Genomic DNA, 70,933 nt, shown 5'->3' with positions numbered 1-70,933 from the left:
TTTTGAATATATAGATTTATCAAAACTGAACATCATCTGTTCATAAAACACATTATGAATTCAAAGAACTATTACCACACACATTGTGTTCTCTGGCCTCAGTGAAATTTAGGTAGAAATTTAGAAGAAGTGATTGAAAATTTGGCTACATTCCCTTAAATAGCACTAGGGCTAGAGAAGTAATTCCTGTGCAGATTAGGATGTCCTTTTGAAAATATATCATTGAAATCTTCCAAAGTAACAACCATGTTGATGCTGTTGACATAGGACTTCAAGGAACATGTTATAAATGGGGAAATGCACTCACTGGAAGGCAGACAAGAGAGTAATTGATGCCCTAGGTTTCTATCTCAAGAACCAAAGAATTCCCACCTGAACCTGGAAAAAAATAGGAAGGGGAGTTATAACAAATATGCTTAAAGAGAAAATAAAAGTGGATGGAAAGGACAGAGAAATCCAGTGGTCAGTTCTTTGGAAGATATAATAAAATTGCCAACCTTGGGCAAGAGAGATCTAGAATTGGAGAGCAGTCACAATGCATACCTGCAATGAAGAAGGGGTTTCATTGTAGATCTGGCAGCCTTAGAAAGATAGCAACATATGGAAGTCAACCTGCTGCCAGGAATGGTGAAGATAAAGAACTAGGAAACTACAGCTTCTCAGGTGGAAGGAAGCAAGGGCCCACACATGCTCTGAATGAAGCATTCTCAGTGGGATAGACATCCCCTGCTTTCTGTAGGCCTCCATGCTATCATTGTCCACTGGTACACTAGGCTGTCTTTGGAGATCATTTCCTTCCACCTGGAAGCTGCAGGAAGGTGTTCACAATTGTATCCATCATTCTGTCTATACTGCCATCTCTTCCTGTGTCAACCCCAGTTCTGCCCTTACAATCTGTCTCCCAAGTCTCTGGTTGGGTCCCTTTATGGGATCATCAGAATTCAGGTGTCTTGATACCCCAGGCGGGGGGAAATCATTTCAGTGTGAGCACCCTCCCCAACTTTGGCAGCCTCTGGATCTTCCAGCCTGCTCATCCATTGCCTTGTTTACTTCCTGGAAGTTTCTCCAGGAGGGAGGCAAGGCATGGATCAGATCCCTAGAGAACAGTCTGACAGATGCATGAAAGCCATGCAACTGCCAAGTGGCAGAGCTGAGTGAGGGTGCATAATAGTTCATGCTCAGCTGCCACCCCTTCCCCAGCCACTTCTAAGACCACAGCTGCCATCCATTTTCACCCCCCAGAGCTACTATCCTGGACAATCTCTCCCTCTTGTCTTGGGAGTCTCACCACTAAGCATAGGCATGCCCAGGCCTCAGAGAAGGAGGGAGAAGTGGCAAGTTGCCAACAGACACAGAGATGGGGGAGGGGACAATCCTGCAGTCCTAATGCTGTCCCCTCACTCTGTACCCTCCTGAGGCTATCTGAAGGCATGAGCTGCAGCCAAAGCCACAGACACCTACTTCTTACCTCAACTTCCCAATACTCACCATATTTGCTCTTAAGAATTCCTGTGGCTCTGCCAGTCCTGGGATATGTGGGGGTAAACCAGGTTATATCAGAAGAGCAGGGATGGAGATATGCAGGCAATGGTATGTTGCATGAATGTCTGTGGTTCCAGGTCTAATGTCACCAGGGATTAAAAAATGTGACCTCCTGATCTGCTTTCTGCTTAGGGATAATGGGAGAGACAAGGTGGGGGAGTGGAGAAAAGGCATTGGACAGCAGAGCCAGTCAAAGGGAGGCTATTAGCAGCATGTGACAGCAGCATGGATCCTCTGGTGGGCAGGGCCATGTGGGATTTGGAGCTGGGAGGTTATCACTGGCTGTAGCTGCCAACACCCCTTCCACTTAAGTGACCCTGGTCCTGAGTTCTGACACTGAGGTCAGTCATGTTGTGGAAGGTACCTCTGATGGTGGAGCTCATTCTTCTGGGGACCCACATCTACAGTTGTGAATTTGTAGACATTGACAAAAACACACAAGGTTTTGCCATTTCTGTGGAGTTTGTGGTGCACAAGTTTAATGAAGACCAGGATGATGAATTTGCCTACAAGTTTCTGCGAGTCCGGAGAAGCCAGTACAAGGTGAGTGACCAAGTGTCCCTGTGCAGTGCCCATATTTGCCCTGAAATATGGCAGGGCTAGGGTATCCTCTATCTGCAGGAAAGATCAACTGAGTTTTTAATTTGGTAAATGTTAAAACATCAACAAAACTCATAAAACAAGGTATTGCTAAAGGAGCAACAGTTTTGTCTTGTTTTAATGTGTGTGCCCCCTGAAAAGCAGGGCAGAAATAATGAAGGGAGCCTCACAGAAAGGAAGCATCAACATTTAAACCTGAGCTCAGTGCGAGAGAGAGGGAAACAGGAATTCTACTGCCAGAAGAGCAGAGAATGTCAGGTGGTGAGAAGCACAGGAAGAGCTGCCAGCAGAGACAAAACCCCACTCCAAGGACAGCAGCAGTGAGACTTGGCTGAGATTACATTTATGCCAGTGGAGACATACAGGGACCTGTTCTCATGGGCTGCTTTGCTAGGTGAAGACAGAGAAAAAGGCACACCCAAAATCCACCAGTGAAAATTGGGCACTGGGACAGATGGGTCCCATATAGTGATGCAAGGTAATGGGAAGAGAGGAAGGTTGAGGGGGTAGTCAGGGAAGACCCCTCTCTGATAGGCATGCCTTGAAGGATCTTGTCATGTGGAGGTTTGGGGAACAGAAATACAGGCAGCCAAGGAATACAGGCAGCCAAGGAGAGATTCCTGAACCGGGATGAGCCAGGTGTACTCAGGGAAGGAGGTGCTGAGGTTCAGGTGTGCAGGGGGAGGTGGGGGCTGAGGAGATAGGATGCTAAACTCAGAGTGCCAGGAATCCACTGCCTAGTGTTCCTCAGATGCTTGCTCTTTGGATGCTTGCTGTGTGTCAGTGGCCCACACTGCCCCCCAGGAAAGCCTGAGACCAGCCCATAGAAGATGGTTCCCTAGTCACCAGGAGGTGGACATTGGGGCAGATGTTGGTGTGCTGATATGGGTATGAGACATGAGTGAAGGTAAGGAGGGACCTTAGGAGTTTGTCCTGAGTACAAGGGTGGGGATAATGGAGTGATAATAAAAGAGGAGGGAAATCAAGCAATCTGGGAAGATGATATCACACTCAGTAGCCCTCAAGCATTCCTGTGGAATGGTCATGAAGGTGGTTGATTATAATACTTCACATATATGGACAAGGTTGACCCTACTAAAGGGAAGCTTTCCCATTGAGGTCTGTTCTCATCCCTCCCTGATTCTTTTGACGCAGTCACTGTGTCCGTCCCAGAGCACAGTTTCCATCTGAAGATATCTGAGCCAATTGGGACATTAGTAGGGACTGATAAGGAGGGTCCCAGGTCTGCAGTCCCTTCTGCAGACGCAGATCTGTGAACCCTTCCTCCTACCCATTGATACACTTTCCCCAGGTCTTTCCCATTGTCACACTGATTCCTCCTTGGGCTGATCCTGATCCTTGGCTTCTGGGCCACAGGAATTAATTGGCCCTGACAGTTTACCACCTCCACTGCTGCTGCCCAGCTGCAAAACCTGGGATCCAGCTCAGTGTGTGGGCTGCACACGGAGGGCCTGGCATAGGTAAGGGAGTGGAAGTATTAGTGTACATTGGGCACGAGTGTGTGAATGTGTCAGTGTGTCAGGCACAGGTGCGTGAGTGTGTGCTGTGTGTCCAACATGAGTGCATAACATTGTGGGTGTCATCATTCCCCTGTGTGGATTCCTGAACCTCTGAGTCAGGTTTTTAGACAATTTCCAGGTCAGCCAGTAGAACCTATGCCCCAATCTAGGAGGATTTCCTGGGTGATTTTGTTTTCTCTCCATGTTTTGGTGCATCCTGAGTTTTCACAGACCTTTATTTATGGAAATGAAATAACTTTTAGTAACTTTTTATAGGACCAAAATAAACATTCAGGATGGCATGGTACACTTAATAGTCACCTTAATGAGTGTTTGCAATATAGTGTAGTGAGTGCCCAGTGAAAGATATAACTTCCTGGTTGTCAGTAGCATCCATGGCTCTGCTTGTGGATAGCGGGCTGTCCTACCAGATGGACTCCTGCTCTGTGTAAAGTTAGCCATACTGCAGGGAGCTCTGGGCCTGACACACTCTACCACTATACTATACCTCAGCTTAATGGGCATTTTTTTATACAGAAGTGGAGAATTAAGAGGAAAATTGACCCAGCACCAGTGTCTCATGCCTGTAATTCTAATTACTCATGAGGCAGAGATAGCAAGATGGATGTTCAAGGCCAGCTCTGTGCAAATAGTTTACGAGACCCTATCTCAAAAAAACCCAACACAAAGAAATGGCTGGCAGAATGGCTCAGGTGGTAGAGCACCTGCTTAGCAAGCATGAGGTCTTGAGTTCAAACACCAGTGCTGCCAAAGAAAAAGGGGAAAAATTGAAATAAATTAAAAAGTAAGAGACTGGGCATGGTGGTGTCTATAATCCCAGCACTTGGGAGGCAGAGACAGAAGGATCATGAGTTTGAGGCTACCCTGGGCCACATAGCCAGAACCTGTCCCCAAGAGAGAAACGGAGGTAGAGAAGGTCAGTGAGAAAGAGAGAGAAGAGAAGAGAAGAGAAGAGAGAGAGAGAGAGAGAGACAGATTGTGTATGATATCTACACTCTTATTGATATGCATATGTATTTTGCATGCTTTGCTCATGCTTCTATTTGGTTCTCTTTGTTTTACTCATCCCACCAGAGTATCTCATAATAGTTCATACAATTTCTTCTTGACAGATACTGTCTTCTGTGTATTTAATAGATGTGGAGATGGGCCGTACAATTTGTAAGAAACATGATGAAGACATCGACAATTGCCCTTTGCAACAAGGCCCAGGAGAGAAGAAGGTTTGAGAATAAAATCACTCTCAAAGCACCATAAGTCTTTTGGCAATAAAAACTAATGTTAAAGAAGGCCTGGGAGGAGGCTTAGGAATGAGGTCAAGGTAATCCTGGGGCAGAAAGAGGCTGCTTCACCCCCTTCCCACCAGGTCTTAGGGCTTATCACTGGAGACACAAGGGAGTCATCTTAGCCAGACAGAGCCTGCTTCCCAGCCCTGGGCCCAGCCCTCTGCTCACAGTCCAGCTGACTGACTATGGGCAACCTGCAGACATCTATGTGGCCTTCTCCTCTGAATGTAGCCCTCCTTCTGGTCCCAGCTCAGTACCTCCTTAAGACCCTGGGGCTTCAGAAAGATGATGTTGTCCTTTTGGTCCTCACTCTTCCTTTCCTCATGTCCTTGGGGATTGGGAGTTATTTAATTATCTGCTCAGCCAGCTTGCTCTACTTTCTGTGTCTTAAGGATGATTCCTGGTGAGACTGAGTTCTAACATTGTTATCCTATGAGTGACACATGATCCATGGGATCTGGGAGCTTCAGAATGGTCTCTAACAGGGGAATGCTGTTGGTAGGTGATTCCCACCCTTTAACCAACAGTCTTGGGGGCCAACCTCCTTTTGCGTGAGTTTATACTATTGCTCAGTTATCGGGTATCCAGGGGAACATCTCTAGGCCAGTCTTCTGGCTCCCTTAGAACCCTTGGGGCAGGGGAAGATCATTAAGAATCATGTGTGTTGGGGAGGCTGTATGTGGACAGGATGCCTCAGGGGGCAGGTGATGGTCCCCAGGTGCCTTCTCAGGAGAACCAGGGCTCAGGTGGGGGATCCAGCACTGTCCTAGTGGAGCTTTGGGCTTTATAAACCCTGCACCCTGGTGACTCTTTTTGCTTTCCTGCCCTTTCCTGTTATGTTTTCATTTTTAATGCATCTTGAGATTCCACTATAAGCTAAATGATCTCAGTGTATTACATTTTTCTAATTTTTGTGTTACAATTACTATTTTTTTTCCAGGTGCGTTGTACTTATATTGTGGAAACTGAAGAATGGTTTACCCAGTTCACCGTCCTGAACAGCACCTGTCAGCATACATAAGTGGGGACAGAGCCCCTGGCGGCCCACAGCAGAATCCCCCCTCTTTCTCTGGAGTGTGACAGTCTGTAGTCTGAGGTCTGTGTAGCACTAGCACAATTAAATGCATCTCACAGCAGCTTCTGGGTCACCGAGTAGTTTTGGGTTCTCCTGTTTTGTTTATTTGTAATGGCTGTCCCCATCAGTGAGAATTTATTTTCATTATTATCACCTTGTCTACATGTGCAGAGTATAAGTAACTTTTATGAAGCAGCTCTTCCTTTATTTGATGGTCATATTCATTTATTCTTCTATTATTTTATTCATTCATTCTCACATTTCTCCATACCTCTCACACTTGAACTCAGAAAGAGTGCAGACAATTTTCCCAGGCAACAGTCACTTGCATCCTTTCTGTTCCTTTCTTAGCAACCAGTTCCCCCACCCACCCCCTGCTGCGGGCAGTCCTTTAGAGGAGCCAGTAAATGAAGACATAACTGGCACTGACAGAAGGCTCTGCTCTTATAGACACTTCAGGCTGCCTGATTGGCAAGAACATCTTCACCAGGGCTAGGATGACAGCTTAAAAGACAATGACTCTGGTCTCCATGTCCCCATCTGCTCTCTGATGCTTGTGTTCTTCATCTGGGGCCCATCCTGGCTTTTGTGGCGTGGCTGTCAGCACCACTCAATGTCCCTAAGAGAGGTACTCTGATGATAGACTTTCATGCTGAAGAGCAAGTCTCTCTCCACACATCCTAGTGGTAGTGAAGCCTTGGAGGGGAAAGAGGGGAGTGGTAACCTGAGTGTGGCAGAGAGGTAGTGGCAATGCTTTCTGGAAGAATTCCAATCCTACCTCCATCCTGGGTCTCTGGTCAATTTGAGTGACCCTTGACAGAAGCTGTCTCCTTCTCTGGCCAACCTGTCCCCATGAATTTGTCATAGTGTTGATGGGAAAAGATGTTTGGAAGTAGCTCTGAATAGCTCCTTGATCACAGCACAATTACAGTGCCGTGCACCAGCTTTGGTCCTTTGATCTCAGTGTAGGAATTGTACTGTTTCCCCCACTCTGGTAGGACTATGTTTATATTACCAAGTTGTGGCTGTGTGGTGAGCAAAGTTAGTTGTTTGTTTCTGTCCCTTGGCATCTCTCTGACTTGGCAGGGTGGAGTTCTTATTCATGAACCCCATCCTCTTTATACAGGACTCAACCTATGCACACACGTCCATTTTCATATACCACATGCACATCATCCATCAGCCCTCTGCCTATTTTTCATTGTTCATAGATCTCCTGGTCTTGATTTATTAACCCCATTGACCTCATCCTCATTGTTTATATATCTTACGCCCATTTTCATGAGTCTTATGACTGTTCACAGGCCCCATGGCCATGTTCTTGGATCTCTGCCTATTGGTCATGACCTCATGCTTATTTTAATGTATACTTTCCTCTTTGTCCTTGGATAATGAGCTCTGGTCTGTTTGCTCACAGTAAGGAACGCCTTCACCTCCAACTTCTATTTTACTTCTGGAAGGCTTGGATCCTGCTTTGTTTTTGTAATATGCCAGTTGTTTTTTTTGTTTTTTACTGTGAGCTACACAAAATTCTCCTTGATTTCATTTTACATGTCTCTTAGAAACCAGCCAAACCCCTATACCTAGTATAGCAGAAAGTTTGTGACCCAATATTCAAAACACATTAAAAACATTGATTGATCAGCTTTTGTGGCCAAAGTTGTGAAATAGCTCTCTGGGGAACTCCAATATTTTAGAAATTGTGTTAATTGCAGTTAGTATGCTTTGTCCATTCCTGTGTCTGACTTCTAATTCTAGCTCTCACAAAAATGAAAACCATGGTCCCATTGTGGACTTCACTGAGCTGATGCTCAGAGCTGTGTCAGAGTCATTGCTAGAGTTGATAAATTTTGTGCTGCTACCCTTGTCATGTGATGAACCCACATTAGTAGATTTGTGATGATATCGGTATGTTGCAGAGACGTGCAGTTTGTGATCATTGCAGCACTGTTCACAATAGCCAAGATGTGGAATCAACCTAAGTATCCATGAGCAGGTGGATGGATAAAGGAAATATGGTGTATTTATAATGGAGTACTATGTAGCCACACCAAAAAAGAAATCATGGCATTTGTGATAGCATGAATGGGCCTTAAGGACAGTATGCTAAATGAAATAAATCAGACACACGAAGATACACGGGAATACTGCATGATCTTACAAGTAGAATCTAATAAAAAATCAAACTCATAGTAACAAAGAGTAGAATGATATAACCAGGAATTATATCATAAGATCATAACATCATAAGATAAATAAGTACTAGAGACCTGACATACAGCATGATGATATACAGTAGTTAATAATAATGTATTGACTACTGAAAATTTTCTAAGAGACTAGATCCAAAGTATTCTTACCACAAAAAAGAAAAAGCTATGCGAGGTGCTGGATATGCTGATTAGCTGGATTATGGTAATCATTTTACAATGTATAGATATGTCAAAATATCACACATAGACTCCATATATATCCAAATTTTATGTCAGCCATAAATCAATGAAGCTGGAAACAAACAAATTAAAAATAGAAAATAACAACCTTAGCTCTGGCACTCAAGTGGTAGAGTGCTTGCTTAGCAAGTGCAAGGCCCTAAATTCAGCCCCCAGTACCACAAAAACAACCAACCAAACAAACACCCTTGCAACTATCCCTCTAACCATGCAAAAAAAACCCATAGAAACCCCAAAAGGAGAGATAATGGAGCTAGATTTTCTAAGATTAAAGGAATACAGAAGACCTCGAGTATAAAGGCTTTGTTTTAGTAAGCCACTGCTACATAAGAAACAGTCTCCATTATATACTGGTTCTATTTTAAATTTCTTCAGGAATGTTGACACTAATTTCCACAGAAATTCATTTTGGCATATATAATCAGAGAAGATGAAATGGGTTCCTATGTTCATTGTAGCATTGTTCACATAGTGAAGATATGGAAACAACCCAAATGCCTGTCAATGGATAAAGAAAATGTGGTATATACACTCAAAGGAATACCATTAAGCCTTAAGAAAGGAAATCTTGCCATTTGTAACAACATGACGAATGTGGGAGGCTTCATGCTAAATGAAATAAAGCAGACATAGAAAGGAAACTATTTCATCATCTCACTTACATGTGGAATATATATAGGTGCATATACGTATACATATATATATATATATATATAGTTGAACTTGCAGAGATAGAGAATGAAAAGTTTGCCACAGGTGGAAGGAGGGAAGAGGTGAGATCAAAGTGTACAAGAGAGCAGATCTGTGAGATAAACAAGTCTAGAGGTTAATGTATAATGCGAAGACAAGAGTTAATAATAGTGTATTCAGATTTCTATTAAATAAGTAGATTAGAGCTGCTCTTGTCACGGGGAAAATGGGTAACATATATGAAGTGGTGGATATGTTCATTTATCCCATTATAGTAACCATACTATTATGTATATATATATATATCTTATAACATCATACCTTCAATACACATTATAAAATTTATTTAAAAACAGAAACAGCCTTAATCTCCTTAGCATACAGCAATAGGCATTTAGTCCTTCCTGACAAGTGTATGGAATAACTGGAGAAACTTTGAATATTTTCAGGGAAAGCCAGTCCTAAAAGTTTCTAGGCAACAACAACAAGATGAGTGTGTGTGTGTGTATGCATGTGTGTGTATATGTACTTGTGAAGGCCAAAAGAGTATGAGAGAGTTTGAGGCAATTAACCACCATATGTTTCTCCAAAATCTAGACCTAGAAATACTGCTTCAATTTGGTGAATTTTAGTGTATCGGTCAGCTCTCATGACAAAAATGCTGTGTAACAACTCATTTCTCATCAGGTAAGCAAATCATGCAAGCTTTCTTCATCAGGCACACACATCTTAAAGACTGGTTACAGCTTGACTAATCGTAGCTGTGGCTATGTGGCTTGAGATCAGTTTTATACCACTGTATTCCCCTGGTCTGCTCTCTGTGCATTCTGGGACCCAGACTGGGCTTTCCCAGACCCAATGTCCACACAGGAGGTGCTCTTAACATGATGTGTTCTCAAAGTATTTCCTTAGCTTTGGAAAATCACCTGAGAGTATGAGGACAAGTGGGAAAATCCAACACCTCTTCAAGACTTGGCATAATCTTAGCACACTCACTTCTGCCTCCACTGAACAGGCCTGAGCTAGTCACACACTGAAGCCTACCACAGGGATTGGGCACATGCTCTGTTTAGTGTAGTTGGAGACATGGTACAGTCATGGAGAAGGGGGCAGATGAGAAATTTTGAAATAGGGAGGGATTAGAGAAATGTAGCTATGACTCAGTCTACAACACTTGGTAATACAATTTTCTGTGAAAAATACCTTAGTCCTAGGAGCCTCACATAGAGTGCAGTAGATGATTTTTGGCAAAATAAAAACCAAGCAATCAATATCAGTCAGATATTGGTGACTAAACTCTGAAGTAAAGGCAGGGGCAATAACAAAAGTCTAGGCATATGTTGTCTTGGGGAGAGAGGAGCTTAGGAAAGCAAAGCAGTAGATATTGTTAGATATTGGTCATGTTTTCCTTTTTGGTTTGAGTGATGGATTTGTGGGTGTTCATTCTGCCATATAAAAACAGAGATGAGTCATTCATGAACCAATGATGGGAGAGTTATGAACTAGGAAAGGGTGACATTTAGTCCCACTCTAGGCATCTAAGGATCCTGAGAAATGGAAAAGGCAAGCAAACAAAAATCTCAAGTAAACCTAAAGTCAGAGAAAGTTCAGTAGGTGTTTTGAATTTGGTGACTGATTAGGAAAGGGCTGAGGTGCTGTGGATGGGATTACTCCTGAAGTCCAGCTTCAGTGGTAGGACTTTCTGGCATCTGAACTCAGTGACAATGAATGGATGTTGGGTCTAGTGAGGCTACCTCCCAGCCTGCAGGGAGCTCACCTACTGCAGGGCTTGCTTCACTCCTCATTTTTATGAGTCTTGGGAACAAACAGAAGTTGGTTTCAGTTTTAGATATAGAGCTTGACTCTCAGAGAGTTTGAGTCTTTGGCCTAAGGAGATCTGGGCTGGGGATTTAGGTGCCTGATCCCTAAAGGGACCCTGAGGCCCCACAGGGAGAGGCTGAGAGCTGGGGGTTGCTCCAGATCAGGCCTTGTATGGATGGTGCCTGAGGCAGGTTCTCCCACTGTGGCACCCTGAGCACAGGTAGAAGGAGCAGAGGAGCATGCAAGGCATGCATGGGCAGATACTCAAAGGTGACAGTCAACAAGGCCCTACCTGAATAACCCATCCTATGTCCTCACATCTAGTCTTTAGCCTTAAGTACATGAACTGCTCTTCACCCTAATCCCATTGTCATTAATACCACAATGCCCATGCCAAAGATATTTTGTCCTTTTAGGGGGGAAGTACTGGGGTTTGAATTCAGGGCCTCATGCTTGTTAGGCAGGTGCTCTACCACTTGAGCCACTCTACCAACCCTTTTTTGTGTTGGATATTTTTGAGACAGCATCTCTCAAACTATTTGCTCAGGCTGCCTTCAAAACTTTATCCTCCTGATCTTTGCCTCCTGAGTAGCTAGGATTACAGATGTGAGCCACCAGCATCTGGTTATTTTTCTATTTTTTTTTAGTTCCTGAAATAATGCATATGCAATATGGAAATTGTGAAAATGCAAACAGAAAGGAAAATCAGAAGTGAATGGTTTCATCAAAGCAAAACCATTGCACATCATTCATTGAACAAATATTGAAATGTTCTCCATGCCTAGGCTTGCCCTAGGCTCCAATGACAGCAATAGTAAAGCCCATTTGATTTATTGTGGGAAAGACAGACAACAAAGAAATTCACCAATAAATAATTGCAGGCTATGATAAATTATATGAAGGGAGTAAACAGAGCAATGAGAGAAGGTAGGAGAAGCACTTACAAGAGGGGTCTTTGTGGGAAAGGCTTTTGTGTTGAGATTCTCAAGGTGGGCTGAGCCTGTGGGTGCGACTGGGGAGAAATAATCCAGCACAGACCAGGTTGAACCCCCAGGGCGGGCCCACCCTGCTCAGCCCAACACTTGGTTAACCAGCTGTGGGAGAAACTGTCAAAGATGTGGTTGAAGGAGTCAGCACTCACAATTCACCTGTATGCGTTAACAATGTGTGCTTATTTATACAAAATTGAATCATACTTATTGCTTTGCATTCTGTGCCTTTTTTCCCCACAAACATTTTCCAGCATCACTGAGAATTCTTCAAATAAGGTTTGTTTATTTATTTATTTGGAGGTGGAGATTGAACCAAAATGAACAATTGAGTCTTGTGCAAAGTAAACAACTGTTTTTTGACAAGTTCTCACTATGTAGCTCAGGCTGACTTTGAACTTGTAATCCTCCTGCCTCCATCTTCTGAGTGCTGGGATTATAGGTGTGTACCATCATGCCCAGCTAGAATAAATAGTTTTTTAAAATTAGGATATATTAAAATTAAATAATTAAGGTAAGTTTAAATTAGGGTACAAAAGAGTTTCATTGCAATGTTTCCATACATGCATGTAATGTACTTTGATCAAATTCACTCCCGCTATTCATCTTTCCTATTTCCTTTCTCCCCCTTTTTAAAACAACTTTTGGAGAGGCCTGGTGGTTCTTATCTGTAATCCCAGCTACCTGGGAGGTGGAAAACATTGAAGTCAATGTTTTCAAGACCCCATCTCAACCAGTAGCTGGACATGGTAGAGTGTGCTTGTCATCCCAGCTATGCAAAAAGCATAAATAGAAGGATCACAGTCCAGGTTGGACCCAGACAAAAATCTAAGACTCTATCTCCAAAATCACTAAAGCAAAAAGAGTTTTGAGCATGATTCAAGTGGTAAAGCACCTGCCTAGCCAGTGTAAGGGCCTGAGTTCAATCCCTCAGTACCAGAAAAACAAAACAAAACCCTACAAGTTTTAATGGGTTTCATCCTATTTTCATACATGAACTATAAATTATTGTCCCCCTCACCATCTCCCTTTGCCCTCCCCTATCCTGCTGGTTCCCACTCCCAAACAGTCCCCATGTTTTACATTTATGTCATTCTTTTTTTCCCTGGATTCTGCACATGAGAGAGAACATGCAATAGTTGTCTTTTTCTGGCTTATTCTGTTTAGCATGACGATTTCCAGTTCCATCCATTTTCCTGAAAATGATATAATTTATTCTTTATGACTAAATAATACTCTTTTGTGTATATACCACATTTTCTTTATTCATTCATCTGTTGATAGACACTTAGGTTGATGCCATTGTTTGGGTATTGTGATAGTGCTTCTATAAACATGGGTGTACAGGTGCCTCTAATGTATGTTGACATACATTTCTTCAGATAAATGCCTAGAAGTGCTATAAAAAGATCTATATATACCATATGGTAGTTCTCTTTTTAGTTTTTTGAGGAACCTGCATAATGATTTCCACAGTGGTTGCATTAGCTTACATTCCTACCAACAGTGTATGAGGGTTCCTATTTTCCTTGCATCTTCCCCAGTATTTGTTGTTGTTTGTTTTCTTAATAATTGCTATTCTGACTGGGGTGAGATGCTACCTAAGTGTAGCACTGATTTGCATTTCCTTTATGGCTAAGCATATTGAACATTTCCTCATGTTTTTATTGGCTATTTGTACTTCTTTTGAGAACTATCTGTTCAATTAAATTATCTACTTATTAGATTGCTTATTCTCTTGGTGTGTAATTTTTTGAGCTATTCATATTAATCCTTTATCCTATGGATAGCTGGCAAAGATTTTCTTCCAATCTGTAGGTTGTCTCTTGATTCTGGTAACTGTTTCCTTTGCTGTGTAGACATTTTTTAATTTGATACAACCCTTTTGTCAATTGTTGCTCTTATTTCTCAAGCAATTATAAAATAGATAGTTTTAAAGTCATCACAATAGTTTCCTTTTATTTATACTGTTATATCCAGTCAGTCCTCTGTACCTACAGGTGTTGTATCTGTAGATTCAACCAACCACAGATGAAAATATTGTTTATTGAATTTGTGTAGACCTTTTTTCTTGTTATTACTCCCCACACAACACAGAATGACAACTATTTACATATAATTTACATTGCATTAAATATCATAAATAATCTAAAGGTAATTTAATGTATACGGGAGGGGATCTATGTAAATACTACACATTTTATATGAGGGGCTTGAGAGATCATGGATTTTGGTATCCATGAGGATCCTGAGAGCAATCTTTTGTGGATACCAAGTAATGAGTTTATTTATATTCTTATTAACAGTGGATATATTTGAAGGTTGCCAGATTGTAGTTATGTTAAACATCTTTCATTGTAAAAGTTTATCCATTCTATTTTCCCTTCAAGGTGATTTAAAGTGGCACCACTGGCTGAAAACTGTGTGGATGCTTTTAAGGATTTTAATGTTTTACCAATTCACTTTCCAAAAAGAAGGTAACAGCTTACTGTTCCATCAGGAGAATGTGAGAGTATATTTGATCATCTTACAAATTATTAAGATGTAAATAAAATGCCTGAGTTAAAAATTTTAAATCAAGAAGGCCTTTTAATGAAAGTCATAAGAGTCAGAAACTACGAAAATACATAAAAATTTTGAATTCTCTTATGGAAAAATTAATATCAAATATGAATAAATTCAGAAGGTAAAAGATACATTGAACAACAGTCTTGCTGCACATATTGAAAACAAAACATTAATTGCTCTAGGGTTTCTCTAAAGCTCTTGAAATTAATAAAAAAGACAAAGGGTACACTAGAGAAAATGGGTAAAATAAGTGAGACAAAATGGAAGAAGAAATACTGAGAAAAATATGCATATCTTTGACCAACAATACAAGTAATACAAGTCAAACTGATACAACATATTCTTCTATCCAAGTGAGGAGGAATAAGTGGGCTGAAGGTGAAGTGGTTGAGAAGCAAGCTCCTCACAATTCAATGCCCCTCTGTGATCTGAAAACCAGCAGTGTCCACATCACCTTGGAGCTAGTTAAACAGAGGAGACTCTTAGGTTTTGCCCCAGACCTGCCAAATAAGCACCTGAATTTTAACAAGACTTCCACGGGCTTCATGTGCACATTAATTCAAGAAGCACAGAAGCACTATGCTGGTTCTCAAACTTGACTGCATATTGAAACCCCAGCGGAACTTTAAAAATCACTGGTGTCCTGAATTCTGAGAGATTCTGGTTTTACTGATGAAGTGTGGCCTGGAGTCTTAAAACTCCCCAAGTGCTTTTAATAGACGGTTAAAATTAGAAAATTGTTAATACATTATTAACCAGTGGTTATCATTTGGCAATAAACAGTAAATTTGCATTTATATAAGGCTTTTACAATAATTCCCCATATAATCTTTCGTGTATTTTCTTAAAGGTACTAAAGCAGTATTCAGGACAGTACTGATGGCCACAGCTGAAAATAAAAATCAATCAAATCATCTACCAGTAGGGATACTGTTTAAAAATAGTACAGCACACTCATATTTGGCAGTGTTTTACAACCTACCTGGCAAATTTATGTCTATTTGCATTTACTGTGTATTGTCCCTCGTTGTGGTCAAAAGACATCAGTCTTTGCAGCCTGAGATGAATGACCAAATCTTTGACCCTCCAGGAACTTTCTGGACACTGATTTAGGATTTTCACAAAACAGCAGAATCTCTGAGAGCTTGAGAAGGGCATGCCCACCTTCTCCCTCCAAGGCCCAGGCCCTCGCAGGACAGAGGGAGGAGCTATTGTCTCAAACAACTGGAGCCCAAAGGCCAGGCATTCAATAGACTAGGGTCACGGCACCGGTGGGCAGGAGACCTGCAAGGACACCCTCTATGGGCAGTGCATGTGTATGTGCGGGGTGGGGAAGAGGGGCAGAGGGGCTGTTTGACTGCTCACTGTGGCTCTTTGAGAGCTGCTTGGATCCAAAGGCTAGATGTCAGCAGATGAGAGGTATCCTACCTGAGGCAAGGTCACAGGTGTAGGATTGCATCACAGAGTGTGGCCTTTCTGCAGGACCTGGGCTCAGAGGATGAGCACAGACCAGTAATCAGGACCCACAGAGTCTCCTGATCAGGGCATAAAGGTGAATTGAAAGTAGAAGAGACCCAGGAGAACCACGGGCTGGGGAAGCCAGTCCAGAACTCAACTCCACAAGAAGAAAGAACGAACCCAGCAGAAAGAGCAGGTTGGAAAGTCACAGAGGGCTGGGGCCAGGAAACCTTGAGGCATAACAATTTTCACAGTTCTGACTTACGGTGCTGAGCTACAGTAACCACAGTGAATGGTGGGAGACACAGGGACAGGTAAGGACAAGTTAGGGTCTACCTGGGAAGCAAGTTCCTCCCAGAAACATAGACTACATCCATATAGAAGAAAGAGAGGAAAGCTGGTGGCAGAGACTAACTGGGGTGCCATGGGTGGCTTTCCTTCAACAAGGAGACAGGTGGCTCTAAAAGATGACCTTAATGACTCCGTCTTGAATTCAGCTGGGCTGAAACTGAGAAGACAGCCTGTTGTGGTGAGATCCTTGAACTATGGAATCAATCAGAATCAAAATGGAGTCATTTTTGTCAAGTCTTAAACAAAAATAAGTAAATGAATACATAAAGCTGGGAGGTTCTGAAGGAGGGACCTTGGGCATATGGGCCTGATGACAAGACTTATTCATAAAAGACTGCCAGAATCACAACCTTGCACAAAGGCCATCACAGCTTTATACAGAAAACAGCTCTGCAAGGACATTTTCCCTAACAAGTGTCTATTTAACCTTGGACCAATGACACCCTTATTATTGATCCTTATGGCCAAGGCTTTGTTTCAAAATGTTTTACGTGTTCACATTTTGCCTTTTAAAATGCTCCCTCCTTTCATCCTTCTTGAATACATTCACAGTTTACTATGGCACACGTATTCCTATCTCAGGGCACTGATGAACTCAAATAAATACAATCATCTTTAGAGAATCTTTATGTGTGATTTAGGTTGACAGAACCAATAACGGCAGTAGCAGCCACCCCATTTCCAGCTCCAGCCCTGAGAGAACAGGAGTAGACACATCTGTGCCTCCTGACCGAGGCTCTATGACCAGACCCTGGTGGCTCTCCCTACTCCTTTTCACCATTCTGGTGGCCTTAGTGTCCAGCACAGACCCAGTAAAGAATGAAGTGAATGTGTTGCAGTCATTAAAGTCCATCAATGCCTCAAATGCCAACGTGAAGCAGTGTGTATGGTTTGCCATGCAAGAATACAACAAAGAGAACAAGGACAAGTATGTCTTCTTGGTGTCCAAGATACTGCGGGCCCAGTTGCAGGTAAAGGTGATCTCTCCAAATGGGACATTTGCATGTGGTGGGAAGGTGGAAACCAGACTGAAAAAGTGGGCATGTGAGAAACATGTTGATAGGTACAAATCCTCAATATGTGAGTGCTCAAGGCATAATATTTGCAAGTAACAATAGTGCACACATAGCACTCTAAGTAGTTTGCATATAAAAACTCATTTAACTTCAAACCTGCAAAGCAATTGCTCATGAGTTTGCTAAGTTTAGGAGAAAAATCAAGCATCATGAGTATTTTTCAGCAATGCTGCCACAGACTACATTTGAAGCTATCCACATAACAGGGAAGGTGGTGTTGAAGAGAGGCACATGGTACTATCTAATCCATAAATTAATAAAATACCTCTTTAATCCACCATTTATTTAGTGGAAGAGGAGACATACTATTTTGTTTGTGAAAGTCTGTCTGTCTTCACAGGGCCATGGATTGTCCAATCCTAGGAAGCATTGTCTATGTGATTTACAATGGGTATGGTGTTCCCTGGAGTTTGCGACATGGTGGTCACTGCCCTATTCAAATAAAAGGCCCTCAGTGTTGGAATGTAGCTGACTACAAATAGCAGTCTTTGTCGGTTGGTGGTGTGGCTGGTAATTATATCATGAAACTTGGAGGACTGAGTTGTAGAGGTGTTCAACAAGTAGGTCATTGTTGGCAGAACTCAAGTGCTCCATGCCTTGGAAAAACATGTTATTAACATTGTATTTCTAGGACATGATGCTGGTGATGTAGCATCCTTTATTGACTGGGCACACTCCACAATCTATCTCTGAGTGCCAGTTCAGAGTGGTCCTTTGGAATAAAGGAATTGATCCAAGTCTTGTTACTTTCTCACGTTTCTTCATAGTTCACTTTCTTTGGTACTTAAGTAGCTTATGAATTCAATAAGCTTCTCATAAACCTCTTTTGTACTAGCTGCTGTAGATGAGGGTGATAAGATGGATAAAAATGATCATAGCCCTAATGGAGCCAGAAGTCCAGTTGAAAAGAAATCCTCTAAGCCAGGTATTAGAGTTGTGGTGTCTGTTTTAGTGGCATGGTACATTGAGGTGCTGAATATCAGGAGAAGGCTTCCTTAGCCAATATTTCACACCTAGAGAGCATGTAAGTGTCCTACTGCACAGGTTATGCCCTCACCAATAAAATGAGGACTTCTGAATGTGACCCAGGACACGGTCATGGCTGAAAACCACCACTTTAGGGAGTGATATTAAAGGTAAGACCTGAAGGCAGAGCATGAATTAAAAGGTGAAGGAACCTTGTGGGAAATGCTTTGTTTGGGTTCATTTTTCTAGAAATAGACCCTAATGCTAGAATTCATGGACGATTAGTTTATTTGAGAGAACATCTCGGGAAGCCCAAGGAGGTTAGAGGGGAAGATGTTCCATGCAAGGTAAGTTAATGAGAAGTTGACCGCTATGGGTAGATAGGATTTGACTCCTTGGAGGCCATGCAAAGCCCACCTCAGAGTTGGGCCACCTTACAGGCAAGGAAGCTGGGTTGATTATTTACCTACTCCCATCTATTATGGGCTAAAAGCTTCTTCAGGAGCTTCTTCCTGGAGGCAGGAAACCCCACGCAAGAACCACAGGAAGTGGCAGCATGTTTGGGAATAATATAGGACATAGGGTAGCCCTGTCCCCATGGGAGCAGGGAGGTTTTGGAGTTGCAAGGGTAAGAAAGAGCAGTCAGGCATTCTAGAATGCTTCTGTGAGGCTGCTGCCATGACTGGTTGAATAGGTAGACAGAGACTATTCCAGGCTAGGCCTTGCAGGGGATAGTCATGATGTTTATTTTAGGAGCACTAAAAAGTCATAAAAAATTAGGTCAGGGAGTCCTTAGGATTCATGTGATAAATTTTAAGGTGTTTTCTTCCTTTTCCCTATCTTTCTTTTGGTGTTGGGGACTGAACCCACAATGGGGATTGTACTCTACTTCAGCCCCAAGATTGAGTTTTAAAATGACAACTCTGGTTTACTTATTTTTAGAAAGGAATCGTGAAGATGCAATTGGGATGGTCCAGCCTCCTGGTATTAGGTTCTTGTTTTCCCATAGTCAGCATTTAGGGGTGCCTCAACCTTCTGGTTGGATTAGTAGATGGCAGAGATGGCAGAGACAACAGTGGCTGGCAATTAGGGGTTCAGATCATAATATTAGGATGCTTGAGTTTGAAGCAGTCACTGATGGATACACACTCAGTCTCTCTGTGCCTTAGTTTCCTTACCTGAAAATAAAAGTGAATGACAACTTTACCTCAGAGGACTGAGGATTAGCTGAGTTATCATGCACAAAACCCTGAGACCAGTGCCTGGCAGAGAGCCAGCATGGTGAGTGGTAACAAGGACTGTTTCACAGATTTAGTGACCCCTACCTGACATCTTAAATGCACCAGAAGAATTTCAGACATTTTTTGGATTTTTGGAATATTATTGTATATATAATGAGATATTTTAGGATGAGACCCAAGTCTAAACACTGAATTCATTTGTGTTTCTCACCTCATATATGTAGCCTGAAGGTAATTTTATATAGTACTTTTATTGCACTTGTATCTGACTACAACCTATCACATGAGGTTGGGTAGAGTTTTCCACTTGTGATGTCATGTCAGTGCTCAAAAAACTTCAGATTTTAGAGCATTTAAGATGTCAGATTTTTGGATTAGGTCTGCTCAACTTGCATTAACAGGAAGTCCCATTGATTGTCAGGTTCACTTTCCCTAATTGTAAACCTAACTCCCAAACCCAATGGGTAGCTCTGCTGGTTCTTGATGTTATCACAACAGCTTCTATCTTCTAAGACAGATCTATAAAACACAGCTAAAGTTGAATTGAATCTGTTTGAGATTTGAGGGTAGCAACAGGGAAAGGTCTCATAAAGCCTAAAGATGTGTCTGGATGGAAGAGGAAAGCAGAGAGACAGAGTGAGAAGAATTTTTGTGTTTGTGAAAACTTTTAACAATTAAAATAAACCCTTTTTGAGGTGGCATGTTTTCTCTCATATGTGGAAGCTACACCTATAAGTTAAATATGATTTTATATATATATATAAATAGTGACAGAGGGAACAAAATTGTATTGGGAAATATTTCTGAGAGGGCTACAGGAGGTGAGGGAGATAAAGAAAATGTTAGAGAATGAAAAACAGTGGAAGAAGCCATGTATATATGAATATAATACAATGCACTGAACAGTTAGCTGTGGAACATTAGGGAAACAATAGAGAATGAGTAAGTATGGAGGGTAGGGGATTAATTTGACAAAAGCACAGACCTGAAGTGCCAAGGCAAAACACCCTTGGACTATCAACATGCACTTACTCAAAAAAATTAACAAAATAAAGATGGGCAAAAGGGAAAAACAGGTCTTTTCTGGGGTGGGTACCAGTGGGATGGGGATGGGCACAATGAAGGGGGAATGAGAGTGTATATGGTGGATATATTTTGTATCCATATATGAAGATAGAAGAATGCAACCTGTTGAAATTATTTTAAGAAAGGGGAAGAGGGAGATTGATGGAGGGGGTAAATCGAACTAAGATATATTTTAAGCACACATGTAAATGTCACAATGTGTCCCCCTGTAAAACTATTATATATAATAAAACCATAAAAAATAAAACCTTTTTGAATAAAATCACATCATTGATAATTGACAGATCACCTATCATATGGAATTCCTTATTGATGTTGAAATTGTCCGTAGCAATTGCAGGAAGCCTTTAAGCAATGATGTACTCTGTAACATTCAACAAAAGTCAAAACTGGAAAAGGTAAGTGACAAACCAACCACTTGTGACAACCCTGGTGGATCCAAGTCCCACAGGGTTTATGAAATCCTCTGGGTGATTGGAAAAACTTGGGGTGTATGGATTCTCTCTTGTAGGTCTGCATGGCTCTCAGTGTTCAGCCCCAGATTTTCAACCCTGTGGCTTTTAGGGAGAGGGTGCAGGTTCACGGTTGTAGCCTTTACCCTGACCTTCATCCAGAGGCAAGATGTCACCAAGGCCACTCTTATCTCAAGGGCTCCATTGATTCTGAACTTTTGATGCAGGAAAAGTTGCTGACATATAATCTCTGAAAGTCTGTCCTCTTGTACCCAAACTAGTCACCCAGTTGTTGCAGGGCTGTTATCATTCATTCACACCTGTGCAGGTGCAAAGGAAATCCATTTATTTCCTCTTCTACTCACAAACTTACTGGCACCAGGAGCTTTTATCTGCACTTGGTATTACAAGTGCTGGAAATTGGACAATGTATAGACCAGACAGTGTCTCATCATTTGTGCAAACATACTTCAGAGTTAGATCACTTTACAATGGAGGAATCTGGGTTATTTATCCAACTTCCCTCTATTATTGGCTGACAGCTGCTCCAGGAGCTCTTGGCTTATGGCCTCCTGGGCTTATAGTTGATTCTTGCAGGGCTCAACAGGGGCTCAGCAAATGTTACCATGAAGCCCTTCAGTGGGCTGACTTGGTCTAGAGACTTTTAGCCTCAAGCCTATACTTTTCTTTTAACATATGGGGGCTGAACTCAGGGCCTTAGACTCACTTGGCACATGCTCTACTACTTGAGCTACATCCCCAGCTCTTTTTGCTTTTTAGTCTATTTTTCAGGAAGAGTTTCACTTTTGCCAGAGGCCAGCCTTTAACCACGATCCTCTTACTCAAGCCTCCCACATAACTGGAATTATAGGCATGAGTCACCTTTTCTGGCCCAAAGCCTATTCTTCTTGATCTCAGAGTTAAAGCAGAACCCCAGACTGTTCATGTCACAGTTCTGAACCTCAAATTGGTGAAGTTCTCAGGTACTTTGCAGGTTTGCCCAACAAGTGTATCTTGGCTTCTTTCTTTACAAGGGTGGTTCTCCAATATGAACAGGCATCAGACCTAGAGCTCCTACCTGAAGTTTCTGATTCAGTCAGGTCAGAATGGGGTACAAACATTTTCATTCTTAACAAGTTCCCAGGGAATGCTGTTGCTACTGCTGGCCTTGGAACCACATCTTGAGAACCACTACTTTATACATGGAACAAGAAATTGCATGTATAATTAACAGAGTGTATGCCTATTATGTTTGACTAAAAATGCCTCTGTATGCTCAAACAAGTCCTATCATGTCTAGGACAAACATTTGAATGCTGAGCAGATCCTAATGTCTTCTAATCTTTTTTGTGTTTTATATTTTATTGTTATTTGTTTTTTTCTTTCTTTTTTTTTTTTTTTTGGTAGCACTGGGGTTTGAACTCAGGGCCTCGTGCTTGCTAGGCAGGTGCTTTACCACTTGAGGCACTCTGCCAGACCTTTTATTGTTATTTGGAAGACGGTTGTTTAAATTGATATTTTTCTCCTGGGCTCCTGGGGTTTTAGGAAAGTTGTTACCTTTGTGGAAAACATTACAGAAGTTCAAGGAGGCTTGTATTTAAGGAGTGTACTTGCCTCTAAAGTTTTCATTAGCCTTCTCAATTTTTAAGGCACATGTTTTTAAGCCCACATTTATTAGTCATGAAAACCTCTTCTCTTTCCAAGCTTTTGGGATAATGCTGAAGGGTAATAATACTGAATAGTTTTTCTTGTTCTTGCCTTTAATGGTAATATATCCTGTATCTATGTCCTATTATCAAATATTACCAAATGTATCAAACTGGTTTCTGAAGTTCCTCCAATTTTCTTTTGATCAAGAGTTTTTTAAGCTAAGGATTTTAAACTAAGGATTTTTCTTCTATCAAATATTCTTTAATATCTACCAAGAAAGTTGTGTCATTTTTCTTCTTTGACCTATGAATATTATTAATTAAAACAATAGATTTCCTAATATTGAGCCACTCTTACAGGTTTGGAATTTGGTGCACTTGGACTTTTTGTGCTGTGGCAGTTTTATAGCTATTTGACTGTCAGTGGGTAGTCTATGTTCACATTGATGGTTTGGTTTGTGAATGTTGGGACAGGTACATAGGTAACTGATGTACAGAGCTTTCTTGGTGAATCTTCATCCTTGATGTTTTCTGGATGACAGTACAAGAGTACAAGATGGGATATGGTAAATATTCCTGGTTGTCTGGGCTCAGACAGCTTTGTTGAGCCTGGTGTTGATGTACACATCAGTGTTCCCATCTCCTTTGTGGCAACTTTCCAGATCTCTTTGAGTGCTCCAGGAACACACTTCTTAAAAGCCATTGCCTGGATGCACTTGTGTATGTCAATTGTGCACTTACTCTGTGGTTACCACCTCACTGATGGCAGAGTGGCCTTCTTATTGCCATTATTCTTTGCAGAAGCCAGTCTGCTGGGCCTAGCTTGAACATGAAAGGCATGTGGGATTCAATATGTCACTTTTTATTTAGGAATTTTGCTTTCATATACATGAGTTATTCTCAACCTTCTCTGAATGTTACCAGTAACTCAGAACGAATGGTAATTAGACACATGTGCACACATGTATACACATACATATACAAGGTCCATGGATCCAGGTTCAAACACATAGTTTATATTACTTGGTAAAGTCTGGGAAGGGACAGTAATTGTTTAGGGAAAGTAATTGTTTAATATGTATCTGGCTTTAATTCATTAACTTACGTTTAAGATTTTTGCTATTTACTAGGTAAATTGGGGTTTTACTTTATTTTTCAGTTACATTTAGTTTTGGGATTTTGCTGGTCTGATACAGTGAGAACAGGTGTTTTCATTTTTTTCTGTGTTCTAGATTCACTTAAAGACTGAAGGAGTTTGAAATTTCCAAAGGATGATATAATTTGCCTTTAAACCATCTCGATTTGCTATTTTTATTGCATTTGTTTAATATGCAATAAACTGTCTTCTCTCTGACTCCATCTGCTCCATCAACTCCATTGAGTGCCTTGATGGTTCCACCATATCTGAGATGACCTTTGCTATTTTTTCAAGTGTAGCTATCTGTTTGCCCATCCATCCTTCCAGTTACTCATTCATCCACAGATTATACACATACAGAATTTGTAGTTATTTTGGTGGTATTTTTAAAGGGAGAGAAGGGCTCATTGTAACAAAAGATATCTTAGGCTCTAGAATCTTCTAATTTGTTCCTATCCTGACTGACTTATTAGAACAAAAGAGATATTTAATTACTTAAACAGCATATATTAATTTATATCTAATTCAGAAATGTTTTATTTAGATATTAGGAAGTCTGAAAGAAAATTAAGAGTTAAGTTTACTTGTAACCTCCCACCAGAATATTATGAGTGCTAGTATTTGCTGTCTACTTGTGGTCAGTATGGACCAGAGTTCCCTCTGGGGAACTACTGACCACTGGATATCTGCAGCCTTTGGCTCTGCTGATTGCTGGGGCAGTTCTTGGTGGGTGGTGGTATTCCTTCTAGCATACTCCTAAGGTGACACCTAGCAACAGGACATTTTGTAAAAAAAACATTTTCTTTTGGCATACTGCTAATTGTCATCATTGCTGTCTTTTTCAGAAATTAAATTGCAACTTTTTGGTAGGAGCACTTCCCTGGAATGGCAAATTCACCGTGTTGAAGAAACAGTGTGACAATGTCTAATGGGTGCTTTAGAGAATCCCTTCCATCACTGTGTCTACCCTTTTCTGTGATAAAAGAGCAAAGGCTGGCACAGGGCTGTCACCAATGTGCTTTCCTCAGACATGCCTCTCTGCTTGCTGTTTTGTCTTTTAGTTTCATAGCAGATGGGGACAAAAGATGGAGTCTTCTCTAGCCTCAAGAATGGTCACTCACCTTTGGTCAACTTCATGATCACTTAGTACAAAGAACAGAGGGAGGGCTGCTTCCATTCCCCAAGGCAAATAGAAGGAGGAATCTCTTTGGATTAGATAATAATCCCTTATAAAGGTCTGAATACAGTGGGTGGTAACTCAACAAATTTCTTCTAGATACCTCCTTAGACCTGAGGATTCTTCCTTTCTGAGAGCCCTGAGAGCCCTGAGAGCCCTGAGTAGATCTGTCAGCTGTTTTGGGGATCCCTGTAGCAGGATAAGCAGCCCTCCTCTTTGGGATCTCTTTGGGGGATTTATATTTCTTCTTTGAATATGAACAATGGCCACAAAAAGAGAAGGGGAGGGCAATGAAATCAGAAGGGTCATCTGCATGTTCATGTCCAAATCTTTCAGAGGGAGATAGAGAGAGAGAGAGAGAGAGAGAGAGAGAGAGAATGGAAAGTGGAAAGAGTGGAAAGGGAATGATGTGGAGAAGGAAGTATGCAAACAGGAGAGAAAATTTCTTTGTAGTAAGTAATCATTAAACATAGATGTGTATACGGGGAATTTGTTTAATGGATACAGAGTTTCAGTTTCATAAGAAGAAAAAGTTTTGGAGATGGGTTGCATAACAACGTGAATGTACTACTGTACTGTACACTTAAAAATGGTTAAGATGGTAAATTTAATGTTATATGTATTTTATCACAATTAAAAAGCTTTCAAAATGACCTGTCTTATTTATTTCATTTTTACTTTTGTGGTGCTGGGGATTGAGCCCAGGGTTCCATGTGATGTGTGCATTTTAAAACATAGTGTTGAGTACGATTCAGGAGGCCAAGTGTATTTCAAGTGTACACAGCATGAGCAATGTTTCACTTCCCTGGCCTGGTAGGTGGTGAAGATTTGAATATTTCTGCCCAGGCAGAATGAGGCCAGGGACCTCAAAGGCATAAGACCTTCTCCACCTAACAACCCATTACCAGGGTGAGTGGTTTGTGGCAGGACCATTTTCCCTGGGGACCTGGCAGAGTTAGAAGCAAGTGGGCCTGCATGAGTGTCTAGGAAGGGGATTTCCTCTTCTATGTGGTTGGTACATTTGGACACATCAGATGTATTATCAGTGTCTACAAAGGAGACAGGGACAGATGGTCATCAAGACACGGGGACAGATGGCAGCCCCTGAGAAGGGAGTATGAGAAGTGACCCCCAAGCCCAGGGCACCCTCTCTCAATGACTGTCTCTGGATGTCAGTGTGGTGGATCTGGACAGGGTTGCTGCAGTGGGGTGAAACTTTGGGACCAATACAGGGCTCAGAGAAGGAGGCTGTTCTATCCTCAGTCTCCCACCACATTCTGTATGCTTTGCTCTCCATAACTGTGAAGTAAAAGAAAGGTGCTAACTTGACATTCAGAAAATTACAAAGCAGCATATGATGATTGTGTCATTTTGTTCTCTCCTTAAATACATTTCACTTCCCCATGTACTAAACTCTCAGTTGACCTTTCTACCTTTGTATCTTCAGATGAACATAAAATTTTATATTTATAATGGATATTTTATATTTATATTACACTCTTCTGAATGACAGAATCATAAAAATGCACATATTTATTTATTTGTATTGCATATATATCATATATTATCTGAAGTATACCCAGTACTTATTTCCACCTAGGTATTGGGCTCCATAGGTCTTATGGCTTTCATTACTTATCAGATCTAGGTCCTAGGATGGACTCTCTCAATGACTCCTGAGTCCTTTGGTCTATGGCTAAGTTTGGTCAATGTTGAGTGAGTGGCAACAGGAAATGGTCTGTAGTTGAAGCAAAGTTTGGGGTGTTTCTTACTGACAGTAGGACTCCAATGACGGTAGCTGCATTCTTCTACTGGGAGCCATTGCTCCCCCAGGGGTCCTCTCCCATAACTACAGGAATTCCCAGTGAGTATGGGAGGTAGAATAATGGCCCAAAATGTCCACATCCCAGCCCCTGGAATCTGTGAATATGTTATGTTCTATAGCAAAGAGAAGATTGCAGATGGAATTAAGTTTGCTAGCAGTCTGAACTTAAAATAAGTACCTGAATTATTGAGATGGGGCCCAGATTCCTTAAAAGAGAAAGAAGGATGCAGGAGAGAGTTGAAATGATTCAATGTCAGAAAGATTTCAGTCATTGCTCTGGCTTCACATACAACAGAAGACCATTATCCAAGGATGAGAGCAGCCTCCATAATCTGGAAGAAAAAAAGAAATGTCTTTACTACATAACTCAACACCCAGTTGCTCTCCTACACCTTGGGGGCCATACCACCCCTGCCTATCTCAGACAGGATAGTTGGGGTGCAAGAAGGGGAGGAAGTGGACATGCTGAATAACTTTAGTTTCTTTCATGTGGGGAGTGGTGGTTTTTCTTGGTTGAGGTTATGGATATAATTGGAGATGTACATTTGTGAGTCACTGATGGAATGCAGCCAGGGCAATGGGGACAGATGACAGACGGGCAGGAGAAGAGTCCTAGCCCCTGCTACTTCCTCCCACTGCCCATGGTAGATCTTGTCCTGCTAGAGTTGAAACATTAGTTCTATTGTATATTTTGTTCCTAAACTGACACAGTTTGACTGTTGCAACCTCCAAATAGGCCAAGGACAAAACAGACTGCAAAGCTTTTGCCCAAAGAACAGAGTGCTCTCGATGGGAAGATAGGGGGCTCTCAAGTTTTGGGAGCCCTGACCTCAGGTTCCATCTCAGCACAAGACAGCATGTGCGGCATGTACCCCTTTATCACCATTACCAGGAATGTGAATCTGGGGCCAGTGTCACGAGGGCAATCATGAGAGGGTAACAATGCTGTTTTGTTTTCTCCTCGTGGTCCTTGATCTCTGCCTTCATGATCCCCTCTTTAAGGACACTGCAGTGACAGACCACCAAGGAGCTTTCCTACATAGTAGGCTTACCTCAAGGTGTACATATGTGTGGGGAACTGGCTTGCCTTGTTTCTGAGCCCTGTCTACTGCTTCTGGCTAGAAACCTCAGGGACATCAGGTGGCCCTGCAGAAGTCAGTGTTCATGCAAAGTGTGTCCATGTGTTTGCTGGAGCTCGCTGGAGTCCTTCTGTATCTACTCACTCAGCCTCACATTGTCTATTGCAAAGGTGAGGAACTTGACCCTGGTGTAGAATGACCTGAAACTTGCAAAGTGTTACAATGAGAGTTACTCCTAAGAGAGGACCCAGAGCCAGGCTGTAGGTCAGAGGATTGCTCAAAATTTCTGGGGATGGGACCCACACTTCCTTCTGACAAAGGGAACTTGTGATGAAATGAGGAAAATTTCTGAAAGATCTTTCCCAATGCAGCAGCCCCTGGAGCAAGGGCCCAGCTAGAAGAAGAATCAATGAATCAGGCTACAGTCATGTACCAGATGATATTCAGGTTAATGATGGACCCCCATATAAAAGAGTGGACTCAAAAGATTATAATGGAGCTGAAAAATTCCTTCCACCCAGTGATGTCACAGCCATCCTAACTTTGTAGTACAATGCATTATTCACATATTTGTGGTGATGCTGGCATAAAAATCCTACCATGCTGATCATGGTATAAAAGTATAGTACATACAGTTATGTACTATATGTGATACTTGAAATGATAATAAATGACCATGCTATTGGCTTACTTACTTTACTTGTATCATTATTTTAGAGTGTTCTCCTATTTATTAAAACAGTTTACTATAAATAGTCTGTCTGATTACACCATCAGCAGCATCATACATTTCATGTCTATCTATCTCTTGATTGTACCAAGAGGCTATGTGGAATAGTGGACCTATAGAACCCAGGCTTGTGTAAGTAGAACTAGGTAGTGTTTATACAATGGTAAAATCACCTAAAGAAGTATTTCTCAGAACATGTTCCAATTTTTAAGTGACCCATGACTATATGGGATTACAAACCATGTAATGCTGTCTGCTCCATGGAGAAAGCTAAGTGCTAAGAGGGCTTAGGTAACATTCCAGAACTAGGACTATAGCCCAGGGATTCTAAACTCAGACTGAGTCTTGCTGGGCTAGGCACTGTCCTGAACTGGGGCCTTCCTTACAGCTCATGCTTCTGCTTGAGGAAGTGGCCAGTAAATGATGAATCCCTGAGAGAATGAGTGATGGGACTCTTTTCTTTCCCAGATGTTAATCCAAGAGCAAGAAAGCAGACTTCATGGCCTCAGTTGTGCAGTGTTTCTTGGGCGATCACTCCCTGGGAAACAGCACAGTATCTCTGCCTTTGGCAGATCCTTGGTACTACAGGAGGACTCAAGTTGGATTGTGGCCAGTTTGGGAGGAGGTTAGAGCAGAGAGATAGAGGACTGGGGAGAGAGGTAGAGATAAAGTACTTGATTTATTTCAACAATTTACTTCAGTAACTTTACCTTGGGCCTTCAGTTCAAGGCATTTCTGGGATGCCTACAAAGGAGGGATTTTCTCAGAGCAATACGATTGGAAGAGAAGTTGAAGGTCGTGTTTTGATCTGATCTGTTCTTCCACATTTTAAGTAAAAGTGAGTAAGATTCAGTTGCTCATATCGAGATGTGGAGGAGCTCCTGATGGGCATAAACTTGGGGAGAGGGCACCAGGGCCCTCGCGACACAGGATAGATCCACTGCACTACTGACTTCCACCAGTTTCCATGAGATTCTCCTTCCTAAGCACACCTTTGACGCATTGAGAAGCTTCCTCCTACCAACTACCCATTTAGTGTTCCGGCCCCCTCACCCAAACCCTGTTTAAGAAGTCAAAAATGTTGTGAAAGCTGGGGAAGAAGGTGGCTGCCATTTTCTAAATGGTCCTATCATTCCGGTTCTGGCAGATACTTGCTCTTTCTAGCCAAAGTTCCAGCATAAGGGCACCCTTCTTCCATCTCTAAGTCACCAGTGTAGTATAGCCTCCTTGACATTCTCTGTCTGTCTGTCTGTCTCTCTCTCTCTCTCTGTCTCTCCATCTCCTTTTCCCTTTCTCTCTTTCCTCTGCTTTCTGGCATTTTTCTCTAACCTTCTTATCATCTTCTTTACTGTACAAGGACTTTTGTGTTCACACTGCACCAGCCTGATTAATCCAGAACATTTCCCTATTTCAAGATTGTTAACAGTTGTATTTATAATACAGAGGAGTCAAAGTAACAGAAAAGAACCATAATGGAGAATTTCCAATTTACCAGAAAACAGTCTCAATCCCACAAGCACCAATGGTGGCAAAAAAAAGCACTAGAAATCATGATTGAAAGGAAAGAAAGCAAATAAGTTGCATATTGATTCAAAGAAAATACTAGAAATAACAAAAATGTGACTGGGTTAAATATCCCTACTAAAACACAGGTAATTCCATATTTTTTAAGGAACCAAAGTTGGTAAAAGATAACTTTGTAAAGCAAAATGACCAAGAAAGATTATATGTGAGATGATGGATGAAAATAAGTCTCAAGAAGTCTCTACTCTCACGTAGAGAGGACTTTCTAGGATGTTTTAGAAAATGTAATGAGGCAAGACAATGAAAGAGATGGTATAATCTTTAGAAAAGAGGAGATAAAGCATCTTTTTGTTTGTTGCTAACTGGAGAACCCAAGAGACTCTCATGAAAAGGCTGCTTGGTCAAGGGGACTTACTTGTGCTACCTGAGTAAGTATTCCTTCTCTGTGGGATGGCCCTGACTGTGTTATGTTTAGAGAATTGCCACCACATAGAAGACCCCAGAAAATACCTCTTGCTGTACTAAATAAAGCTCCTATGTAATACCATAAAACATGATTCATTTGGAAGATGTAATAATTCTGAGCCTGAATGCACCCTAAATTATATCAGTGCCTCAAAATAGAGCAAAAATTGACACAATCTACAGAACGTGGCCCAGTGATAGCAGGCATTTTTGCCTGCACCTGTCATGGTTAAGTGAGAGGGATTGTGTACCTAAGTCAGGAAGGGCTAGAAAAGTCATGGCACACAGGAGGCATGATCATTTGCGAAATGCCCCCGGAGCTGCTGCCCAGCCCCATATGGGTTTGAGGGACAGGGACCAATACCTTGGGAGACTTAAGCCCAGAACTGGGAAGTGATTATACATGGCAGAAATCCTCCTGGGCAGAGGAGGTAGAGGAAAGAGAAGGAAGAACAAAGGCCAGCCTCCAGGCCTTCAGCAGAGGGAGGAGGAAGACCCAGAGCCTCAGCTGTACAGAAGTTGCTGAGATAAGAGGAGAGGGAAGAAGGTGCCAGTGTGTGGGTTGTTCCTACCTTCCTTTGTTGACAAGGTGGGGGAAGGCATCTGGATCCTTGTTTCACCTCAAAGCCAGTTTTTATTCCCATTACTTGACTATTCAGTTTATATTTTTCTCTCTGTTTCTACGGCTTTCTTCATTTACTTTTCTGCATTCCTCCCACCTCCCTCTGCTGGCCTTCATGTGGAAATGAGACAGATGGTCATTGTTTTGTCTTGCAAAGCAACTTTATTTTCTGCTTTTTGTTTTGTCTTGTTTGTTTATGGTTTGTTTGTTTTTGTGTGGTGAATGGAGATCAAACTCAGGGTCTTGTGTATATTAAGCAAGGGCTCTCCCACTGAGCTGTACCCCAACTCAGGAGTCTGAATTACATATACTGCTCATGGATTGTCTCTGTTACCACTTTTTTCTCTCTCTATGTCTGACTCTGTTTCTTTGCTTCTCTCTTTTCTCTGATACACACATACACATACATATACACATGAACAGACTCTTTTGTGGAGCTGGAGAAGATACATTTTGGTACTCTTGTTACTTGTGCATGTTTGTTGACTATGTGATTTTTCTGGAATTTGTCCTAAGCCAGAATTTGGGTATGTTCAAGGATGCATGGAGTGATCATTGTACCATTGATAATAATAGCAAATTATTCAAATGTTATGTTCAGAATAAGGACTATATCAACTAATTATGGGACATTATTCAGCTATCACAGGTGGAAAAGGTCCCCTTTATGTGATGGGGTGGGGTGGAAGTGGGGCAGATGACAAACTAGTGAGCAATAAATAAGATAATTTCTGATGTTCCTAAGTGTTACTGGAATGCAAAATGGGGTAGTGGCTAGATATTGATTGTCAAGGATATGTGGGGTGAGGTCCACCTGAGACAGGTGCATCTTTTTTGTGTCTGATACTCCACTTGCTCTAAAGTCACCCCTACATTTCTTGCCCATACCTGCTTCTTCTCCATTGCCCACTCCAGTACCTACTGCCATTACTGCATGACCTTCTTGGGACAATTCTGATCCCTCCTTCTCTGGGCTGCATTAGCTCAACCAGCTCCATAGCTTTGGTCATGACTTATCTCCCTTCTGTCCATTTACATGCCAGTTGATGTCACCTTCCTCATGTTTTAAGGACCCAGCTCCATCAAACTGAATTGATCATTTGTTATCATACAGAGGTCCTACCAAAAAAGAGAAATCTTTCCTTGCTTCTGGACCTCTATGCTATGTGTCTGCTGATTTCAGTGTTTTAGGTTGCCCAGTAAGCAAAGCTTAGTCATGGAGAAGGAACACATGAGGACAATTGATGAGAGAAGGAGGTGATGGCAAAGGCCAGGCTGCCCATACCTTATTTTGCAGGTGAAGTTCCAAAAGGACTCCTGAGAACTGATGAACCAGGAGAGGTTTCATTAAAATTTTAAATTTATAAAAGTAGCTAGGACAGTATCTACCCACACATCCATTGAAATAGTAAGAGGAATAGAGAGGAATAAAATACTAGTACGTGAACTAAACCCTCATCCTTCACATCTAAGGCTCACAGTATCCTTCATGCATCCTGGGAAATGGAACTGGGACATAAGGAATAGGGAGGCCACTTGCTTTTCCTCATCTTAAGGCCTGTCTACATTTGATTTTCACTATGGAATTTTAACCTTATTTTAATAAGAGCAATTCTCCTTAAGAAGATAACCAGTAATATAAACATAATTAACTTTGAAAATGAAATTTCTGTGCAATCCTGTCCCTCAGGTACAATGCTGGAAATGGTTCGAAACAACCAGATTTCCTTAGAGTTTAACAAATAATCATATTTATTCTTCACATATCCAGATCCTTCTTTGCTTAGAGTCTTACATCCTGTTTGTAACATGTTTGTAAGTAGGTCTCATTCCTTTCAGCACATACACATATTTTGGCTTACTTCCTTTTAGATTCCATTTTGTAAATATTATAAATTTCATTTAATTCTCTACTATTGATACATATTTGGGTAGCTATCTCCTTCCTTGTTTTATTTTTTACTATTAGTAACTGATGCAGTGAGTAGCTTTTTGCCAACTTTGAGCACATAGGCAAATATTTCTGTGAGATAAAGTCTTAGATGCAGAACTTTGATGCATGAATATGTAATTTTTAAATTTTGAACAGAGATTGCTGAACTAATGGTTAGTTACTGCTGGATACCCCCTCTGCCAGATTTATCAACCTGGCATTGTCATTTTAATTAGTCTGGTCTTGTCATTTAATTTTTTTCCCAAAGTGAAAGAGAATAGTGACATTTTGTTGCTGGTTAATTTGAACTTTCATTGTGCAAAAAGTTAAGCATATTTTCACCTGTATAGTAAAGACATATTTCTTTTTTCTAAATTTGTGTGTTTATGATTCTTCTCCAAGTTTTCTATTGGATATTTTGTCTTTTTTAGAAAATTACTTGCAAGAGTTCCTTAATATTATAGAAATTGAAATTTCCTCTGAATCATTTGTTAAATCCTTACTATTTGTTTCACTTCCTAACCACTAGAATGGCTATAATCAAAAGGACAGATAACACGTGTTGGCAAGGATATAGAGAAATTGGAACCCTCATACATGCTGGTGGGAGTATAAAATGGTACAGTCACTTTGAAAAAACATATTATAATGTGTCAAAAAGTTAAATACAGAGTTATCATGTGACCCAATAATGCTATTCTTAGGATCCAAAAGAAATAAACGCATGTCCACACAAAAGCCTGAACAGGAATGATCATCACAATACTTACTAATCTTTGTAGTCAAAAGTAGAAACAACCCAAATGCCTACTGATTGGTGAATGGATAAATAAGAAGTGGGCTATCCATCCAAGAGACTATTATTTGGCAACAAGAAGAAATGAAGTAGTGATACAGGATAGAACATAGATGAACCTTTAAAATATGCTAAGTGAATAAAACTGGACTCAAATAATCATAGACAATAACATAATTCCATTTGCATGAGTTGACCAGAATAGATACATCTATAGAGAAAGAAAACAGATTGGTGATTGCCTAGGGCTGGAAGGGTATGGAAGAATTAGGGAGTGATGGCTAAGGAATATGGAGTTTACCTTTTAAGGTAATGAAAGTGCTCTAACATTGATTGTGATTTGGATGTAAAACTGTGAATATATTGAAAGTCATTGAATTGTGTATCACAAAGGTAAATCATATGGTATGTGAATTATATGTCAATAAAGTTGATATAAAACCCTCCTACCCACTGGTGTTGAACTCAGTCCCAGCCACTTCCTGACTGGGCCCCATGAGACACCCTTGGTGAGATACAAGGGCCCTTCCTAAACCTTGATGATTTCCACAGTTGTGAGTAAAATAAAACTCTTCCTACGCAGCAACAGTAGCTGGAACAGGCAGTACCTGTGCTCCTTCTGACCCACAGTACTTGGGGGCGTATTTGTGAGGTGAGGTCATTGAGTAGAGAAGTGGGGCTTTGCCAAGAGTGCAGGAGGGTTCTCTCCTGTGCCCACTCATCAGAAAAGGTAATAGGACTTCTTCCTGAGCCTTCTTAAGTCCTGACAGAGTTGATGATTGTCCCTGTGCCCTTCAGACTTGGGGTCCAACACCCAGCACAACATTCAGCCCCCATTTCCTTTTACCACCTTGACCACGAAGAGGTGTGGGGTTGCAGTGCTTATTTTCTTATCTAGATCTGCATAATCCACTGTGAAGGATGTGGACATCTTTCCAGTTCTTGTGTAACTTCCTCTGGACACTTGTGTTCTGTTTTGGATGAAAAACATCAGGTAGGAGGTGGTTCAATAGGGGTAGTTGGAGAGGACTTACTATAGGCCATTTGTCTTTAAACCATTGATATGTGACCAAGAGGGGAAATGGATTCCTTCTGGGTACATTGTCTGCTCAAAGTAAGCCAAGAAAATTAAGGAAATTGTCTTTTTTCTGGATTTAGTCTTTTTTCCCATAAAAGGGAATTTAACCCTTTGCAAGATATCTTTCAAATGACTTATGCTATGTTTCCTTTCATCTTTTGACTTTGTGGTATGTGTGCATATGCGTGTCTGTGTGCTGACACAAAATGTGTGTTTGGATTTATTATCCTTTTCCATTGTCCTGTGTTTTGTACCTGTTTAGGAAAGGCTTCCTAGTCTAAACTTGCTTTTCTGTTTAAAACATATGAACTTTTAACAGGTTGATTCTCAGGTTTGACTTTCTGTTCGGAATTTTATCTCAAGTATGATATACTTTGTGCTGAGCTGTATTTTATCTTGGAAAGAGAAATATTCATGGCTAAGCTTCTGAAATCCTTGGCATTCCCTCATTGTCACTATGGCAGCCCTACATCTGTGGGGTGGGGCTGTGTTCTTCCGTGGAGTCTGGCTTAGGCAGACAGATGTTGGCACCTGAGATCACAAATGGGAGCTAGGGGGAGGTAAGCACAGTCAGGAATGCTTTCCTGGGACAAGTTTAAAGACAGGTCTAAGAGACCACTGGGGATCTGTGCTAGCTTTTAACTCCTGCCATCTGTTCACTTATTCACCTCACAGAGATGTGTCAGGCCAGCTTTTTATTGCCAGCTGCCACCTTACACTTGGCATTTCTAGTGACAGCTCCCACCTGTGGTCAGTACAGTGGTTCCTGGCCCGTGCACACACACAGTCTCCACTGCAATGGGGCTTCTCTCCCACAGAGTCCCCAAGCCTACCTGCCTAGTGTCTCATCCTGCTCTTAAGATCATGGGCCACATAGTGGGGTCCTGACAGAAATGGCCATGGAGATGTTTTTACTTCCCATTGGGTCAATCCAAAGCCCCAAAACTTAAAGAGTCAACAGGTGTGGATTGAGGGCTGAGGGGACTCCTGTCAGAGGTTCCCTCACTACAGCAGCATCACAAAGGCTAGCTTACTTCACAAACAGGCTGGAGTTGTGGCTACCTGGATGCAGAGTGGAGCCAGATAGCAGCAGTGCCCCAGAGTTAAGGCCCCAACAGATGACTGACCAGGGGCATGACCTGAGCATACTGGTGACAGAGAATAGTTGGAGTCAGAGGCCAGTAGCTCAAGTCCTCACAACAGACCAAGATACCACCTGTGGGCAGGGCAGTTGTCTCAAGGCCCAGCAACCAGGTATGTGCCAAGAGCTTGGTTCAGAGGCGGATCTGTGATATAGCTGTGTGCAGGGTGGCCTGCAGGTAAGCCCCAGGGAAGTAATCCAGAGATCAGGAAACCTTGCTGACCAAAGTTAGCCTTTTGAATCACCTTCATCAGATCAGTATGAAACATCAAGGGAGAAGCAAGGTAATGAGGTGGACCAGGTTACCTTGCTGAAGGCTCAGGGCAAGCAGGGGTGGAGGTAGAGAGACCAAATTTCCTGGATGCTGGGTCACACCTCCTGACTTGGCTGCATCTGCTCCCTGCCAATGATGGCATAACTGGGACCACAGTGGAGGTTTGAGAAGTGGTCCAGTAGCCAGAAGTAATCCCCCTTATGCATGGGATATATGTACCCACCCTCAGTGGGTGCCTGCTCAATCTTACTGTGTTTTTTTTCTTCATACATACCCATGATAAAGTTTAATTTATAAATTAGACACAATAAGAGATGAGCAATAATAGCTAATAATAAAATAGAATAATTAAAAATAATACACTATAGTAAAAATTACTTAAATTTATTAATTGTTTATTTCTGGAATTTTCTCTCTTTTTTTGGTGGTACTGGGGTTTGAACTTGGGGCCTCACACTTGATAGGCAGGTGCTCTACCACCTGAGCCATTCTGCCAGCACCTTAGAATTTTCTATTTAATACTCTTAGACCATGGTGGACCTTGGGTAACTGAAACCAGGAAAACTGCAGGTAGGGGAAGACTGTTGTACACACAGACTCATTTATAAGAGAGATGTAGGCAGGCTGTACACCTGGATGAGTCTCCTGCATAGTGGAAGAGTTGGTTTGCATTTCTTGGGGAGAGGATACATGTGGTCAAAATTATGTCACCAGAGTGTGAACTCACAACTATTCTGGCTGCCTGCATCACATTTATACTAGATGCCTAATGGATGTTAAGTGTCTCTTGGTTTTGCCATCATGTTCTATGTCCAACTTAGATACACTCTACTTTCCACTTATCTCTTGGGAATTCTCCCCATGTCTCTCAAGATATTTGCTTGCTCACTATATCACATATCTTAACTGGCTTGCCCAGGTTTTACAAACTTTATCCTGATTTATTTTCTGTGGTAGAATTGGATATTCTCAAAAGCAAATTCACAGTCCTGGCTGTGATCTATACTTGCATGTCTGTTATATAGAGCTAGATATAAATGTAGAGGTGAGGGCAGGTGGTGAATTCAGATCTGAATGCCTCCATCAAGTAGCCTAAGCATTTTCTTGACCTCTCTGTGAGTCTCATTTTCCTCTTGGGTAAAGGGATGACTTCTTACATAGCCCCCAGAGGGAATGGCAATGGCTAAATGAGAAAATACACAGGACCTGGCAAGTCTCAATGATAGTCAATAAATAGATCTGAGTACTATTTCTAATGGGTTGACTAGAAGGAGGAGATGGTGGGGCACAGCTCTGAGACCTGTAACAAGTCTTAGGTGACAATCGTCAAACACATTCCTAGAAAGTAAGAATAGTTTCCAGACCATGTTTTCCCTGTGCAAGTGTTTCTTAGGCTGTCTGTGCATAAGAAGCTGACACGGATAGTCATCTTCATTGAGTATAGTGGGACTTTGAAGATGAGAAGGTGGGGTCTCTTGGCAGGGAAGAAAATGGGGTATGGGTGAGTGTATGGAGGCATGAATCCTTTCAGAAAGGAAATAGCCAAAGATGGTCTAAATTGTAACTGCAGATTTTTCAGTCACCTTCTTTTTTAGAGAAGGAAAGAGAGAGAGAGAGAGAGAGAGAGAGAGAGAGAGAGAGAGAGAGAGAAGCCCTAAAAGACAATTAGTACTGTGATATGTTTGTTATCCACAAAGCACTTCTGACACCAAATGTGTGGATTTTCCATACCAAGCAATTCTCCTGTTCTCTGCAGGCACCAACTGATTGTTCCATGATTCAATTCAATTCTGACAAAACCCAGTGTCAGCCTAAGATACCACAGGTTTAAGGTCAGTTCCACAAGACAGCCCCACTTCAGATGGTGATAACAAGTGTAGGGGGGATGTTCCCAGGTTCACCATGTTTCTGCCCAACATGGCTACAAATTGGAGGCTCCCTCCTCCTAGGGTCAGTAATATCTTAGTCTGTTTTCTATTATTATAACAGAATATCACAGAGTGAGTAAGCTATAAACAATAGAAGTTTGTTTGGATTGTGGTTCTAAAGGAAGGGGAGTCCAAGATTGAGGGGCCACATCTGCTGAAGGCTTCCATGATGCATCATAACATGGCAGAAGGGAAAACAGCTGAAAGAGACAGGAACTTGCTTTACAACCAACCTGCTCCTGCAAATGTTAACCTGCTCCAATTAGCTATTCATGAAGGTTGAAGAGGTGGGACCTGGCAAAGGTCCTAATACTGTTATAATAGCCATTAAATTTCCAAGAGTCTTGGAGGGGACATTTATAAAGGATACAGATGAGCAACCCGATAAAGAGGTACGAAAGGCAGGGAAGGAAGGAACATGACTTTCACATCCTGTCCTAGTGCATTACCATCCCCGAACTCCCAGGTGTCCACCAGTCTGGAAGTGCTCCCAACCCTGTCTCTTATTTTACGGAGGCTCCATTATGCAGGCATCATTGTTAAAATCATCAGCCATTGGTGATTAAATCAATCTCCATCCACTCAAAGTCAAGGATGGAGCTGAAAGTTGCAATCCTCTAGTCACAGGGCTGGTTCCTCTGGCTACAAGCCCTGACCTGATGTTATCTAGGGCTTCACCAGAGTTTCCTCCTTAGCATATATACTTGGGCATGACTGGAAGGGGCTTGTTAAGGAGAACAAATCTGCTCGCATCTCACCCCATCACATAGGAAATCCCAAGGATTTTAATGCTGCATGCTTGAAACTGGGGATGAAGATCAAATATCAAATATTTATTTCTTATTATATTACATAATCACAGCAATGTTAATAGCAGTTCCTTCCTTTTAACCCACAGTAGTACCAAGAGGATCAGGGGTTAAGGGATCCACGCACCTGCAGAGGCAGCAGGGCCCTCCTGGCCTACATCCACTCCAGCCAGCTCTGGAAGGACAGAAGAAGCTTCGTGGGTTCCTCCTGGGCTGAGGTGCTATGGCTAGACCCTGCCAGGCCCTGCTGTTCCTGGTGGTCACTGTGGCCCTTGGGTCCAAGAGAGTCCATGCATGGGGTTCAAAGGAGGTGGTGAGGCCATTTGAAGACATCTCCCCAAAGTATGTCTATGTACAGCAGGCACTCTGGTATGCCATGAAAGAATATAACAAGGCCAGCAAAGACCAGTACAACTTCAAAGTGTTGGAAATTCTGAAATCCAAGGAGCAGGTGGGATAAAGCATTTGCTCTTTTTTTCTTTTCCTTTCTTTCTTCCTTTCTTCCTTCCTTCCTTTCTTTCTTTCTTTCTTTTTTTGGTGGTACTAAGGTTCAAATTCAGAGTCTTGAGCTTTCTAGGCAAGGCACTCTACCACTTGATCAACACTCCCATGTTTCTTTTTTTTTTTTTGCTTTATTTTTTCAGATAGGGTCTCGTAGTTTTGCCTGAGGTTGGCCTCAGACTGCAATCCTCCCACATAGCTGGGATTACAGGTGCATACCATCAGGCCTAGTTTATTTACTGAGATGGAGTTCTCACTAATTTTTGCCTGGGCTTGCCTCAAATAGCAATCCTCTGGATCTTGGCTTCCCACGTAATAGTGATTACAGGTGAGAGCCACCACACTCAGCCAGAGAATTGGCTCTTTGCTCTTTCATTCTCAGTCCTCAGCCAGGGCAAAACTCAGTATCCATGGATGACAATTGCAACTAGGAATGGAAAACATGGCCAAAAGATGCCTCTAGTCAAAATATATTAATTTTAGTTTAGAGGGTTTAGAATGAAAATTAATTTCATTCTTTATTATTCTGAGATAGTGACAAAACATAAAATATCCATTAAAATAACTTAAAACTGGTTAGAGTTGCATCAAAAAGTAGAGGTCAGAGCCCAGAAGGCAGCTTGATGGCACCAAGGTTGAGTATTGTCCATGTGAGTAATGGCAGGGATGGATGATAACACAGTGAACAAGAAAAGAGACATTGAGTCCAGCTGGCACTGGGAGAAGGAACCAGGGCAGATGGGAAAATGCTTTACAGAAAGCAATGCCTATTCAGGGTGGAAAAGAAATGGCATAACTAGAAAAGTATCTTTTGCAACCATCAGGATAATGGCCAGTTCAGGCAAAGATAATCAATGACTTCTACATTCATTGATGAATGTGAGAGTGTGGGGGTGAATCACTGGATGGATTGCTTTTTACAATTATTGTTGCTTAATGATGGGACACATTCTCAGAAATGTCTTTAGGTGATTTCCTCATTGTGTGAACATCCTAGAGTTCACTTACCCAGGCCTAGACAATCACTTGTCTTCAAACATGAAGCATATGACATTGCTACTGGCATCACATGGCAGACTGCTTTATGGTAACCATTTTTATAAAGAGAGGGTGCACACTCTGGGATAAAAAGTATGGTATAGTAAGTACATAAACCAATCACACAGATTATTCATGTGACTGGCAGTGTAAGTCAGTTTATATCAGCATCACCACAAACACTAGAGTAGTGTTCTGGGCTGTGACCTTAACAACGGCTATGATGTCACTAGACAGTGGGAATTTTTCAGCTCCACTCAAATTTTACAGGACCACCTTTGTGAATGCAGTCCATTTTTATGGGGCACATGACTGTAGTTACAAAGAGAGAAGGACACACTGACAGGGCTTCTGCTTAGCACCTCCCTCCCCAAGTGCTCATCACCAGCACTGAGACAAACTGCCATCAAATGCTCTGAATGTGGTATTCTGAGAGGCCACAACTGCACGCATCTATGATATTCCTGCACAGAGTACACACCTCCAATGTAATCATGAGGAATAATCAAGTCCATATTGTGAGACATTTCATACTTAGAAATATCCATGTCATGATAGAAAAAAAAAACCTGTGACCCTCGCCTCCATTAAATGAGACTTAAGAAACATGACAACTAAATGCAAGTTTGGCCCAGTGTTATCTCCTGGAATTAAAAGAAAAAAAACTATAAAGGATATGACTAGGACAAGTGGGGGGATTTGGATGTGGACTGTGTAACAGAAGAGAGCCTTGGATGAATGTTGAATTTTCTGAGGAAGATGGTTGTACTGTGGCCAGCCAGGCCTGAGATAGTCCACTGAAGGAACACAAATTACATCAGGCTGCTGACTCTGAGCAATGAAGGGAGGCAGAGGTGGGTAGGGAGACAGTAGACTAGGCTTGTGATGGCATTGACACTCCCACAGAGACCTGTGCTGTTCTTTCTTCACTCGTCTCCTTCCCTTCAACCTTCACTGTTCATCTACATTTAATTTTCACTGCCAGGCAACCCTTCCCGGTTTCCTGCTTTCTTACCCAGGCAGGAGAGAAGTTTCATTTGGATCTGCACCCCTGTTGTACTGGCTATTTGGCTCCTCTTCCATCTTGCTACCCACTGTGGGATTTTGGCTCTCTCTGTTTCTTTGGTTGGTTGTTGCTTGTAGGACACCTGTGGCCTGAGTGTGTCTCACTAATGGTGAGTATTAAGTACCCTTTCATGGTAATTAAAATCTCATGAACTTGAATGCTGCTGGTGTCTCAGGCATGTTCTTAGCAAAGTTCCCACTTTTTTTGGACCAGTTCCACTTTCTTGGATTCCTCTTTATCTGTGATTTTCTTTTTACACAAATAGAGATGTTTCTGCTCTATAGGCAGCTGTTTTACAATCCAGTGGACTACCCATATATCTCAAAATTATATACCACTTTGTATTGTTTGCTGGTTTTCTCATGAATGTACATTTTGTTTCTCAGTTTGCTGTAAGTTCTTAAATACTGGTAAGACTCCAAAAAATCAGATGGGAATATGTTCAAAAAGAGACTGTAACATGACCATTTAAAATTTTGCAATGTTCCAGTTACATGCTCCTGGAACACACAGAGAAGAAGGATAAATTTAAAAATGCATAATTTAAACAAAAAATAGTTCAAAACAAAAGCAAAAAGACAATCTGACAATGCAGATTAAACTTAATAACATACACATAGGTCTTACATACAGAACACAACCCCATTCTATTAGGTGATTTAAATTAAAAGTGCAAAGGTCTTTATCAGGGCTTAGCCAAATCTTGTGTGCTACCTGCTTTTGAACAATCAGTAATTGTGACAGGGACAGTGTGGCCCACAAAGCTTAAATCCTAAAATATTTACCATCTGGATCTTGAAAAAAAGTTTGCATTGCCTACTCTGTTTCAATTTTTTATATTTGAGGGAATTTTCTTTAATTCTCTTGACATTTATTTTAAAATTATTTTTAAGATGTACAATGTAGGGTTGTTTTGGGAGGGCTGTTGAGACTGGGGTCTGAACTCAGCCCTTCACTCTTGCAAAGAAGGTAGTCTACTGCTTGAGTCACACCTCCAGTTCATTTTGCTCTGGTTATTTTGGAAATGGGGGTCTTGAAAATGATTTGCCAGGGCTGGCCTCAAACTCTGATCCTCTCAATCTCCTCTCCCAAATAGCTAGGATTATAGGTGTGTGCCACTGGCGCCCAGCTCAATGTAATGTTTTAACATAAATATAAATTGTGCAAGGATTGCCATAATGTGAGTATATGGGGTGTGTGTGTGTGTGTGTGTGTGTGTGTATGCTGGTGGCAACATTTGAGGTCTATTCTCATAGAAAGTTTCAAGTATACAATCAAATGATTATTAACCTTAGTCAGTGTGCTGACCCCATGGCCTTCTGGGGTTCTGTAGGAGATTCTATGTGGTGTGAATGCTGCTGCACAGGTGCACCTAGAGCCGCCTGAGCAGGCCTGATGATTCTAGAATGTTTTCTTCATGTCAGATTCAGTTGTTCACAGCTCACTCACTCGGTTGTACAACTTCCTAACTAGGTACCACTTTCTTCCACCTCCCAGAGGAGAAAACTCAGGCGTGGGAAAGATTATGCCCACGGTGTCACAGTGAGTCAGTAGAAGAGCCGAGGTTTAATCCCAGGCTGCTGTGGTCAGATAAGTATCTGGCAAAAATTTTCTCCCATACTGTGGGCTGTCTCTTGAATCTGGTGATTGTTTGTTTTGCTGTGCAGAAACTCTTCAGTTTGATGCAGTCCCATTTGTTCATTGTTTCTCTTAGATGCTAAGCCTTTGGAGTTCTGTTTAAGAAGTTGTTTCCTATGCCTATCTGTTCCAGTGTATTTCCTACTGCTTCTTGGAGTTGTTTCAAAGTTTCAGTCCTTATATTAAGGTCTTTGATCTACTTTGAATTGATTTTGGTACAGGGTGAAAGACAGGGATCTAGTTTCAGTCTTCTGTATGTGGATATCCAGCTTTCCCAGCAGCATTTCTTTTTTTTTTAATTTTTATTTTTTTATTATTCATATGTGCATACAATGCTTGGGTCATTTCTCCCCCCTGCCCCCACCCCCTCCCTTATCACCCACTCCGCCCCCTCCCTCTCTCCCCCACCCCCTCGATACCCGGCAGAAACTATTTTGCCCTTATCTCTAATTTTGTTGAAGAGAGAGTATAAGCAATAATAGGAAGGAACAAGGGTTTTTGCTAGTTGAGATAAGAATAGCTATACAGGGAATTGACTCATATTAATTTCCTGTGCATGTGTGTTACCTTCTAGGTTAATTCTTCTTGATCTAACCTTTTCTCTAGTTCCTGGTCCCCTTCTCCTATTGGCCTCAGTTGCTTTTAAGGTATCTGCTTTAGTTTCTCTGAGTTGAGGGCAACAAATGCTAGCTAATTTTTTAGGTGTTTTACCTATCCTCATATCTCCCTTGTATGCACTCGCTTTTATCTTGTGATCAAAGTTCAATCCCCTTGTTGTGTTTGCCCTTGATCTAATGTCCGCATATGAGAGAGAACATAAGATTTTTGGTCTTTTGGGCCAGACTAACCTCACTCAGAATGATGTTTTCCAATTCCATCCATTTACCAGCAAATGATAACATTTCGTTCTTCTTCATGGCTGCATAAAATTCCATTGTGTATAGATACCACATTTTCTTGATCCATTTGTCAGTAGTGGGGCATCTTGGCTGTTTCCATAACTTGGCTACTGTGAATAGTGCTGCAATAAACATGGGTGTGCAGGTGCCTCTGGAGTAACCTGTATCACAGTCTTTTGAATATATCCCCCAACAGCATTTCTTGAAGAGGCTGTCTTTTCTCCGTCATGTGTTTTGGGCTCCTTTGTCGAAGATCAGTTGGCTATAGATGTGTGGGCTTATTTCTGGATCTTCTATTCTGATCCATTGGTCTTCCTATCTGTTTTTGTGCCAATACCATGTTGTTTTTATTGTTATGGTTCTGTAGTACTAATCCATGAGTGTGGAAGGTCTTTCCATCTTCTGAAGTCTTTTCAATTTCTCTCTTCAGTGGTTTATAGTTTTCATTAAAAAGCTCTTTGATTTCTTTTGTTAAATTTATTCTAAAGTTATTTATTGTTTTTAAGGCTGTTGTAAATGGGATTGTTTCCCTGATTTCTTTCTCAGTCTGTGTGTTGTTGGTATATAGAAAAGCTACTGATTTCTGTATGTTAATTTTGCATCCTGCTACTTTGCCAAAAGAGTTTATGATTTCTCATAATTTTTTGTAGAGTTTTTGGTGTCTCTTAGGTATAGGATTATGTCATCTGCAAATAGGGATAATTTAACTTCTTCCTTTCCTATTTAAATCCCTTTTATTTCTTGCTCTTGTTTTTTGCTCTGGCTAGGAATTCCAAAACTATATTGAATAGGAGTGGGGAAAGCAGACAACCCTGTCTCATTCCTAACTCTAAAGGGAATGATTTCAGTTCTCCATTTAGTTGGCTCTAGTTTTGTCATATATAACCTTTATTATGTTGAGGAATATTCCTTTTATTCCTAGTTTCTTCAGTGCTTTTATCATGAAAGGGTGTTGGATTTTGTCAAAGGCTTTTTCTGCATCTATTGAGAGGATCACATGGTTTTTGTCCTTGCTTATGTTTATATGCTGTATTACATTTATGGATTTACGTATGTTGAACCATCCTTGCATCCCTGGAATGAAACTGACTTGATCATGGTGTATGATCTTTTTGACATGTTATTCAATTCTGTTTGCCAGTATTTTGTTGAGAATCTTTGTGACTATGTTCATTAAAGATATTGGTGTATAATTCTCTTTTCTGGTTACATCTTCATTGCGTTTCAGAATGAGTATAATGCTGGCTTCATAGAATGAGTTTGCTAGTGTTCCTTCCCTTTCTATTTCCTGGAAAATTTGAGGAGTACTGGTGTTAGTTTTTCTTTAAAGGTTTGGTAAAATTCAGTTGTGAATTTATCAGGTCCTGGGCTGTTCTTTGTAGGGAGACTCTTTATTACTGTTTCAATTTCGTTGCATATAACAGGTCTATTTTGTGGTTAATATCTTCTTGGTTCAATTTGGTTGGTTGCATGCATCTAGGAATTTATCCATTTCATGTAGATTTTCCAGTTTACTTGAATATAAGTTTTCAAGGTGCTCTGTATTTACTTTCTGGATTTCATTGGTATTTGTAGTTATATCCCTTTTTTCATCTCTGATTTTGTTAATTTGGGTCTTCTCCATTTTGTCATGTTGGCTTAGGGTTTGTCAATCTTGTTAATCTTTCCTAAGAACCAACTTTTTATTTCATTGATTCTTTGTATAGCTTGTTTGGTTTCAATTTCATTAATCTCAGCCATGATCTTTGTTATTTCTTTCCATCTGCTCATTTTGGGTTTGGTGTGTTCTTGTTTTTCTAGGACCTTAAGATACATCATTAGATTGGTTATTTGAGAGGTCTCTGCTTTTTTTAATGGAGGCACTTATAGCTATAAACTTTCCCCTTAGCATGGCCTTTTCTGTGTCCCCAAAATTCTGGTATATTGTATTTTCATTTTCATTGGATTCTAGGAATTTTTTTTAACTCTTCCCTTATGACTTCTATGTGTTTATTTTCTGGAGATTCTTTGTTGTTGAGGTCTAGTTTTATTCCATTGTCATCTGAGATGATGAAGAGGGTTATACTGATTTTCTTGAATTTGTTCAGACTTGCTTTGTGTCCTAAAATATGATCTATTTTGGAGAAAGTTCCATGAAGTACAGAAAAGAATGTGTACTGCCTGGTTATTAGGTGAAATACTCTGTAGATGTCAACCATGTCTATTTGGTCTAATGTGTGGAGTAACTCTGAAGTTTATCTTTTTTCTGGATGATCTATCTGTTGGTGATAGTGGGGTATTCAAGTCTCCCACTATCACTGTATTAGTGTCTATCTGTGCTCTTAGGGCCATTAGAGTTTTTTTAATGTAGATGGGTGCCCTTATGTTTGGTGAATATATGTGAAGTATTGATATTTCCTCTTGATGAATTAATCCTTTTATTAGTATGAAGTGCCCTTCATTGTCTCTTATGATTGATTTTAGTTTGAAGTCTACATTGTCAGATATGAATATAGCTATTCCTGCTTGTTTATGGGGTCCATTTGCTTGGAAAACTTTTTTCCATCCTTTGATTCTGTGCCAATGTTTATTTTTTTCAGTTAGATTAGTCTCTTCTGAGTAACATATGGTTGGGTCTTGTTTTTTAACCCAATTTGCTATTCTGTGTCTCTTGATTGGGGCATTGAGGTCATTTACATTCAGTGTTAGTATTAAAAAGTGCCTGTTGTTTCCAGTCATTTTGTTTCCTTGTTGTTTAGTTTCACCTATTCCTTGTTTATTGGTCTGCTTGCTCAAAAGGATTTCTTCATTCTTGAGTCGCCTGTCTCACTTTAGTTTCTTCTATATGTAAAGGTCCTTTAAGTATCTTCTTTTCCTTGTTGTGGGAGATTTAATTTCTCCTTCAATTAGGAAGGATAATTTTGTTGGATAGACTTGTCTGCATTGGTAGTTGTTTTCTTTCAGGGCCTGGATTATGTCTTTCTATGATCTTCTTATGTTTAGAGTTTGAGTTGAGAAATCTGCGATTATTCTAATGGGTTTGCCTTTATATGTGACTTGTCTTTTCTCTTTTTCAGCTTTCAGAATTCTTTCTTTGTTCTGTGTGCTGAGTGTTTTGATTATGATGTCTGGGGGGTGTTTCTCTTTTGGTCCTGATGGTTTGGTGTTCTATAAGCTTTCTGTACCTGGGTAACTCTCTCTTTCTCGAGGTTAGGGAATTTTTCTGCTACTATTCTATTGAATAGGTTATAGGTGCCTTTAGTTTGTTTCTCCTCTTCTTCTACACCTGTGATTCATAGGTTTGGTCTTTTCATTGTGTCCCAGATATCTTGCATGTTCTGTTCATATTTTCTTAGCATTTTTCATGATCTTTGACTATTTGGGGTAATTCCTCTACTCTGTCTTCAATTCCTGATACTCTATTTTCAGCTTACTCTGTTCGTCAGGCTTTTGATTGTGATATTTACTTGGGATATTGAGTTTATTTCAGATTGATTATTTTTCAGGGTTTCATATCTTTATTGATTTCCTCTTTCATATCCTGGATAGTCTGCTTAATTTCATTCATCTGTTTGTATCTTCTTTGAGCTCATTTCATTGTTTATTCATGTCCTCTTTGAGGTCAAATACTAGCTTTTGTGTTTCTTCTTTGGGTCATTAATCATTTTAACTATTGTTTTTTGGAATTCATTATTTGATAGCTCTTGCTCTACACAGGTGTTTGGATCCTAAGTGGTAGAACTGGCTTTTGATGGACAGTGGTTGTCTTGATGTTTCATTCTGCATTGAGATTTACACATCTGGAGTTGTTTTTTGGTTATGGTTTTAATCTCTTGTACCCCTGTAGCTGGTGTTTTGAGTTTTTTCCTCCTGGAACTCCAGCAGTGTTCCTTAGACAGGGGTATGCTGTATATGTTACCCCTTGCAGGGTTCTTGTTGGGGTGGCAATTGCCTCTTTTCTCCCTTCAGTGAGGCGGCTGGAGTTCTCACTCTTTGATGGGGGATTAGGGGCTCTTCTGCAGTCGCAGTGGGGGAACAATGGGTCTCTGTGCCCTGTGAGAGGTAGGCCTCCTAGCACCAGCAGGGTAGTAGATTGCCACTTGGTGGAGGAGCAGGGATTCCAGCTCTTGGACAGGAGAGACACGATTCTCCTGCAGGGAGGTACAGTGTGAAGTGCTGAGCTTCTGTGTGCATTGGGAAAACAGAGCTTCTGGTACCACCTGCACAATAGCAGGTTTTAGATTTCCTCTCTTCAGTGGGGAATCTGGTGGTTTGGCTCTTTGATGGGGAACAAGGGCTCTCTTGCGTCAGGTACAGTGCTGGGCCTCCATACTCTGTAGGGAGGGAAGCCTCCTTGCACCAGCAGGGCCTGGGTCCCAGGGCTCACTTGGGTGTGTGGTGGCAGAGGGTACCCATGGGACAGCATGGGCTTGAATCATCTGTGCCCACCAGGCAGCTGTGGCCCTGGGGTCTCCTTGTGTTGGGGTATGGGCTTCTAGGGGTCATGGCAGCTACTGCCAGCATAGAACAGAGCCTGCAGGCAGCAGGCATTCCAGGGCCTGATTTCCCACACAGACCTCAGGTAGTGCAGTTCTGTAGGACTGCTGCCCACTTGGGAGAACTGACCCAGCTGGCAGTGGGAGTTTTGGGGCCCAATCTCCTCCATGGGCTTCTGGAAGCTTTGGGCCATGGTGTTGCTGCTGCCTTAAGAGAACAGAGCCTGCATGCAGCCAGAGTTCTGGAGTCTGAGCTTAGTTCTGTTGTGCTGTTGCTGGGAGAACTGAGCCTGCTGACTTGTGCCTTCTACTACCCACGGAGCAATGGGAGCCATGAGACCTGCTTACACCAGGGTGTTGGTTTCCCTGACATTTCAGGGTGAAGGTAACAGGTCATGTATTGGGGGGGAGTGTGGAGCTTCAAGTTCCTGTGTTTGCTGGGCAGTGGGACTTATCTCTGAGTAATGGAGCCTGGTGCTATGCAGCAACTTCAGGGGCAGGGGATCGGGAGTGTTGAGCTGTGGGTCATTCTTCCCATGGTTATTTATTTGCAGAGAGGGCTTTGCTTCTCGCTGGTTATGGGACCCTATGGGTGCCTTTTGGGGTCCTCTGATCTTCCTTTTTTGGGGTAGTTGGTCACCACTAGGCTATAGGAATGACAACAATCCATCATCTTCCCAGGTCTCCTATTGTATACATTTAAGATGCATCACACAATGTTCTGATATAAATGTGGTGAAATAATTACTATAGTAAAGCTAATCAGCATATCCACACAGTTCTGTTTTTGTATGTGTGTATAGTTAGAGCACCTAAAGTTTACTCTAACAAAACCCACAAATATGATATAGCATTATTAATTCTGTGTTCATGTTGTTGATTCACTTCCTAAACATGTTTGTTCTATTCATCTTTTTATTCTTTGGCATCTCCCTCAGCCCCACTTCTTATGCTAAGACACAGGAAGAAAACTGCTTGATCTTATTTATATGTGGAATTTTAAGTAAATGATGCTCATCCTTGTTTCTACTTAGTACTTCTTTGCATGAATATGCTGAGATTTTTTTGTCCTTTCTAGTGCTGATTCTTACCTGGGCTGCTTTGAGGTTTGGGTTGTGAATATTGACACTGAGCACTATTTGTTCAAGTGGAATGAGTATAAAATCTAGAAGTGGAATTGGTGGGTCAAAGTATGCAGATCTCCAGCTTGTCTTCTAACTCCAGATTTAAACATTTCAAATGATGAGGCTACACCCATCAGGCTAATCTCCCTTGGTCAAGGTCACTATGCCTTAAGAATGAATGAAACCCACTGGCTATACTGCAGGGTATGTACAGCATGGGGTGGGGAACTTAGGGCCATTATAGAATTCTTTTGCCACACTCATTTTGTTTCAGTGCCCAGAAAATGTTTCTAGAATTTCTAAAATGTTTACTTTATTTTCTAATTTATTTTTCATTCTTCTGGCACCAGTTACTGGGTTTAACTTGGTCATTATTTTTAATATGTTCTCTTCCCCAAGTCTCATAAATCTTGTTTCCTTGTTGTACATTTCCTACTGTGCAATGATTGCTTTCCACAAGACACTCTGGACAGAAGGTTTGGCTGAGTTCAGTGCAGGTAAGATGCCCTGTGAGGCTGGGATTTGAAGGCTGTGTTATACAGAATGAGGTATGGACTGATAAAACTAACAAAGAATGGAAGACTTTAGAGAGAATCAATATGCTCTCTGGAAGTTTCCATTCTGGCACATGTCAATCCATGTAGGTGTGAAGATGCTACAAACTGTTTATTTCTCAAGCTCCAACAAATGATCAATTAACTTTCCCAGGAAGACATTCTTTGGGGAATAGTTTTCTCACTTTATCTTAGGAGCAATCACTATTACTTTAAAATTAAATACCACAATGAGAGAGGAGTAGAGATAGACCTGTAAAGGTAAGAATCCTTCCTTTCCAATTTTAGCAAAACTTCTGGCAAAAAAATGCAGAAAAGAGAAAGTTCAGGGAGACATTCTTGTCCCAAGAAGCCAACAGTAGGTTTATTTACCAGAAATGATAATTAATACTTTTAAAATGATGTCTATTTTTTAATTACTCATTGACAGGTTACTGATAGTTTGGAGTACTATCTTGAAGTCAAAATTGCCCGAACAATGTGCAAGAAAATTTCAGGAGAAAATGAAGACTGCTTATTTCAAAAGGATCCCCAAATGCAAAAGGTAAGTGGCTGAGACAAGAGAAAATGATGGCCCCATGAGATTTGTGTACCAAAGAGAGAAAACTTATAGAACCAAATCTGCTTTATTTTCTAATTTCCTCTATGAACCCCCCTGTTCTGATCATATTCAGCACTGTGGGTGGCCAGCTTCTAGACCTGGAGCACCATTTCTATTGTCTATTATTAATACCATATACCAGCCTCCACTCCCTCTCCCCACCAACACCAGCCCCCCACACACATATTATGACACACACTTAAAGCAAAGCCACTCCATTATTTCTAGCTATTCTGCCTTCTGAGTTGAGTTGTGCTGGATGACTGTCCCGCCCCTGTGGTGTGTGCTGGAGCAGGAATATTTGAGATGACTGCTTCACTCTGATGCCTGGTGCTTTAGTTGAGATGCTTGATGCATTTTGGCCAAGCATCATTCTTGCTCTGTTTGGGGCCTCTCTACAGTGCAAACTTGTAGGGTGACCAGTTGTCCTGGTTTATCTAGGACTGAGGACTTCCTGGGATGTGAACTTGTCATTGTTAAAACCAGGGAAATCTCAGCCAAGCCACCATAAGTTGGCTATCTTATTCATTGACTTCCTCACAATGTGGTAGTACCAAGGGAGTCAATCTTTTTAAAGAGCCTCTAAGAATTAAGACCCAGTTTACTGCACTGGAAGGGAGAAATGACAGCCATCTTGGTGGATTACCCACTCCATGTGCCATCTACTGGAAGAGATTGATCTAGTAGAAAGCATGGCATGACCATCCCCACTGAAGTCCTTGAAAGAGGGCTCCTCTCAGTGCAGAATCCACAAGCACATGATGCTCCAAACTAGAAACATCTGGATGAGCTCTTCTTGAGTGATTCCAATTCCCTGGGTGCTATATGGAAGTCCTGGGAGACTGTGGGCTGGCCAGAAATTCCCAGCTCAATTGTCCTACAATCCCCAAATAGTCTCCTATGTTCAGTCTTCTGCTTGTTCATGTCAAAACAAGTGACATTCCAGCTATGTTCCAGTGTTACAGGCCTGGGTTCAGATGAAAACTCTCACAAAAGGGCAGGTTCATCACAATGGGGCTGGGCTTAATTAGAAATTTCCTTTCTCATGTTTGATCAGTTAGAACACTTTAGATATAAACTTTTTCAGGTGTTCATAAATATTTTCTAAAAATGCATCTTCATGAAATATATAAGGGATAAAGTGATAGAGGTCCCTCTGGGCCCCTTGGTGTGGTCCCAAATCCCTCCCTCCCTAAGAGTTACCATGGGCATCATTTGTGTGGATATCCTTCATATAAATTGATGCAAAATCTATCTTTCATTCTCTTTCCCTTTTTGATTGCTAATGTGCTATGTGTATTGTGATGCAATTCCATTTTCATCTTTACTTGATGCTGTCATTCATGTTTACATCGATGTCATGGGGGTGTTCTTATTTTATATTTTATTCTATCTGAATTAGGATTTTATGAGAGATGGGCAAAACAAGTGAGCTTATTGACCACCATGAGCTTCTTCTGCAAGACTCTGGGACCAGATATGTGTCTTTTCCCAGCTCTCCAATTACAAGTTTTTTGCTTGGTTTCTGGGTAAATTATGTTCCCTTTGAGGTGTATAGGAACCTACATTATTCTTGTTATGTAGCTTACCCTAAGAAGCACCCACTGGGATGTCAGTATAAGACAGGGTCTCTGAGGGCTACAGGGAAGTGGGTGTATCTGGAAACACACCCACATTTGCCTTTGTTAAACAAATGAAGCCATGGTGGCTCAGACTATAGCAGGTGAATTGATGAGGACCCATCCTGTTGAGTGAGGTTGGCTCCTATGCCCTGAGGTTCAAGGTGATCATCTGTGGGTTTTAGTGGGCATGGATGATTCTGATAGGGTCTTAGCCTCCTGAGCCAAATCCTGGGACCTGGGAATAGAAACTTCTGAACTTTTTTCCCTTTTTCCTTTTTCTTTCAGACAAGTTAATTATTTATTTTTTTGTCTCTTTTAGATGGCTCTTTGCATTTTTGTTGTGAGATCCAAACCATGGAAATTTGAACTCATTATGCTGAAGAACCAGTGCAAAGATATCTAATTATCTTCTAGCACATTCTGCTATACTCACTTCCATCTTAAAGAAGAAATAAAAAATGCTTGCAAGACATTTGAACACCTCAGTTGACCCACTGATTTCATTTTTATGGCCTCTTTTGCGTTTTTTCATGTTCTTCAAGGGCTGGTGCTGAGAATGTGTGGTGCTCTTTTAGAGGGTTGGGCAGCCTATTCTAGGTGGCTGCTTCATCTCCTAGCATGGACAATCTGCTGCCAATAAACAGAAGCTGTTTTGGCACCTCACTAGGCTCTAAGTACAAAACACTGCCCTTTGTCAACTCTTCCTGGAACAGTAACCTTAATTGCTCCAAGCATGGTGGGTACTTTGTGTAAGTCTTGGAGAATTTGGCTGCCTTGGGAGGATCCTGCCACAGATTTTCAGACATCTGCCTTCCCAAGACTATTGGAAAGACACAACCCAATGACTAAGAAACTATTTTTTCCTTTGGTGATGCTTGTGACAGAACCCAGGACCTTGAGCATGCTAGGCAAGTGCTCTACCACTGAGCTACATGTCCAACCCAGACACTTCAGGTTCAATCTGAAGGAAGGAAATTTGGAACAATTTTGAATTGAGGCAGAATAAGTACAAGAGTAATGGTACTTAGAGAGTAAGCTGTGTGTGTGTGTTTGTGTCCAGTTATCACACACACTGATAATTGATGTATCAGTTATCTACTACTGTATGACAAATCACCTAGCAACTTTGTGTCTCAAGTAATTTATATTTCTTGTAGTATCTGTGAGATAGGAATCTGGGAGTGGCTTAGCTGGGTGGGTCTTGAATTCATCTCTCAGACATGCATTCAGACTCGGCTGTTCGGCATGATCTGAAGGTTTGTTTGACTAGAGATCTGCTTCTGAGGTGTCTCACTCACATGGCTGAAGGTTGGTAGTGGCTATTGACCAGAGTGTTCTTTTCTTCCCCATGTGGGCCTATCCACAAGGCTACAGGAAGTTTGGTATGGCAACTGGCTTCCTCCAGACAGTGTTCCAAGAGACCAAGATGGAAGCCACAATAAACATGGTGACCCAACTTGAGACATCATACACTGTAGTCTCTTCCTCATGTTGTTAGATCAGCTTTGGCTCAATGTGGAAGGGGCTTTGTAAGGGCACAAGGACAAGGAGATGAGATTTGGATGAGGCCATTCTGGAAAACACTGTAATGTATTCATGCATGCTTGTATATTGTATATGTGCACATGTATAGGTCTGAACCCAGTCGGGTATACAGGTGTGGAGGGGATGCAGAAGTGAGGATCAAGCACAACAGGACTGGAAAGAGACACTGTCACACCCAGACATTGGTGTGCAGAGGAGAGCAGTCAGGGAAAGGCCAGCAATAGTAGGGTCAGGTTCTACTTAGACACTGGAAAGAAAGAAGGTGAAGCTCAGAGGCCACCTGAGCAACAGCTCTCCTCAAGGGCTCTTCTCAGGCAGGGCCAACTGCCACCATCTGAGCCTTTGTGCCTGAGACCTTTCCCTGCCAAGGAGGGATGGACTGATGTGCCAGGGGGTGTGTGCCCCTGGGAAGCACCCTCAGCCAATGATAGAGGCTGAAGGATGAACACTCCAGCTTTCAGACCTTTAGGAGGTAATTCTCAGGGTGTTTGGCCCAGGGTCTGAGTATGCTCAGCAAAACTAAGCCATGGTTCCCACATTGCTCCCCTGCTCACTCACACATGTGACTTCTGCCCTTCTGATGTTTTCTGTGGTCATCTATAAAAAGGGCACTTGCATTTGAATTTTTGTCTCAAGTTTGGCTTTTGGAGGTCTCAACCTAACAGTGGAGCCCAGGTCCATTGTGAGAGGCAGACTGGGGTCACCTGGTGCTTGCCTGTGGGACATCAGGCAGTGGACACACTTCATTTGTGCCTCCTTCACCTCAGCCAGCAGCTGGGGAAGACAAGTGAAGTGGTGCTCTTCTGTAATCTGCCCTACCTGAGCCTCCTTCCTACCCCCTTCATGCTCATGGAGTTCTGGGGACACTGCCAGAGTAGTTCTTATCATATTCTTTCCCCCTATGCTATGCTGCTACTTACAATACCAGTGAGCTGGACCTTTTCTGCTCCTATCTGCCCTTCAAATCCCAAGGACTGTGAGTGTGCAACACAACACATGCTTCTAGGAACTGGCTCTCAGTGGCTCCCTAGCAAAAGCTGGCCAGCCCTACCTGACTCCAAGAGCAGGGCTCTCTTTGCTGAGCCCTGGAAGTGTGGTCAAACATGTAGAGGGACCTGAGGTATTTGCTCACTCTTGGTTGGTCATTTTCATCCTACCCATTACACCTGTGGTCTTGGCTTGGGTCCAACCAAACCTTCCTGCCTGTACCCAAAATCAGTTGAGTTAGAATTCACAGAGCTTTGATTCAGTTTAACTCTTCTAGATCACTTGGTCAGTGGCCTCCATAAGGCAGGGTCAGATGAGGACTAGAATCAAGACAGTTCTATTGACTCAAAAAATGTTTGAGTTTTATTGACCAGTTTTGTAATGCGGATATGGAGGGAACTAGGTTGTGTGGACACAGCAGCACCTGAGAAACTTCAGTGCTGGCTCTGCTTCCATCAAGGTCTTGTCAGCCTCCATCAACCAGGACAGATACTGCCAGTGTGAGGCAGAGTCCCCCTCCCCTGTGAGATCTTGTTGTTTAAATGACAGCATGCATAACAAAAATATTGGCTTTGCCATTGTGTTATTCTTTTTTCCTTAGCTCATGAATAGTAAAGGCAAAAGAAGAGGATGGAGTAAAAAATCCATCTTGCATGAGAATGCAAATTTGTATAGACATGGAAAATAGGGTGAAGCCTCCTCAAAATATTAGAACGAGAACTACAGAAATTCCATTACTGTGTAAGTATGGTTTGTGTGTGTGTGACTCCATACGTCTAAGAAATACCTGCACTCCCATACTATTCACCACAGTTAAGGTCAAGAATCAACCTAGTGTCCACTGATGAATGAATGGATACACACACACACCCCTACACACACAATGGAATACTATTTGGCCATGAAAAAGAATGTAATCCTGTCATTTGCAGCAAAATGGTTGAAGTTGGAACACACATTAGGTGAGATAAGTCAGGCATGGAAAGACAAATACCACTTGTTCTCACAAATGTAAGCTAAGTTGATCTCATAGATGTAGAGAGTGTAAAAGTGTTTTCCAGAGGCTGAGAAGAGTGGATGGGGGGCATAGAGAGATGATAGTTAAGAGGTACAAGGGTGCAGCTGCATAGGAAGCATAACATCTAGTGTATTATAGCACAGCATGGTAACAATTGCCTATTTCAACATAGCTAGTAGAGAAAACTTTGAATGTTCTCAACACAAATAACAAATAGTTGAGGAGAAGAACATGCCAATCACCTTGATCTGATCATTATACATTGTTTACATGCATTGAGGTGTTAAACTGTGCCCTATCAATATGTATATTATGTATGAATAAAAATTTAAAGATACTTTTAAAAAAACCTCTAATTATAAGCGGGGGATATTCCTAATAGGGCTTGAATGTGTGCCCTTGAAAATTCAGGTTTTGTCAGCATGATGGTATGAAGAATGGGTGCCATTAGACCTTGAAGTTTTCCTCCTTGGGGTGGAGCATCCAGGCCCTCATAAAAGAGGATTTTTGCATCATTCTCCTATCATTGCTTTTCTGTCTTCTGCCACATGAGGACATAGCAAGAAGGCCTTCATAGATTCCAGTGACTTGACCTTACAGCCTTTATAACTAAGAAGTTTCTGTTCCTTATAAATACCCAGTCTTTGGCCTTCTGTTAACACAACAAATGAACTAAGACCTTTCTTTTCCTACGCTCCACAAGGGCCAGGGAGGAGTGAGATTTCCAACCTCATAGCATGTATGGGGGGAGAGGGAAATCTGAGTCTTAAAGAGGAGATTCAGAATGAATAGGACTCACCCTGAGGCTACACAGAAGGCTTGGACTACTGACAGCTGGGAGGAAGTCCTTGGGCATGCACCTTGAGAGTCCCTTCTCCTTCCCAGGCTCCCTGCCACCTACCCTCTTCTCAAGGAGAGAGATGTGGTGAGTCTGCAAAGATCTCATTCTTGTGCTCAGTCCTATGTGTTATGTTTCCTGAGATGTGCCATATGGGAAAGTCAAAGAACATGTCTGAATGTCCTCCAGCAAATGGAGAAATGGTGATAGTGCAAAATAAAGGAGTGTATGTGCCAAGCAATTTAGAACTAATTAGATTTACTATTTTCTTCTCCTGCTTCATTTAACTTCAGCCACAACCATGTAAGTAAAGGTTGTCACATCCACATAAATGACCCTGAGAGAGAAGTTAAGAGGTAGGAGATAGCAGAGTGGGATAAGAACTCACATTTCTGGAGAATGAGGAAGCTCATGACCCTATGCTGCAGTCTGTGCTTTTCTCCTTCCTGGGGTTGGGGCACTGGCTACTGCTGAGCAGGTGTTCCCAGCATGGCTCTGGCCCTATTCTCTGAATGGCATTTGCCCAGGTGCCTACCTCATGGCTACACTCCATATCTATGAGTCTGACTCTCTGGTTCTTCACTACACAGATTCCCGAAGGAGGGTAATTGAGCAGCTGGACAACTCCAGGAGCATGTACTAATGGAAAGAAGAGGAATCTCCTCAAAGGAACAGGACCCTCAGTGTTAGACCCACTTTCTGAAAGGCCAGGGCATGCAAGAATGAAGACACTGGATTACTGTGTGACCCACCAGTGCCCTGCACATTGTGGACATGTCTGTCTCTGAGTGCAGAAAACTGCCAAAGACCCACAGGAGTAATCAGAGTAAGGCAGGCACTGGTATGCCTAACCGTGAAACAGAACCTTAGAGGCCTGTATGTGGGCTCCAAGAGAAAAGAATCTCTTGGCCCCTGGGTTCAAGAGAAAATGATCTGTTTGCTTAGGAAATTTAGTCAGGACATCACAGAAGTCTGAATCCCATGAAAACTTCTCTTGGGAGCCATGCTGGATTCCAGAAGACACAGTGAGAAAAGCAGTCAGAGAAGGGCGGAGATCACTGTTGTCTGTCATCCATGGGTCACACTAGGAGCCAAGGGGGGTGGTTGTCCTGGGGAAGCTCTGAGAACCCATGGGGGAGTCACATCTGAATCAGATGCCCTGGAGATGGGGAGACTGGGTCATCCCTGCCTTCATCCTGATGATGGAGCATGGCCCTTAGCCTTGACTTTTCCACACCTGCACAGTGCACCTGCTCTGCTGATGGAGATGCACTTGCTCAGAGAAAGCATGGGCTGAGATGGGAATGTTACAAGAGACTGGTGGGAGCTGGCAACAGGTGGGAAATCAGGCAGGAGCCCCAGGTGTACCCAGAGGGTTCTGGTGTCAGGAGTTGGCAACTGTGTCCCAGGCCAGCCCAGTCCCCTGCCTGGTACATCACTAACGTCTTTATGGACCACAGTCACTCTTGATGACATATGGTTGCAACTGCCTTCAACATAGGAGGTCAGGCTTAGGGATATGGGAGGGACACCCTGTGGAGCTTCACAAATACCACACAGTTCCTCTTTACATTTTTACAGAAAACACATACTGAACCCTGGTCTAATGCACTTGGGCACAGTGTTATAAGCTGCTGGAAACAGTGCATCTCACACTTTAGTGTGCATGAGTCCCTGATGATTGTTAAAAATTCCACAGGGGTTTTGAGGATATATATATATATATATATATATATATTTGGCCTTCACTGGGCTCATCTGGCACATGTGGTACCCAGAGAGGTAACAGTTATTTTTACCTCTGGCCTGTGGTGCACCTGAACGGTGTCACTTGGAGCAGCTCAGGAGGCCCAAGGAGGAAGAAGGTCTGTTCCCAGAAAGCTCATCAGACTACAATACTGAGAGTAAGTCCCTCAGTCTCTTTGCCTTCCCTCCACAAGCACAGCACAGAAAGCTTCTTAAAATGCTCATTTTTAATAATGATTCTGTGTAATGAACTTGGACAAGGAAGAATTTTAAGCCCAGGTACAAACCCAAACACTTGGGAAATAGCGAACAAGCAGGAAGGAAGCAGCTCTGCTGCTGTGGAGCCCTGAGGGAGCACCTGTGTCCATAGAGGAAGGAGCAGCCTTTGGCCAGGTCTTCAGGTGGACCCGAATCAGGGGACCCCCTTGGAGCAGGTCCGGTACAGGAGTTTGAACTTTGTATCCCAGGGCTGGGTGCTGACTATGAAGGAGCAGGTGATGGTCTGGGGGAAAATTGCAGAAAGGACAGTGGGTGAGAGAAATTCAAGAATCCATGGCTCACCATGTGAGCACAGTGCCTACTTCAACCTTGCCCATTCCTGGGGTCAGGAACCTGGGGACATAGTTCTGGCCCTCAGGTATGATTCCTAGCCATACCCCTGAACTGTTTCAGACATTCAATGTGAGTCATGCTCCTTCGTGAACCCAGTACACCTGTGTGTGCCACTCACCCTGGCCACAGCCCTTCAGGGGGAATTTGGAGGCAGTTCTGGTAGAATTCTTGCATCTGGGAGCAGCAAGAGCACTTTGTTCTGGTTTGCTGCTCTCAGATTTATACAAGAGTTATGCCATTAGTTTATCCTAGAAAGAGGTCAGATGACACATTGTCCCTGTTGAGAATCACAAAGTGGGTGGGGACCTCTCCTCAGCATCTTCCCCTCAGTCTCTACAGAAATTAGGGGGTACCGAGATTGGCCCACTGAGGATAATGTGTCGGACCCCCACCAGGCTCCTCCTGATGGTGGGAGTGGATGGAGATGAAGACCAGACCAGGAATGTTCTCTACTATGGCCCAGGACACCAGGAGCAGGGGGATACAAGAAGTCTGAAGGCAATGGGGACCAGGGATCTGGAAGGTGCAATGGTGTGAGTCAGCAGAAGTGGGAAAACCCCCAGGTTGGCCAAGGCTCTGTAAGTGGAGTCTGGGCTGCCTGCTGAAACAGGGGAGCCTGGTGGAGTGTGGTGGAGCCTGCCTTGGAGCCCTCTTCAGGTCCAGAAGCATGGCTTTATCAGCTGCCCCCATGCAATACCCACAGCTATGAGAAAGAAGGAGGCTGGCCTCTTGCCTTACATTGTTCAGTGCTGGGCCATCTTGAAAGGGGCAGTTATCAATGTCTTCATCATGTTTTCCACAAGTAGTTTTGCGCAGCTTCAGTTTCATGGAAAACACCATATCGTGGTAATCAAGCTGTACAAACAGAGGTGAAAGTGGATGCCTTTTGGATGCTCTTTAGTAATTGGGTACTGGTACTCAGTGTAGGGAAAGACCCAGACTTTGTCTTTCCTGTAGGAGCTCCCCAGTGGACTGATGAAAGCCAAGGGGATCCTCTCCAGTTAGGAGACCAAAGAGCAAGTGGCCCCATAGAGGCTGAGGGGAGACACAGGCTGATATATGTGCTATTAGTATGTCACCCATCTCTAGCCCTCTAAGTCCCAGTGTAGCCCAGCTTTGCTCTCAGCAGGTATCTGTGTGAACCCACAGCTGTAATCCCAGAGGACACATGCCATATGCTGGGAGGGTGATGGCTGACTGCATTTTTGCTGGATAACCTCAACCCTGAAGTGGGGTCTCATCTATGTCGTGTTGACAATGCTTTCACCTGAGTTACAGCAAGAAAATCACCATCAGTACCATCACTTATACACAGACACCCAGGAATGGAGCAGCACAGCCAACATTTACACATCTATACCTACTGCACAGTGTACTCTGTACTCTGCAGTTTTCTTCCACTTCTTCTCACTCACTTCTACTTCATTCCTTCCATATTCTCCCATCCCTTTGCCCCCAAATCACCAACTATTTCTAGCAGTTGTTAGAAACCCCTCAGGTAAGGCCCCAGACTGAGAGAATGTGAGAAGGACCAGGCAGAAGGCAACACACGAGCTCAAAATGGTCACAGCTCTGTGAGGAGTTGGGTTCCTCTGCCCTTATAAGGGTTTTTTTGTGCTGAAGGAGAACAACAGCTGCCCTCAACCAAGAGCAGAAGTGCATCATTGGGACTTGAACACTGTTCCTGAGGACATTCTGTAGGAATTCCAGTAAAGGGAAATATTTTAGGATTAAGGTGATGGTCTGTGGAAAAGACCATCAGTGCACTAAGGGGGATCACCCAGGAATCCAGAGCAGGTGAGAACAGGAAAAGAGGCACATAGTCTGACAGATCTTGGGACTGAACGTGGGGTCAATTGATCATTGAATCCTCACTGTCCCCCTCCCTTCTCTCTCTCTCTGCTTTCTTTCACATCTCTTTTCATATTATGTCTTTGAAATACTTCTCAATTTGTTGCTATTGCTATAGGCATACACTGTTGGCTCTTTGGTTTATCCACTGGCTCTATTTCCTTTGTTGTCCTCATTTTGAAGTTATTTGTCAGGTAAACAACTGAAAATCATGAAGATGGAGTAATATATACAGTACTTAGCAGACAAATTGACTCCATTTAAAAATATTTTGGCTTAAATCCTTCATAAAAAACTGAAACTGAGTAGATTACATTGTATTTGAATGGAATATGGACTATGTCTGATGAACCAAAACCCCATGCCAAGAACCCACTCACCCAAGGACCCTCATGGAGGAGCTGGTGCAGGAAGACAGGACAGGAGAGGATGCAGGCACTCACCTCTTCCCTGGAGGAATTCAGGATGTGATCCAGTCTGTAGGCATATTTATCTTTGCTCTGCTCATTGAATGTGTGCAAGGCAAACTCCACTGTGGCAGGGAAATAAAGAGCCAGGCTATTTTCCTCATTCCCCTCCTTTCCAATTTGGAAATGCCAGGCTGGAATAAGCAGGAGCTGGAAGCCCAAGAGAAGCAGCAGAGTGGCCCATGACAGAGCCTTCCTCCCAGGCAGACACAACATGGTGCCGGCTCTGGATACCTCCTCCCTTTGCCCTTCCCAGCCTGGGTCTCTTAGGAGTCTACTGGGCACAGCTCCAGCCCCTAATCATCTCCTGAGCCATAGACTCCTCCCTGTGGGCCTCCCCTCTGCCATAACTTCCTCTCCATTCAACATATGGTGCCACCTCCTCCAGTCAGGAGGGTCTAATTCAGTTGCTGTCTAAGATGGTGGGACAAGGCCCAGGCAGGATGAGTTGAGGATGATGAGTAAGGGGAGAGGAGATCCCTGGACAGATCTCAGACACACCTGCCCCTGGAATGAGAAGGTGGAAGGAGGATACAAGTTCTAGACATGCTAGTGGGAGACAAGAGGGACAGACAAAAAGGATGAGAGGATGTGAGCATTGCGGGTGAGGAGAAGGCGTAGCTGCTTCAGGCTCATGGGACATGCTCAGATTCTGCCTGAGAATCATGGCCTGAGATCTGAGGGTCAGGTAGAAGGTGAGTGCTTCTCCTGCTCCACTGGCAGAGCAGCTGGTAATATAGAAAAAGACAAGAGGAGCTGGTAGTGGATTCAGCAAGCCTAAAATGGCTTTGGCAAAGCCCAGAAGGGGCATATGTCCCCTACTGGGGGGAATTGGGGATAGAGACAAAGGCTGGGGATAGAAATAACTCCATACATTCAGCACTAGGTCGCTTTCTTCTGAGCACAGTTAGACACAGATGCAGCCCATGTGGTCTGACCACAAAGGAGGACATCCATGAGGCCCAGGACACAGCCATGAGCTTGTACACACTGTCTTTTCCTACACCAGCAGGGCCAAGGGAGCATCCAAGGGAGAGTTGAGGTGCAGACAGGAAGGTAAGGACAGGATTCGAACCTCAGCAGTGCTGCTGCAGCTCAAGCCCCCACCCTCTCACTGACTCTCTCAGTCCTGTGCCATGAATGACAATGCTATTTCCTGGTCCAGGCCACTGATCCTTGGCACCCCTCCAGCAACTGATGAACTTGCCTTCATTCTTCTAGAACCATCGGGAGCAAGGGGGCTCCTTGTCTTTGGAGATTTAGGGCCAGCCCAGCTCTGCCACCAGCTGATCCTGGACTTTCTTTCACCCTGCTTTAGTCTTCAGCTTCAGTGAAGACTACATTTGTGGGGTGGCCCACAAATGGACTTAGTGTACTCCCTACCTCCCTACATTGCCCTGATAGAATGATAGGACACGTGGTACCTAGGAAGTTGTATTCTTAGGTTGGGAATTCCCTAGCAGTGGCAACTCCTTTCCTTATCTCTGCTACAGGTATATTTGGAACTTGCATGATAATCCTTTAAACCTGGGGAAAGAGTGAAGGCAGGATTTGAAGCTGCCACCAGAAGTGACAGCAAAGTGCAAAATCTAGAAACTATTCTCCCCACCGGAATTAGCAAATGCACTTGTGGGTCAGCCCAGGGAGGGGAACGCAGATAGGCAAATCAAAACAGCTTTGTTTAGCAGCTGAGATGTGAGGGTTTATTTCTTACTGCAGCATCATCGACCCTCCTCTGACTATTAGAGAAATATCACCTGATGTTATACCTTGGATCTGCTCAGGGACCTCAGGCTGTGAGATCGGAGTGTAGACACAGAATTGGAATCCAATTGGGGCAGCGCTTTTTGCCTCCCTAGGACTATCTTGGAGAGATTCAGGGGAGCATAGTTTATCCCACTCTGTGGGCCCTAAAGTCCAGGAGGCCCCTTCTTGACTCAGGGTTCAAATTTAATGCTTAATATTGCCAAAGTACTAATTGCATTTCTCTGAATGCACTCAATACAAAGGGAGGGACGACGGGGACCAACACCCCCCATATACTTTCCACAACTTAAGACCTAACATCTGATCCACGAGCAACTGCTCATTTAAATTTTGCCATTGTGTCAGGATGCCATCCACCTTTAATATTGTTACCGTCCTTTTCATAGTTTATAATCAATACCTATGCCCACAGCCAATGCCAGCCCCAGATGTTGCATATGCACAGCTCTCTCCCCAGTTCCCAAGTACTCTAGTTCAGCTGGACCCTGCTGTCTCTCTCAGGCAACTCTGAGGTCTCCTGGAACTTCATCTACTTAGGTTGTTTTTAAGCCTCTAATATCTAATTTGGGGATAATGCATTACACAGAAATTGATAATGTATGGGTAGACCCAGGTGCTGTGGTTCACACCTGTAATCCCAAATGCTTGGGAGGTGGAGATCAGGAAGATCACAGTTCAAGGTCAGCCTGGGAAAAAAGTTAGCAAGACTCCATCTCAACAAACAAGCCAGGAGTGGTGTTTGTGTGCTCCTGTAATCCTGGCTATGTGGGAGGCATAGGCAGTAGGATCACGGTCAAAGGCCAGCCCTTAGGCTAAAAGTGTGAGAGTCTATCTAAAAAATAACTTAAAGCAAAAAGGGCTGTAGACATGGCTCAAGTGTTAGAGCACCTAACTAACAAGCTCAAGACCTGAGTACAAACCCCAGTATGGCTGAAAAAGGAAAAAAAGTATAGAATGTATGTCTAGATTTTAATATATAAGCCCTAATTATTTATTTCTATGTAACACATTATTCCAAAACCTATATACATATATATACATATGTATGGCCTATATCATACCCAGAGTCTCCAGCTGGGTGCACTCTAAGGGGTTTTGACTGTCAGATATTGTCAACTATGACCCAAGGGCTATTTCCAGGCCACTGCCTGCTGTGTAAATAAGGTTTATTATAACACTATCATTCTTATTTCTTTCTGCATTGCCTCTGGCTGCTTTCATGATACACAGATAGCGTTGAGTTATTGGAAAGAGAGCATATGGTCCCCAAACAATACAACAGTTAGTTTCTGGTCCCCTCTATGACCTAAAAATTGTGCGCCAAACCCTGGCATAAGAAATTCAGTCAAAGTCTTGGTAGCAACTGGTATATCAGAGAATGTCAGTTGTTCATAGCACAGTACATACATCTCCTGGTGACACACGGCTCCTTTTCTGTGTCTCACTGTCCTCCAGCATACTAATATAAGATTTGGGATCCCTTGACTCTCTTACTTTGCTAAATAGAGGTTCTCCATTGTTCAAAAAAAAGAACTGAAATATCAGTTTGTTCTTTCTTTTCTAACACCACAGCAGTTGTATTCTTTCTGTGATAAGAAAACAAAATGGTCAAAATTAGCAAATTTTTTCCAACCATTTTATCCCCCAATGGACAATGAGTCTGGTTGGTAGACAGCAGGAAAGACAGAGACTTAAGTCCTGAGGTCTAGCCTGACATGCCCCAGCCAGTCTCATGGTTATTCAGCCTTGTTCATCCTGGTTCTGTACACATGAACCTGTGTTCACTGCTCACCATTAAAAAAAGCCAGTGACTTGAGCACAGGTGGATGGGGTAGGAGAAAGACTAGGAAAGCTACAAATCACAGAAGATAGAGGCTGTCGTCTACAGAGACCATCTTGCCTTGTGGTTGCTGGGGCAAGGCTTGAACAGGGCATTGTGGAAAAGCACAGCAGGTACTCAGCCACCAGGGTACTACAAATCTCGTGTCTGACCCATGTGCTGCTGTTGTTTGCAGGTCACTGGCTGTCCTGGGTTCTATAATCTAAAGAAAAGTTACTAATTAGAAAGTCTTTGACTTCTGTCTTTTTCGTTCCTTTTCCCAGGAACTTTTAATTCTGTAGTTAATTGTTAGGACACAAAAGGCATGTTTTCCCCTAGTAGGGGAACAGAACAAAAGGTTATTTTTCCCTGGAGGAAGGGGGAGATAGAGAAAAGCAACTTTCCCTGGAGGAAGGGGGAGGAAACTGCAAGCACCTCCTGGACAAGATAGTGAAATGTAACTTTTCATACAGTTTTAACTCTTTAGGTGGCTTAGTTAGAAGTGTCATCCACAGCAAAGCCAGTGGGAAACCAACAACATATATTACTCACCTGCATGACCTCCAAAATTAATGACTTAAAAATCATCTAAAAGCACATGGAGCAGCAGGGTTTACTTAGATCCGGTAACAGTTTCTCCTGACCTGGCACTGTGGCTTTTGCAGTGCTCACAATTCTGTATCTACGGACACAGCAATTTTACACAAAACTAAGAACAACATCTAGACCCGATTTTAAGAGTATTTGAGGGCCAGGTGCAGTGACTTGTGCCTATAATCCAAGCTGCTCAAGAGGTGGAGATCCAGAGGGTCTCAGTTCAAGGTCAGCCCAGGGAAAAAAATTAGTGAGGCGCCATTTCAACAAAACAAGTCAGAGTAATGTGAGTACTGAAATCCCAGCTACACAGGAGACCATTGGTAGGGTGATCAAGGTCTGAGGCCAGCCCATGCAAAAAATACAAGAGCCTATTTGAAAAATAACCTAAAGCAAAAAGGGCTGGGGATGAGGCTCAATTTGTAGAGCCCTTGGCACGCAAGCACAAGACCTTGAGTTCAAACCCCAGAATCCTTTCCCATGAAAAACAGTATTTGAAAGAACACTGGTCTGCATGGGAGCCTGGGGGGGCATTTTTTTTCTCAGTGAAATGGGGTAGGGTCTCTTCTCTGCCCCCATGGTCCTTTTAGTTAGCCCAGACCACATTGCAGTGGAGGTCTAGAATAAGACACAGATGGCATTAGTTAGTTAACTTTAAATCCCCCAAAGTAATTGATCTTAAAAGTAAATAATTTTTATTGATAAAAGAATGTTCATTAAACATTACAAGACAGGTGAAAATGCAACGGTGAAAGCAATGTGTTTGGCTGAAAAGAAGACAGTGCAACGCTTGATAGGATGACTCCAGATTTGCAGAAACATTCAGGTGAACTTAGAGCTCAGGGAAAATGAATGAGTACCACAGAAGACAGACTGGAAACACTGGACACCATTTGCTGTGGCAAGAGGAACACCTGAACGTCACAATATGAATGGAAAGCAGTTCAGGCCTATGTCCTTCCTCTGTGCAAGGGTCCCCTTCACAGACATCTGGGGGTAGACATGGTGGTTATGGCTCTGTTCTCACAGGCCCTGAGGAATGAGCTTTATGGTCAGAGTTCCCCCTACAGGGGATTGTGGGCAATGCCACTGTGACTCAAAGGAGCAGTAGGTGTTTCTGCACAGCAATATGTAGAACCCCGGGCTGCTTTCATGGCCAGACCAATGAGGACACAAAATCCAGATTCTGTAAAAAAACAGCAGGAATATCACCTTTCTTTTCCCTGGAACCACCTGGAAGCCAAGACTGGTGGGTAAACATTCTCAGAGGTGAATTCCCAGAGTCTAGGTCCCTTGGTCTCTTGCTGTAACCTACTGTGGTATCTATGGGGCTAGCCATAGAAACAGGAATGGTGATTAGGGTACAGCAGTGTAAAAGAGGTAAGAACCTGGAGAGGCTACAGACAGCAGCTTAAAGATTCCAGTCCCAGGGAAAGGAGACTGAATCTAGAAGACCTTCTCCACCCTTATCCCACACCCTGTGCCTCACCATGGCAGAGGCAGTGACCAGGAGAGGGTGCCATTGTATCTACCATTGCCTTATAGCAGGGCCATATTAAAGGAGGTGCCTTCAGGAATCTGGCTAGAGTACCGAAGCTAAGAGCAACACAGAAGTGAAGCCTGAGAGCAGCCCTTTGCCCTCTGCTTGACCCTCAGACCTCAAGCCATGATCCTCAGGCAGGGTCTTAGCATGTGCCATGAGTCTGTAGCAGGTGTGCCTTCCCCTCACCCGTAATGCTCACTGTTGCTTCTCATCCTTTCTGTCTGTCCCTCCTGACTTTATTGTCTCTCACTATCACCTCTTGAACTAGTGTCTCTTTGCAGCATCTCATTCTAGGGCATTCTAATGAAGGCTTCTCTTCCCCACTGAGGCATCAGGGAGCAGGTGTCTCAGTAGTATGGCTTGGATCACACCCGAGGTCCAGAGTTATGTCCCCAGGCTCCTGTCCCCAAGAATGGGCAAGGTTTAGGTAGGCACTGTGCTCACAGGGTGAGCCACAGGGTTTCTAAGTGTCTCTCACTAACCATCCTTACTTTGCAAATTAATTTCCAGTTTTTAAACTCAGTCTGTAGTTTTCAACTACAGCAGCAGAAAACATACTAAGACATCTGCTCAACAGCATCTCTGAGCATCAACTTCAAGAGAGAAAAGGGGAATAGACTTCAGTGTGGCATTGCAAGCTTCCTCCTTCCTTGGAAATGTGAGTTCTCACCTACCTCTGCACCTTCCTAGCTCCTAGTCCCTCAGCCTTAGTGTCTGGATTATTCACAAGGTGATGACAGTCTTTCCTTGGTTATCATCAGTTGGTTACAGAAGAAATCAAATCAGGCAGAAGAAGAAAATAACAAATCCTTTGCTGTTGATTTCTAGTTTTATTCCATTGTAGTTTGATAGAATACAGGGTGTTATTTTGATTTTCTTATATTTGTTAAGACTTGCATTAGAAAGTGCTCAAATACATGAAGAAATAAGGGAGAAATCAATAAGTTCTTAGAAGCTAATGAAAATAAAAGCACAACTCACCAGAACCTTTGGGATACAGCAAAGGCAGTGTTAAGAAGAAAGTTTATACCTATAAGCACCTACATCAAACAGAGAGAGCTCAAATAAACAACTTAATGATTTATCTCCAGCTCTTTGAAAAACAAGAGCAAGCCAAACTTTTTATCAGTGGCAGAAAGAAATAAGAAAGATAGAGCAGAAATTAATTAAATTGAGACAAAAAAAAACCAATACAAAGAATCAATGAAACAAGAAAAGAAAATTGCAGACCAATTTCTTTGATGAACACAGAAGCAAAAATTCTCAATAAAATACTTGCAAACCAAATTCAACAATATGTTGAGAAGATCATATACCATGGTCAAGTGGGCTTCATTCCAGGGATGCATGGATGGTTCAACATATGCAAATTAACAAATGCAATATAGCACATAAACAGAATCAAGGACAAAAATCATGTGATCATCTCAATAGATGCAGAAGAGGCCTTTGACAAAATTCAACATCCTTTCATGATAAAAGCTCTGCAGAAACTAGGAATAGAAGCAGCATATCTCAACATAATAGTGGCTACTTATGACAAACCTACAGCCAATTCAGAACTAAATGGAGGAAAGCTGAAAGCATTTCCTTTAAAATTAGGAATGAAACAAGGATATTTACTCTTCTCCATTCATATTCAATATAGTACTTATAGACTGTTGGTAGGAATGATATTAGCCCAGCCACTAAGGAAATCAGTATGGAGATTCATTAAATAGCTAAAAATAGACCTACCTTGTGACTCTGTTATACCACTCTAGGACATACATCCAAAGAAGTGTAAGTCAGCATACAAGAGGGATACCGACACATTCATGTTCACAGCACACTATTCATAACAGTCATGTTATGCAATCAGCCTTGGTGCCCAAAAACCAGTGAATTGATGAAGAAAATGTGGTATATATACACAACGAAATACTACTTAGCCATAAAGAAGAAGGAAATTATGCTGTTTGCAGGAAAATGCATGGAACTAGAAATCACACTGAGTTCAAAAGGCCAAATATCATGTGTTTTTGCTTATATGTGAAATCTATGTCTATAATGATAAAAATAAGAATAGTAATGAGACTTGAATGCAAAAGGGACAATGTGGGGGGATCATTGGGAGGGAGGAAGGGAAATTGAGAAGGTGGGGGGGGTGAAGAGGATTAAAATACATTATTTATATATGTATAGAGATAGAATAAAGAAACCTACCAAATATTGTTTTCAAAAAGGAGTGAAGAGGAAGGGGGTTAAGAGAATATAATAGAGGGGTAACTTGCTCAAAATATATTGTATGCATATATGGAAGTTTTACGTGAAACCCCTTTGTATTATTAATGAATAGTAAATTTCAAACAAAAATGCTGATTGAAAATGTAAAAACTTGTTTGTGAGTGAATATTGGCCTAATTTTAAAGCATTCTAAACATTGAAAACAACTGCAGGTTGATTATATGTAGTTCAAGTCAAGTGTGGTCTACAAATGTTGAAACAAGACTCATTGCCCACCTCCCTATCCTTCACTGAGGAGCCAGTGCATGACGGCAGGGCACCCACTTGCTTCCTCCAGGATTCAGGGATATGCAGCACCCTGTAAATATGCTTGTCTTTGCTATGCTGGTTGAATGTGTACAAAGCAAACTCTACTGTGGTGGGCAATTCAGGATCACTAAATTGATGGAGGTAATTGCTCATGTCCTCCTCAAAACACCAGGTACAAGTTACCAGGGATTGGATGACTGAGAGAAGCAGCAGATTGGCCCAGTGCAGAGCGCTCCTCCCAGCTGGATGCAACATGGTGCAGGGGCTGGGCACCACTGACTTTGTATTCTGCCAGCCCCAGCTCCCACATCTGTTTAGCCATAAGCTCTTTCCTCTGGGCCTCTTCTCTGCTATTACATCCTGTCCCTTCAACATATGCCCTGTCCTCCTCCAACCAAAGTTATTCAATTCACCTCCTATCCAGGAGGGAGGGGCAGGGCCCAGCAGGCTGGGTTGGGAGAAGGAACAAAGGAAGGGGGACCTACGAGAGCTACAGTTGCTACCTGGTGCCTTAGTGGAGCAGAGGAGCTTGACTAGGACACCCCAGAAGCAGATACAGGAAGGACACAGATGCAAGAGGTGTGAGTGGAAGGTGATTCCTGGACATGCCAGTAGAGGGGGACTATAAGGCAAGAAGGGACATTGATTAGAGAGATGTGGGAGGAATGAGCATGTAGGTGAACAGAAATTCCTGCTGCCCAGAGGTAATGTGTGTTCATCCTAGAGTACC

The 70,933-nt window shown here is 42.3% G+C and overlaps 4 protein-coding genes across 4 annotated transcripts; 3 read left to right on the top strand and 1 right to left on the bottom strand.

Moving 5' to 3' along the window:
* Positions 1-1,834: 1,834 nt before the first annotated feature.
* On the top strand, positions 1,835-5,990 carry LOC109697971 (cystatin-12-like). Its single transcript, XM_020181886.2, has 3 exons — positions 1,835-2,085; positions 4,796-4,906; positions 5,910-5,990. The coding sequence occupies exons 1-3, from the start codon at positions 1,891-1,893 to the stop codon at positions 5,988-5,990; spliced, it is 387 nt and encodes a 128-aa protein (XP_020037475.1). The 5' UTR covers positions 1,835-1,890.
* Positions 5,991-17,114: 11,124 nt separating this feature from the next.
* Cst8 (cystatin 8) lies at positions 17,115-24,911 on the top strand. The gene is made up of 3 exons (XM_020181880.2): positions 17,115-17,345; positions 21,028-21,141; positions 24,828-24,911. The coding sequence occupies exons 1-3, from the start codon at positions 17,115-17,117 to the stop codon at positions 24,909-24,911; spliced, it is 429 nt and encodes a 142-aa protein (XP_020037469.2).
* A 14,675-nt stretch (positions 24,912-39,586) lies between these two features.
* On the top strand, positions 39,587-53,284 carry LOC141423109 (cystatin-13-like). The gene is made up of 3 exons (XM_074072401.1): positions 39,587-39,814; positions 51,089-51,202; positions 53,201-53,284. Exons 1-3 carry the CDS (start codon positions 39,587-39,589, stop codon positions 53,282-53,284), a joined length of 426 nt encoding a protein of 141 aa, XP_073928502.1.
* A 5,940-nt stretch (positions 53,285-59,224) lies between these two features.
* LOC109700110 (cystatin-9-like) lies at positions 59,225-70,078 on the bottom strand. The gene is made up of 3 exons (XM_020185154.2): positions 61,922-70,078; positions 60,366-60,482; positions 59,225-59,517 (listed from the first exon to the last, which is right to left on the bottom strand). The coding sequence occupies exons 1-3, from the start codon at positions 62,159-62,161 to the stop codon at positions 59,428-59,430; spliced, it is 447 nt and encodes a 148-aa protein (XP_020040743.2). The 5' UTR covers positions 62,162-70,078; the 3' UTR covers positions 59,225-59,427.
* Positions 70,079-70,933: the final 855 nt, after the last annotated feature.

This window comes from Castor canadensis, chromosome 5, assembly GCF_047511655.1.
Source record: "Castor canadensis chromosome 5, mCasCan1.hap1v2, whole genome shotgun sequence".
NCBI classification, from domain to species: Eukaryota; Metazoa; Chordata; class Mammalia; order Rodentia; family Castoridae; genus Castor; species Castor canadensis.
The sequence above is the reverse complement of the archived record's forward strand: the minus strand, read 5'-3'. Positions and strand labels throughout refer to the sequence as shown.

Excerpts from the sequence above, each read along its gene's own strand:
- LOC109697971 (XM_020181886.2), top strand. The coding sequence starts at position 1,891 with ATGTTGTGGAAGGTACCTCTGATGGTGGAGCTCATTCTTCTGGGGACC. Across the intron at positions 2,086-4,795 it reads TCCGGAGAAGCCAGTACAAG|ATACTGTCTTCTGTGTATTT; the intron begins GTGAGTGACCAA and ends TCTTCTTGACAG. Across the intron at positions 4,907-5,909 it reads AAGGCCCAGGAGAGAAGAAG|GTGCGTTGTACTTATATTGT; the intron begins GTTTGAGAATAA and ends TTTTTTTTCCAG.
- Cst8 (XM_020181880.2), top strand. The coding sequence starts at position 17,115 with ATGACCAGACCCTGGTGGCTCTCCCTACTCCTTTTCACCATTCTGGTG. Across the intron at positions 17,346-21,027 it reads TACTGCGGGCCCAGTTGCAG|ATCACCTATCATATGGAATT; the intron begins GTAAAGGTGATC and ends GATAATTGACAG. Across the intron at positions 21,142-24,827 it reads AAAAGTCAAAACTGGAAAAG|AAATTAAATTGCAACTTTTT; the intron begins GTAAGTGACAAA and ends TGTCTTTTTCAG.
- LOC141423109 (XM_074072401.1), top strand. The coding sequence starts at position 39,587 with ATGGCTAGACCCTGCCAGGCCCTGCTGTTCCTGGTGGTCACTGTGGCC. Across the intron at positions 39,815-51,088 it reads TTCTGAAATCCAAGGAGCAG|GTTACTGATAGTTTGGAGTA; the intron begins GTGGGATAAAGC and ends ACTCATTGACAG. Across the intron at positions 51,203-53,200 it reads AGGATCCCCAAATGCAAAAG|ATGGCTCTTTGCATTTTTGT; the intron begins GTAAGTGGCTGA and ends TGTCTCTTTTAG.
- LOC109700110 (XM_020185154.2), bottom strand. The coding sequence starts at position 62,161 with ATGTTGTGTCTGCCTGGGAGGAAGGCTCTGTCATGGGCCACTCTGCTG. Across the intron at positions 60,483-61,921 it reads TGAATTCCTCCAGGGAAGAG|CTTGATTACCACGATATGGT; the intron begins GTGAGTGCCTGC and ends CTGTTTGTACAG. Across the intron at positions 59,518-60,365 it reads ATGGCCCAGCACTGAACAAT|ACCATCACCTGCTCCTTCAT; the intron begins GTAAGGCAAGAG and ends ATTTTCCCCCAG.